Source organism: Myodes glareolus, chromosome 9, assembly GCF_982192425.1.
Source record: "Myodes glareolus chromosome 9, mMyoGla1.1, whole genome shotgun sequence".
Classification (NCBI taxonomy): domain Eukaryota; kingdom Metazoa; phylum Chordata; class Mammalia; order Rodentia; family Cricetidae; genus Myodes; species Myodes glareolus.
The window spans coordinates 65,426,439-65,497,517 of NC_142034.1; the positions used below are offsets into that span (position 1 = coordinate 65,426,439).

Here is a 71,079-nt window from a genome sequence, read left to right on the forward strand (position 1 = left end):
AGCCGCAGCACACCCACCACTGAGCTGGACAACCCAGTTACTCTTACTGTGCCGTTTTCCTCACTGAGTGTCGGCAGCCGTGACAAAGGACCTCAGCACAGGAGAGCCACATGACTCTCACTCCGCAGGAACCACTTTCTAAGTCCCAGAAGCTAGAATTCTGAGACATTGCTGGTCTCCTGGGCTAGTGAATGGCACCTCTCTGATTCCCCACAGGGTATGTGTGTGTCCAGATCTCTCCTCTTACAAGAACAGCAGGTTTATGGGGCTAAGGTACATCAAGGACTTCCCTTTAACCTTATTCTCTTTTAATGCCTCATCTCCAAATGACAACATCTTCAGAAATCCTGGGTGGGGTGGGGGAGGCGCTCAGCATTCAGCACAGAAATTTGGCAGAGGCAGCATGTCCAGCCCCTGGTGTCTTGCCATATATTCACTCAGGAATGCAATAAATAATACTGGGAGCCAGGGTGGCAAGAAGGCAGGAGCCTATCTCTCCTAAGGATGTCTCAGGATTCCCTGGGGAGGTCAAGGACCTCCAGAGGATTCTGTGTCTTCTTCGGTCTCTCTGACCACTGAGCAGATGGTCAGGGGCCTGGGGTCATGGGTCCAGAGGCAGAAAAATGGCTGTAAGGGACCAGAAAAAGACAGCCCAGAGAACACATAGATCAGGGAGCCGTTGGCCGCATTGTGAAAGGAGATTTCTCCTGCCTCAAAGTCTAAGGAGATGACAACACGCCGGAGGGGTTGTGGAGGAGACAGGCGAGTCCTGGGGTAGGAGAGGGCCTGGAGTTTCTTCTTGTAAAACTCCAGGGCCCAGAGGCCATGCTGAGGGGACTTGGGGATCCTACCTTCTCGTTCCAAACTCTCCAGACACACACCCAGAATCCAGGCCCTCCTGTCCCCGACCTCCACTTCCCAGTAATGTCTTCCTGCACCAAACCGCTCTCGGGCCAGGATGCAGGGGTCCTGATCAAATCTTTGGGAACTGGGAGACAGGTCCTGGTCAAACAACAACCGCTTCACACTTTTCTGATCCTCAGACACTATGAGTTTGGGACTTGCAGTTTCAGGGTCCAGGGACAGGCTGGCTGTGGAGAGAGGAAAGCGTCAGATGTGGGGACTTTTGCCGTCTTGGCCCCGCTTGGATGAGGGATCCAAGGTTTGTCTCCTACTTGAAGGTTTCCCCTCCACTTCTATAAATCTGTTACTGGCCCCATTTAAACTGATTTTGTTATTCCCCAGGCAGTGAGAGAGGCAGGTGTGAGCATTGCCTGGGACAGCTCCCGGGGACTAAACTCTGTGTGGAATAGAGACAGAGAGACGACAGAGAACACCGCCAGCAGACAGAAAACTTGGGGCTCACACTCACACCTCACAGCCAGTACTCCAGAGGTAGGCTTTTCTGTGGGTTGCGTGTGATTGACACGTGTCCTCAAAGTTCGCTTGTTAGAAGCCTGGTCCTCAGTGTGAATAGCGGGGTGTGGGGGAGGATTTTTTGTTTTGTTTTGTTTTTCAAGACAGGGTTTCCCAGTAGCTATGGAGCCAGTCCTGGAACTCACTCTGTAGACCAGACTGGCCTTCAACTCACAGAGATCCACCCGCCTCTGTCTCCCGAGTGCTGGGATTAAAGGCTTGCGCCATCACTGGCCAGCGGTGGGGGAACTTTTAAGAGGCGGAGCCTCATCCAAGGTAATGCCTTATGGGAACATCCTTTAATTCTCTGAAGACCCTGGCAAGTTCCCATGTGACTCTGATCTCCAAATCCCATGTTTTTTTCTGTCTTGCTATCTATCATGATTTGACACAGCCAAGGATCCCTCACCACATGGACCATCTGATGTTGGACATTTTAGCCCCCAAACGTGAGCTAAGTAAACATTCCTTTACACATGACCGAGCCTCAGGCATTTTGTTTCAGTGATGGAAAAATGACAAGCCCAAACTTCAAGCTCCCGCCTATCTGTTTCCCAGGAGGAGGCCCTGTAGACTGCTCAGAATTATCTTGTGAGGGATAACCAGCAAGGGATCTCAGGGATGAAGGGTTTCCTCTGGGTGGGTGGTGGTCGGGAAACTACAGAGTCGAAATCCTCACTAGTCATTATGTTCCTGCTATGTTGGATGGCACAAAGACAAAGCCTCAGACCACAGCGTGGCATCTAGGTCTCTGGTGTGAGGGTCAGGACCCACTCACCATGGAAGGGCTCAGCCTCAGCACCAGCTCCCTGATCCGAGTCTTCTTCCTCTTCACTTTTATCCTCTTTGTGCGATCTCCCGAAGGCACAGGCAATTGCTGCTGTGACAAACCCCAGTGCCGCAAGGATCAGAGGTAGAGCTGGTCCCCTCTCCGTGGAAGGAGGTCTTCTGAACAGGGGGGCTAAGAGGATTCCAGAGCATCAAGAAAAACATGAGTGGGCTGTCTTTGTTACACACACACACACACACACACACACACACACACACACACTACGACATTCCAGACTCAAGGGACACAGTGTTCACAGACCTTTCTTAAAAGGGTTCTGAAAAAAATGAGATGATACACAGTGCTATATAGCCTGCATATGTGTCCCCCAAACTCTGAAATCCCAGCCTCTTAGACGATGGTGCGGGTGGGCTGTGGGAGGTGGGGAAGTCCTGAGGGTGGGGTCTCATTAGCAAAATCAATGCCTTTATAAAAAGTCTCTCAGAGAGGTCCTTCCTCCACATGAGGACACTGCAAGATGATCTATGAACTGTGGAGCAGCCCTCACCAGACCCAGACCCTGCCCACCCTGCCCATGGGCTTCCATTGTCTGTCTGGGACTGCTAATAATACATGCTTGTCCGTGGCCCATGAGTCCAGGACATTGCATGGCATGAGTTGAGGCAGAATGGACTGAGGAAGTTGTATATGCATGGCTGTATGGGCAAAATACAGATATTAGGTATGCTATTTGTAGAAAAAGAAGTCCATCAAAGTGTGAATCTGCGTAATTGACGCAGAGACTTATTATATTTGCAAAATTAAGCTGTAAGTTTAACATCATTTAGAAATAAGAGTCTTGTCAGGTATGGTGGCACACACCTTTAATTCTAGCACTTGGGAGGCAGAGGCAGGCGGATCTTTGTGAGTTCAAGACCGACTTGGTCTATGTTGTGAGTTCCAGGCCAGTCAGGGTTACATAGTGATATCCTTTTTCAGAAGTCAAAAAACAAGCTTTTAAAGCAATAAAACTTTAAATGGAAAGCTAAACATAACCCGTAGCAGATAAACAGATAGATTAACTGTCTGGATAGACCACAGTTAATTTATTAATTTAAGGTTTATTTTTTTAAATAAATGATTTTTTAAGTGTGGTAGTTTGAATGAGAATGATTCCAATAGGATTCTATGTTTGAATGTTTGGTTCCCAGTTAATGGAACTGTTTGGGAACAATTAGGAGATGTGGCCTTTTTGGAGGAGGTGTGTCGCTGGGGGTGGACTGAGGTTTTCAAAAGCCCACACCATGCCTAGTGCATCTCAGCCTGTAACTTGAGGATTGGGTGTGAACTTTCAGCTACTTCTCCAGCACCATACCTGCCTGCCTGCCACCATGGTCACCGCCATGATGATAAAGGACTCACCCTCTAAAATGGTAAGCAAACTCCCAATTAGATGCTTTTTTTCATTTTCTGTAAGATGCCTCGGTCATGGTGTCTTCTCACAGCAAGAGAACAGTAACTAAGACACCAGGAAAGTCACAGAAAACTCTTAAATACATGTTACTAACTGAAAGAAGCCAGTCTGATAAAAATGGATTTGGTGGGGTTTCAACTATAAAACACTGGAGAAAGGCAGAATCATTTGAAGAAGAAAAAAAGGTCAGAGGTCTCCAGGCATAAGTTGGAAGACAGAGTGTGGATAGAGAGGGTAGAGGGCTTGAGGCAGCATGTGGTGCTGGTGAACAGATGTCTTTGTCCTGTGTACACCCCTCTGAGCACCCAGTACAACTGGGTCCCATGTTCTTGCTGACCCTGGTGGATCTCTGCCTGTTCATCCCTGTGCTGTTCCCCTTCTGGGTTTTCATACCTGGGGGAGTTATGACTGTGAGATGAGGGATGTAGAAAATCCAGGGACTGGAGAGACATTTCAGTGGTTAAGAGCATGCCTGCCCTTCCAGAGGACCCAGTCCCATTTCCAGCACCCGCATGGCGTCTCACAACCCTCTGTAACTCCAGTTCCAAGGGCAGTACACTCATACACAATCAGTAAAACACTCATACACATAAAACAAAGGAAATAAATAGCCATTTTTAAAGAAAAGAAAATCTATGTACTTTCTGATTAGATTTGCCATGAACTAAAACTTCTCTTTAAAAATAAATTCTTAGACCAACAACAGCAACAACCAATATCAGGATGCATCTTTCTTGCTTCCCTGCTGGATCTCCCTGCAGCCCCATTACCGCTTCATTTTGAAAACCAACATCCCCGTGACCCCCTTAGCCAGACTGCAGGCAGGGGCTTCTCTGGCTCTGCCCCTACAGCTTTCTCCATACATCTCTGGCACCCAGCACCTGGACTCCCGTGCTAGTGGCTTTGATGGCAGAACTGAACAAGGTACTCACCAGGCAGGTAAGTCTCAGCCACCTTCTTCTCAGGGAAGAGGGGGTTAGAGATGGAGCAAGTCAGACCCTCCACAGCCCTTTCCTGGACTGTCACGATGGATACCACAGTCAAGAGGCCAGTGCTGGCAGAGGGTGAGAAGTGAGTCTCAGCGGGCACTGGCTTTCCTCTGAGGTCCAGCCACTCCACCTTGGGCTCTGGGAACCAGCCTGCTGAGGTGCACTCTGCCCGTATGCTTTTGTCCTGGGTGTCAGTCACATGGATAACGGGTGATGAGCCCAGCCCTGAAGGAAGAACATCGGCTCAGACCCTGTAGTTAGTTGCTTCCATGGGGGAGGGGATGTCCTGTAGGTGTTAGTAGGTTCTATGACTCTTCCTGGACCACCTATTTGTAGTTAACACCACTAAGGCAGCACTGTGTTTCCAAATAAAACAGTCGAGTGAAATGGGAGATTTAAGGAGAAAAAGTTTCCCACTAAATGTGGGACAAGGGAGGAGCTGGGGTCTATCTCACCACAAATAATAAATTCTGTTAACCTAGGGAAACTTCTCCATACCCCCAAATAATCTCACTCTCTTTTTCTGTTTCATCCCCATCTGTTTCAGCTTTTCCCTTTCTGTCTCTCTTCGGGTTTCTCTTTGTGTTCCTGACTTCCCTCTGTTTTTCTCTTCTTTACTTTATTTCTCGATCTGATCTTGCTTCTTGCCGCCTCTCTCTGACTCTCTGCCTGCCGCAGGCTCTGTCTTTCTGCCTCCCAGCTGTTTCCGTGCCTTGACCCCCTCCCCCCACATCTGTGCTCCCTTTCTGCTACTAGGGTGTGTGATGAAGGGAAGGCAGATGGGGAAACAGCGTTCTGTGGGAAGAGAGTTTTGCCTGGGAGCAGGTATCACCAAGCCTCTCCAGCTTTAGGGCTCAGGGCTCTGGAGGCCGTGGTCTGGCATGGTGGTTGTTGCTGAGAGAGGCTCCCCAGCAGATCGAAAGACCCACACAGCCCTCACCTGCCACCTTCAACCACAGGGTGGCCTGGTTGTGGGATGTGTGCTCCCTGAAGATGCAGTGATAAGTCCCATTATCAAACATGGTGACATTGTGTATCATCACAGTGGCCTCTCCTCGGACCATGCGGTTGCCGATGAGTGTGGTCCTTCCCCTGTATTCCACCATTTGCTCTTCATACACATCGTCTCCGTTCTGGTGCACGTGCACAGCTGGCGAGGGCTGGTCCCGGTACCACCTCAGCTCCATGCCCTCAGCACTGATGTTGGGTGACAGTTTGCAAGGCAATGCTTTGTCTTGCCCAACTATGGCCAGAAGTGGCTCAGGAGGTCCAAGGACACGGAAATCTGATTTCCCTTAGAGATGCAAATGGAAGGGCTGGGTTAAGTCACAGGCGGGAAACACATGCTCCCCCTATACCCATTTCCTCTTTGAGGGTATGAGGGCTCCGCTAGTCCTGAGTTTCTGTTGGAGACCTCAGTTTGACCCTGGGCACCCCTAGGGTCAGGAAGGGGCTGTTGTCCTACCGTTCCCAGCAGGCAGGAGCTGCAGGAAGATGAAGACGACCAAGAAGCTTGGCAGAGTAGCATCTCCATGATGCGGCCTTGCCATCCCTACTGGGAACACACAGGATTAGGCACACCCCAGCCGCGGTGAAAGAGAAGGGAGGAGTTTAATGGGAGAAAGGGAAAACAGTTTAGGAGAGAAAGCTGCCTATTCACTTGCCACGGGAGTTCTTAGTCAGAAACGGTGTTGTTTTCCACAGACTCCATCTGCAGAATTGCGCAGATGGCCCTATGTGTGCACTTTACCACCTACGTTTGCGGGAGGGGTTTACCCGAGCTCCTGACCTTTGTGGGCACATGGAGAAAAACCAGCTCCAATAGGTGAATCTCAGGTCATCAGGACCCTGTAACACCCTCAACTGATCAATTACCCTGAAAAAGCTTCTCCAGCTGGGAGTAGAGGGCACAGTTCCCTCCTTGGCAGGGATGGGCACCCCTCAGAACTCAGTAATTTAGGTTAGTTAGTATAATCTGTTTAGAGAGTAACTTTTGGGAACACAGCGACCAGCCTAAGAGATCCTTCCTGGTACAGCCTTAGATTGTCCATCATATCTAGTATGCCATGTTGCCAAGAGCTCTTGTATGTTTTGCATACTCGGACAGCCATGGTATCTCCCTGCCCACTGAGTATAGAGACAGGTCCAAACTAAAACACTGAGGAGTGCCATTAAAGAAGAAAACACACCTACCTCTGACCCTGCTGCCTGCTTTCCAGGATGGGTTCTGAGGATTTTGAGGGAATTAGTTTGGTTCCCTGAAAACTCCAGACAGGGCACAATCCAAATGAGCCTAGGTGTCTGTCTGCCAGTGGTGACAGGAAAGGGGAGCCTAGAAACGGAAGAATAGACAAGCGTACCAGCTTCTGTTGAGTCCCATTACTGCCGTCGGAAAATAACCAGCTCTCACCTTTAGGGAAGTTGCAGCAGGGGAGAAAGACTCTTCCTAAGGGGCACGGCCAGCTGTACTGAGCACAGAAGATAAAAGCACTGGTAACAGGGGATAAGGGGAGGCAGGAGATGAGGGGAGGTGGCCAGTAGGAGGGTGGCAGCTGGGCCAGGTTGGGGCCATCAGGAGCCCAAGGGGGAGGACACAGATGTCAGTGCTGGGATCCCAGCCAGTTGTAGGTGCTGGGGAATTCAGATAAAATTCTCTGGTTACTGAGACCTGCAGAGCAGCCACACTGGCTCCACTGCCTTTGCGGACATGGTGGTGTTGACATTGAAAGTAGCCTGATCCTAGCCTTGGCAGTAGAGACGCCTATCCAGAAACCCAGCTAAACCCTCCCTCATCCCTTTCCTGTCCCCCATCGCAGCGCGGTCCTGGCTGCTCAGGTACTCACACCTTACCCTTGTCACTTGAGTGAGGTGCTGGGCCAGGCTCTATTTGTCCAACTCTTCCTTCTTATTGACTTAAATAAAGGTTTGATGGCCTTGCAAAATTAAGGCAAGAAAAGAGCTAGCTGCCAGGCTGGGCCACTTGCCCTGTAGAGAAAGGACCGCTCCCTTTAATCCAGCAGAGGGTAAGGGACACTTAGGCGCTGTAGGCCCGGGACTATTGAGAAAGTCCAGCACCAAATCCTTCCCGACACACCTCCTTGGAGGGTACACCCTCTGGAAAACACGTTATTTTAGGTGCAAACAGAGGAGGTACTGCACGAAAGCATGAACTGTGCTGGCCAGGCAACAAGGCCAGCTGAAGCTCAGCTTACGGATCCCCGCGACTCAGGAAGGAGGCCCTAAACTTCACAAATCTAGAGTGAACTCCTGAGTGGTCATGAGGGAGTACCGAGATCTTGCAAAGAATTGGAACTAAAGCTACCAACTGAAGCTTCCCACCACTGGGTATATACTCAAAGGAGATTACACCAGTATGTAAAAATGGCAGGCACCCTCCACATTCCCTGAAATCCTGCTTTCGATAGCCCAGAAAAATTAGAACAGACCCGCTCCATTGAAGGATGAATGGGCAGGCAGCAGGGGACTCTGCACCCACAGAAGGGAGTGATGTCTGTCGTTTGCAGCCTTATGGGCAGAACTGGAGATTATTATGTTAAGTAAAATGAGCTAGGCACAGAAAGGTGAGTACAACGTGGTCCGGCTCATATCTGGAAGCTGAAATGTTGATCTCAGAGAAGCTGAGAGTAGACGGGTGGTGAGCAGGGTGTGGAGCCAGAGGGGGAGCGACAGCAGCGATCAACAGATGCTGAGTTAAGAGTTACATAGTAGCAAGATGCTCTGGGTCTGCTAAGGCTCAGAAGAGGACGCTGCTTACAGACAGCAGCAGTAGGACAAGGGCTGGAGAGATGGCTCAGTGGTTAAGGGGACTCGCTGCTCCTCCAGGACACCCAAGTGAGGCTCCAAGGATTCATGGTGGGTGGCTCGCAGCTGCCTGTAACTCCAGCCCCAAGGGATCCAACACCTCTGGCCTCTGTGGATACTGACACTCACCCACATACACATAATTTATAATACTAAAATGTCCTTTTAAAAAAAGTTATGACAAACGTTGAAGAGATCGATGTTTGCCCTGATTTAGATGTTACACGTATGCACGCACATTATCAAAACATTGCAGGTTCCTCATATCTATGCGTAACTTTTATACCAGTTATTTCATTATTATCATCATTTTATAAATTTTTTAAAGCATTTTTTTTCTAATCCTTCCAAGACCACCTCTCAAATGCGGGGATTTTAGTCATCCACCATCCACACTCTAGCAAGTTCGCGGCTGCTGCCCCCAGACCCCAAGGAGGCAGATCCAGTGCTCACCCACTTTTGCTATTGGCTCAGGCCTGCATGCAGTATGTCGACAAGGATGATGCATGACCCAGAGGCTCCAGCTGGGACCCTAAGAGCTTTGAGACACCCAACCACCTGCCTCAACTGTGGAGGTTAAGTAAGTTCGAAGCCATAAAACGCTGCTTCCAGTAGGAATTTAGCTAAATGGTTAGATAAAAGGGGACGAGAAGGGGTGTGGAATTACTGGTTGACGTAATGGTTTCGGAACTCTATTTTAAGGCACTAAAAACATTTTCAGATTAGATGTAGGTGCTAGTTAAAATCCAGCGTGGATGTCTTAAGTGCCAAAGTGGTTTGCTTTATGCTATGTGAATTTAACGGAAAGGGAAAAAGTAAGAAAAAAGAAAAAAAGGACGTGAAGTGAAAAGTGGCATACACCACTCTCTCTGGATGGAATTAAAAAAAAATTAAAAAACAGAAACTAGAAGTCTAGCTTTTGGCCCAGTGGAATGGATTTCTAGCTCTTGGCGCCCTCTGCAGGAGCTAATGTGTCAGTACATCTGTTTGTCCAGTTTTTTTTTTGTTTGTTTTTGTTTTTGTTTTTTTTTTTTCTGGAGCCAGAACTAGAAAGAGGGTTAATTTGCTCTAAGTTTCCTTTGGCACTCCCCTTTCCTACCTGCAACAGTTTTGCTCCGCGGGTCCTGAGCGGCGTGGGTCGGGGGTAAGGAGTGAGGTGTCTGAGTTCTCTTCTCTTCAGGGTACTCTGACAATGGTCCCCATGCTCCTGGGCCTCACCGAGGAGCTTCATCTCTGCAGGCACAGCGCCAAAGGCCCTGGCTTCCAGAATTTTTGTAGCAACTATAGGGGTGTGTCAGTCAAGTGATTATCCCGTTAGACTCATCAGGACTTCCCCCTCCCCCAAGACAAGGTTTCTTTGTAGCTTTGGTGCCTGTCCTGGAACTAGCTCTGGTAGTCTTGAACTCACAGAGATCCACCTGCCTCTGCCTGCCGAGTGCTGGGATTAAAGGTGTGCGCCACCACCACCCGGCTCTGTCAGGAATTTTTAAATGACACAGTGCCTCACATTTTTTTTGTACTTGACATCCTCTTTAACAGATGGCTTGTTAGATTTCTGTCAGCTTCTCTGTTGAAAGATCTGGGACCAAAACCAAAGAAATAAAGATCAAAGAAAAAGTTGCTGGAAATTTAAAAATGATCGTCTTTCTTTACATTTGTGAACAACATGTTTCTACATTTAATTCACTTTCATATGACTTTATGAACAAGATCAAACCCCAATCTATTATCCACACGGAGTGAGCTTTATCTTCAGACAGCTGCAGACAAGGGGAGCAAAGTAGTCAGCTCCTACACTCTCAGCACTTTAGGGCTGAGACAGAAGAACTGTCATGAGTTCAAAGTCAGCCCGGGTTGCACAGTAAGACCTTGTCTAGAAAAACAAAAACGCAAAACAAACAAAAACCACTCGTAGATATCTCTATTCAGGTAGTCTGTCTTAGTCAGCCACTGATTGGTGCCATCTGCGGTCACTCAAGGCCAGAAGGGGTGGGGACTGAGGTTTGATCCAATCAGGCACGCATCCCGGGGCAGGGGCGGGCCCTCGCGGGTTCGCTAATTCGCGGGTCTTTGTCTCGCGCCATCTTAGCGCCTGATCCGTCAGCTGAGCTGGGCAGTCCGGGCGCCTCTGGCCTGTCAGCTGAGGGAGGCGGACGGGGGCCGCCATGGTGAGTGCTGCCCACGGGAAGCGGCCGGGGCAGGTCCTCGTCCCCTCCGCTGTGCTGTGCGCGGCCGGTTTGGCTCCCCGAGGCCTGCGCGGGGCTGTGCTCACGGCTTCTGTCGCCCCCGGTCTTGACGTGGGCTGAGCCTTCAGGGGGACTTGTCCTTAGCCGCACCCTTCTCCTCTTGGTCCAGACCCCGGTGCTACAACTGTTGTGTCTGGCGTCCCCTTGTCTAGCAGTGACAGCCCTGGGCTCTAGAGCAGCCCGAGGTGTGGTCTGAGCCTGGGCTGCGGCATCCCCTGCATCCCGAAGGCTCTTATTGTGTTGGTTCTCGTGAACAGGAATTTCTCACCGAATTCGAGTCCTTTGCTGTAGTTATGTTTCTGCTCCCAAGGTACCAGCCCGATGGATCTATGTGCACCATACTCCATCTCTATAACTTCGTTATGTGTGCTTGGTAATCTTGATTGTCATCTTGATTGGACTGACTGTTCCTACATTAGTAAAAACACACCTCTGGCTGGCTGTGCGAGGCCCTTTCCAGAGGTGGCATTCCAATGGCTCTGGCCTCATGAATAGACAAATCCCTTGATGACTCCAGAGACTGCTATGTATTATTGGGTGGTGCTGAAAAGTAGGGGTTGGGACAGAGGCCTAGAAAGTTTGTCACGAGTGTGGCCATGGTCATCAATGAATCTATGCACTTCTTCACATGTTTAGAAACATTTCACACTCTATTTTAAAATCCCCATTTCTGCTAACTTTGTAAGAGCTCAACTAGACCAGTTAGAATAATTCAGAATTCCTGCATGGTTGGCTGTTCTGTAGCTATAATTTATTTTCCACAGAACTTGAAAGTTTTAAGTTGATATTATTGAAAGTGTCTTTTTAAGACAATGTGACATGCAGGGCAGAAACTTAAAAGGTGTTTCTACATACTATAGCAAAACCTGTGCTAATACTTGTGTTGCTGCCATAGTGTCTAATAATTTTGCAATACTTTGAGGCATTTTTTCAGCATTTGCTTTTTTGACAGTTTTAACAAAGGGTTTGACTGGTACTTGGGGCCAAACTCACAAGACAATAGTGTGACGCATTCATGGAAGCCTGAGGGTCATTCTGCTGAATTTTGCTGTAGTTCTTGTGTCATTGCACTGAAATGTGGCTCCCGGGCACTCCCGTGGCATCCTCAACACTGTATGGTTTTACAGAGGAATGTGCCGCAGGACAATCAAACTCTTGACACTGGAAGGCAGAAGAGAAGCTACAAGAAGAGGTCAGTGTCTTACAGTCGTCACTGGTGCAGAACAAGGAAGCACAAGGTAACTAAGTAAAGGTAACTAAGTAACCCTAGACAGTAATAGATGTGCGTGTTGTCATCTTTATTTCCTCATCTAGAAACAGTAGTATGAGATTACACACACACACACACACACACACACACACACACACACAATATGCTCTTTTGCCAAACATGATTTATTGTAATATGCCATAGCAATCAATAAGAGCACCACCAAGATGAATCAGTGGGTAAAGGTACTCAGTTCTGACAGCCTCCTGAGTTGGCTCTCTAGGACCCCCAAGGTGAAAGGAAAGAACCAAATTCCATAAGACCTCCACGTGTGCTCTGTAGCACAAGCATGCACATACACTAAATTAAATAAATTTAAAAAATTCACGTGACTTTTCAATAAATGCAGAAAACAAACGGGAGAAAATCCGCCTTTTGAGATGAGAGGCTACAACAGTGTAGGGACATAAGATTGCATTTTACTTGTAAGTAATGTCATACTTAGTGAATTAGTGTTTTTATTTCCTGAGAAGAGAAGTAAGACATATCCATTCTCAGTACTTCTTTTATCACTATCCTAGAGGTGCTCTCCAGGACCCGTGGCAGCAGTAATGACCGAGAGTCATGTAAATTGGAGGAAGAAGGTCATAATCATTTGGAGATGAGGTGACACTGTGTTCATTAAAAATATGATACATGAAAAGGCTGAGCAAAATAACAAAGGTCAAAAATAAAACCAACTGTTTCTCTACACAAAGAACAGTCCAAAGATGAGCAATTCCAGTGAAGGATACCAAAAGCAAAACATTCAAAATAACTTTCTTGAAAGATGTGAGATCTTGATCACTGAAAACTAGACTGTGTGGTTTGTTTTGGGGTCACCGGCTGTAACCGTTCCACCTCCTCCCTTGGCGCTGGGGCCTGTGCTTTCATAGAAGGAGGTAGGGATTGCGTTTCTGTCCTTTACGTCATTACAGATTTGCTCAGGATGAGGCCTGCACACTCAAATGTGTGTTACTGTCTCCTTGTTATGGATAGAAGAATGACGTCCGCAGAGAGGGTATCCTAAAAATGGAACACCAGGTACCGATTCCTCTCTCCCTACCCTGCCCATTGTCTTTAGTTAAAGGACCCCATACATACTATACCAATGGGTATTTAAAGGACCTGGGACCCAGGGCTCTAAGGAAGGAGGCTAGGGATTCCACAGTGTAAGAGAAGGTGGCTCTGAGGAACTATATCTGAGGTTGTCCTCTGGCCTACATGGACTATACTGTTTGGTTAGCCAAGCTAAGTGGGGATTATACACCTGATATTGGAGTAACTACAAGTAGGCATTTGATTTTTCATCAGCATTAGGAGTGGCAAATGCTGTGGATGAGTTTATATGGTGAGGCTGACCTCTAAAACCAAATGTCACTCTATCTGGAGATAACTTCGGAGTTAACTGCGGTTAAAAAAGTGCTGGTCCCTAATATTATAGAAGACGGAGAGGCCTTCCTCACTGCGCTATGTAAGGACACCTCAAGGAAGTTGCCTTTATAAGCCTGGAAAGGCCTCAGTGGAAACTGAATCAGTTGGTTTTGGTCCTGCAGAACTGAGAAAATGTGGCATGTTATGGAAGCCCAAAGCAGCTAACGCTGCTTCAGTTCCCCATACAAACTGAAATCCCTTTGTCCACATCTAGGAATTTGATGTTTCTGCTTTACTGCTGTTGAATTAGTTTATTGACCTACAGAGAGTCTTTATGGTGTAAAATTCTACTCCATGAATATGGCATTCTTTTTATTTGCTTTTTAAAAAGTCCTTCACCTTCTTCTTCCTTCATATACTTGCATAGTTTTGTTGTTAGGATGGCCAGGGTTTTCTTCCATGCTTTTGCTGTATGAATAGTCTCACATGTAGAGTTTAATTTTTTTATAGTTTAATTTATTGTTTTCTATTTGAAACACTTTAAAGGAGATTATCAGGTATTTTTACTTCTAAATGATAAGGAAATCATAAACCGCATTTTCCCCTTTTAATTGACCTTGGTTGGCATGTCTTACACAGTGCTGGTGCTGATCAGGTGGGTCTGTATATTGATGTTTGAGTTTTGTAGACAGGGTTATGCTATGTAGACCAGGCCGGCCTCAAACTTGGATCCTCCTACCTTTGCCTCCCAAATGCTGGGATTACAGGCCTACCAAAGCTTGCCTGGAAAGACGGGACATCCTTATCATTCCCTTTCTGAAACACCCAAATCTGCATTACCCCCTCGGTACAGTTCGCAGCGCAATGGTACGCAATGGTACTGTCTTAGGGTTTCTTTTGCTATGAAGAGACACCATGACAATGACAACGCTTTTTTTTTTAAAAAGATTTATTAATTAATTATGTATGTGACATTCTGCTTGCATGTGTCTCTGAAGGCCAGAAGAGGGCACCCGATCTTTATTACAGATGGTTGGGAGCCACTGTGTGGTTGCTGGGAATTGAACTCAGAACCTCTGGAAGAACAGTCAGTGCTTTTAACCTCTGAGCCATCTCTCCAGCCTGACAATGGCAACTCTTATAAAGGAAAACATTTAACTGGGGTGGCTTTACATTTTCAGAGGTTTACTCCATCATCATCATGAGGGGGGTGGTATGGCAGTGTGCAAGCAGACATGGTACTGGAGAAGGAGCTGAGGTTCTACATCCTGATCTGCAGGCAATAGGAAGTGAACTGACTATCATACTAAGCATAGCTTGAACATACAAGACCTCAAAGCCCACCCCCATAATTACATACTTCCTCTGACAAAGCCACACCTATTCCAACAAAGACACATCTCCTAGTAGTGCCACTCCCTATGGAGTTCATTTTCTTTCAAACCATCGCAGGTCTAATATCCAGTGCTAGTTGAATGTTTCCACATGTCTGACCACAGAAACCTAGTATCTGTAATCCCCAGTACCCTGAAGGCAGGAGGATTAAGAGCCCAAGGCCAGCCTCAGCTATACAGAGTTTGAGTCTACCTTGGACTACATGAGACACTGTCTCAAAAACAAACTAACCAACCTCCTAGTATATTTAAGATCAGTCTATTACCTATCATAGTCAATGTAATTCCCTTTAATTTTTAGAAAATTACTTTCTGCTTAGCTGATCATGTATACAGCCTGGAAGTATAAATCTCTTTTTACCCCAGGCACAACATACAATTACCAAATTTTAGTCCCAGAGTTTTTCATTTTTGTTTTTTCATTTTTCTAGGATGAATTTTCTATTCTTTCTTTGTATGTGTGCTTGTTTATATGTTTGCTTATTTGACATGGGATCTTAATTTTTAGCCTTGACTGACCTTGTACTTGAAACAGAGATTTGTCTACCTCTATCTTGAGTGCTAGAATTAAAGGTGTGTACCACCATGCTTAGCTGTGTTCTTTTATTTGCTCTTTTAGTTTTGAGATGGGATTTCATGTAGCCCCACCTGACCTTAAAATTGCTACTTAGCTAAGAGTGGTTTTTGCTCTATATACTTTTTTTTTCAAGACAGGGTTTCTACGTGGCTTTGGAGCCTGTCCTGTAACTAGCTCTTGTAGTCCAGGTTGGACTCAAGCTCACAGAGATCCTCCTGCCTCTGCCTCCCGAGTGCTGGGATTAAAGGCGTGTGCCACCACCACCCGGCCTGTTCTATATTCTTAATGCTATTATATTTGAGTGCAGGTGATTATGTGTCACCTGGTTTCTTCCCTCATTATTCTTCATTTGCATCCTTCCTTGTCCACCTTTCCTGAGTTGGCTTTCAAAATGCAGATCTTAGATTTAAGAGGCCTATATAAGGACTACTGTAAATGTACTCAAGTTGTTGGAATTAGACGGTTTTGAAAAGCAAAATCCCTGGTCGTCAGTCACCTGAACATATAACTTTATAACTCACCACTGCCCTATGTGGTTCTTAGGCCCATTAATAGGCCCATTAATCATCTGTGGTTTTGTGCTTTTACAACGTGACCTTTGTGGTTTGTTACTCCCGAGAACTCACTATGCTATCCGTGAAGCATAACCTGCAGGATGCTTAGCAGTCCTCATTACCTGTTCTGCAGTGACATGTGTCTTTGTTTAGCATCATTTCAAGGGTATAGGTGTGTTGTCCTCACTCAGACTAGATTATCAGGTCAACTGTGGACAAGGTTTCTTTCTTTTCTCTTTTTCTAAAAGAGAGAGAAAGAAACAGTTTCTTGTGTGTGTTTGTGTGTGTCTCTGTGTCTGTGTATATCTGTGTCTGTTGTGTGTCTGTGTCTGTTGTGTGTCTGTGTCTATGCGTGTCTATGTGTGCATCTGTGTCTGTGTGTCTGTCTGTTGTGTGTCTCTGTGTGTGTCTGTATGTGTGTCTATTGTGTGACTGTTGTGTCTGTGTGTGTGTCTGTTGTGTGTCTGTGTGTGTCTGTTACTGCAGATTGAATCCAAGGCCTTGTGAATGTTTTACAGCACATAATCCATTTATTTTTGTTAGGAATGGAAATTTTGTAGTAGTCGTCTTTTCAGTTACTAAATTAGTACAGAAGCAAGATATAGTGATTTCCCCTCCCACAATAGAGAATATAAACTAATGTGAGACACCCTCCCAAAGAGCAAACCCCACATTCCTATCTTCTGATAGGCCCAAAAGCTTGAGTTAAGGAGAAATGCTTCATTGCAGGAGTTGGTGTCATTCGAGGATGTCTCTGTGGACTTCACCTGGGAGGAGTGGCAGGACCTGGATGATGCTCAGAGGAAGCTCTACAGGGACGTGATGCTGGAGACCTACAGGATTCTGGAGTCCTTGGGTAAGTAAAAGTACCCTGGAGTATAAGAAGCACTTCCTTTATTAGTAAGAACAGTAATCATGTCTGAAATTTGTTTATAATCTCATACACATAATATATTATATGTATGTATAGACCTACCTCCAGAAATTGGCAGGTCTATGCAGACCTAGAACATCTTTATATTGAGAACATTTAAATTCTCTGTTAGCTATTTGAAGCATTTAATCATTTTTAACTATGGTCATGCTTCTGTGCCCTAGAAAACTGAAAGTTATACTGGCTATCCAGGCTGTACCCCTGAATGCACTACCCATCTTCACTCTGCCCTCCTTGACATACACTTCTAGGCCATGCTAACCACTCTTGCCTCTATTTCTCTGAGTGAAACTTTGTCTTCCACTTATAAACAAGTGTTTATCTTTTTGTGTCCAACTTCCATAACTAAGGAAAAACATTCATCAGTTCTTGCTTGAGGTAATTTTTGGGTTTCTTAGTGAATAATATTCCCTTATACATAAATACCCTTTTTATAAGACAAGATCTCATGTAGCTCATTACCTTGAACTCATGATCTTTCAAAATACTGATTTCATTTTCTTTTAAAATATATTTAGTAATAGCTATGCCATAAAGATAGTTCTATTTCTATTTTTTTGAGGGGCTTTAATACTGTTTTTCATAGTAACAATTTTATATTCCCAGAAACAATGTAGAATAATGTGTCTTTCTATGTGTCCTCATCAGTATTTGTTGTTTGTGGTTTTGATAGTATTCTAGTTGCAGGTGTTTTGATACTTCACTGTGATTTTGATTAGCATTTTTCTGATGTTTACAGATATTGACCATTTATTGATGAATTTGTGAGTTATTTGTATGCCTTTGGGAAAATACCTATTCAAGTTGCCTTGTTCAGTTTTTAATTAAATTATTTTTCTGCTGTTAAATTCCTTATATATTCCAGAAATTATCTTCTTGTACAATTTCAGACGTTTCTTTCATTGTGTCTGTTACCACTTTGCTCTATCATTTGCTTTTCTGTATAGAGGTTTTACATCTATGAAATCCCAGTTGTCAGTTTTTGCTGTTGATGACTGTGGTTTGAGGTCATGTCACAATCTTTGTGCTGGGTGTGATTGTGCATGTCTGTGTTTCCTGCACTCTTGAAATTGAGAAGGAAGCATTACTTGGGCTTAGAACTTCCAGACCAACCTGGTAATGTAGGAAGGCCAATCTCAAAAAGGAAATAAAATCTTTGAATCAATATTCAGCTTTCTGTATTTTATTTCAGCACTGTCAGATCTTGCATTTATGTTTTAGTTATATTTTAATTTGGTTTCTGAATATGGTAAGATATAGGGGATCTAATATCTTTCTGTATACAAGAGTATATAGTTTTTGCACCAATTATTGAAGAGAACCTCCTTTCTAAATGTTCCTACTGCCTCTGGTGAAAACCAGTTGGCTGTCATGTATGGATTTATTGTTTCTCTGTTGTTTCATTGGCCTGTTTGTCTGCTTCTATTCCTATATTATGCTGTCAGTGACTATTGCTCTACTATATGTAATGATCAGATTTGTTCTTTTTTTTTCTCAAGAATGCTTTGACTGGAGTCTTTTAGGTTTCTCTGTGAAGATTAGGACTAACTTTTTTCTAGTTCTGTGAAAATGCCATTGATACGTAGATAAGGATTACATTGGATTGGTAAGTCAATTTGAGTAGTGTGGACATTTTGTCAATATTGAATTCATCTAGGACAACAATCTTAATTTTGGGATCTTTATTTTCTTTCACTAGTGTTTCACATACACACACATATATGTAGACGGAAGTTTCTGTCCCACCCAGTCCCGTAGCCATTCAGTCCCAAAGAGACTCACAGAGGCTTATATTAATTATAAACGGTTTGACCTAATAGCTCAAGCTTACTATTAACTAGCTCTTACCACTTAAATTAACCCATAATTCTTGTATATGTTTAGCCATGTGGCTTGGTACCTTTCTTAAGTAAGGCATTCTCATCTTTCTTCCTCTGTCTGGCTGGTGACTGACTCTGTGCCTTTCTTCTTCCCAGAATTCTCTTAGTCTTGTAGTCCCACCTATACTTCCTGCCTTGCCACTGGTCAGTCAGCATTTTATGAAGCTAATATGAGTGACAAATATTTAGTATATAAGAACATTATCCCACAGCATTTCCTTTTTTTTAAGAACAAGAACTTTGAATCTAATCTCAATTGTCTAGTTTTTTTTTCTGATCATTATCCATAACAATTTGTAACCAACACTCTAAGCAAAGACAAACATCCATAATCTATTTTTTGGGGAATGTGAATGTAGTTTTCTAGCTACTTCCTGCTGACTGGGGGCACTTATAATCTAATGGGCACCCAAAGAAAATTTAGAATTATGGTCAAGTCCTGACTGGAGTATTCTGTGAGGCTGGATCATCTCAGCCAGTAGTCTTGAGACTGTTCTAGATGTAGAACTCAGAAGAAACTGCAACAGAGGTGCTCTGAAATATTGGATTATCTTGGCCATCTGTTCCCATTGAAGATTTTTCAGGGGGGGGGGTCTTCCTTGATCAAACCTTATTTTTCTTAACCCAGAATGGATCCACAATATCTCATTTCCTGTGGAAACAAAAGCAAAACCCCTTCTTCAAAGTAACATATCTTTTGACTAAGGAATTTTCAAAATATATAGGTTAGATTAATCCAGTAGCATTTATAATGTCTGTTAGCAGCTGTTGCTCCTTCCCCAGCAGTCAAAAAATAATAATTCAAAGACAACACAATAACACACTGTATCCAGATTCTCTGTGTATTTTCCATCTTCATGTGGCTTTTTTAAAACTCTATTTCTTTTTTTTAAATTTTTGTTGTTTTTTGAGGCAGAGTTTCTCTGGGTATCTTCGGCTTTCCTGGAACTCACTCTGTACACCAGGCTGGCCTTGAACTCAAAGATCTGCCTGCTTCTGCTTCCAAGTGCTAGGATTAAAGGCATGTGCCACCATACCAGACTACTCTATTTCTTTTCTTTAAAATGACTTTCTCTATCCTTTTTATTTTTTTTATCCCAAGCCTATGTATATTTTTAAACACACTGTAAACCATTTAGAGTTGTTTTTATTTTTTGTCTGAATCTGTCTTTATTGTATATCCCTATCTTTTTATGGCCATATGAGTCTTTAATCTGCTAAGTGATATGGGTAGGATTAAAGCTGCTGCTTTGGTGGCTGGCTCCACCCCATTCCTTAGCGTTTTGAGAGTCTAGCTTCATGGTGGAGGTACTGGTGGAGCCACATTTATTGCAACAACTCTGGAGTTTCTAGGTCCATGTCACCACCAAGATGCATGCCACTGACTGCTCATAAACACCATTTAAGTGATTGTGTCAGGGCCTCTTAGAAGAGCTGCCATGTGGTTTTTACTGCTAATGCTGAGGTTTATTATTAACTAGTTACTACAACTTAAATTAACCCATAATTCTTGTCTGTGTTTAATCATGTGGTTTGTTACCTTTTCTCAGCAAGGTAGTCTCATCTTGCTTTTTTTGCATCTGGCTGATGACTGACTCTTTCTTTCCTCTTTCTGGAATCCTCTTAGTCTGGTCACCTCACCTATCCTATACTTCCTGCCTGCCTACTGGCCAATTAGTATTTTATTAAACTAATATGAATGACAAATCTTTACAGTGTACGAGACCATTATCCTACAGCACATATATATAGTTATATGGTATGTGTATGTGTTTATGTATGTGTATGTATGTGTTGTGTGATAAAAGTTTATTAAATGAGGGACAGGCAAAAGATGTCTAGTCCTTTCTGATGCCAGCATGTTGACCAGATCCTCCAACTTCCTCTTGACACTGATGTGTATCCTCACCCACTTCTTGATGAACCTGAGTGTCCTTGGAGGCACTGTGCAGATGGTGCACCACTCATAGGGCAGAAAACTGTACATTCTCATAAAAATTTGGTATGTTTAGTGAGACATTGGCACTATTAGCTAATGCCTTGGCCTTTTCATATTCTTTCTCATTTTGTGGCAAGGGATGAGGCCAACAACCACAGAATAGCCAACAGCCAAAGTTGTTGCCTTTTGATGGTGGTTCAACAGGAAACTCATAATTTTTATTGTAATGATCCTTTATGACTGTGTTTTAGTAACTTTTGAATAATATTACTGTTTTTCTATCTCAACAATTTTATTAAAGATTCTACTGGATAGGACTAGGGAGATGATCCAAATGAAAAAATTCTTCAGTGAAGCTGTGTGGTCCTGGGATTTGTTGACAGACTTTTTATTACTGATTCAAATTTATTAATACCTAGTCAGATTGTATTCTCATGGTTGAGTTTGGGTAGCTCTTGTATGTCCAGTGAGTTACCTATTTTTTTTTTTTAGATTTTTCTATTTGGTTATTTTCATCACACTCACTAAGAATACATTAGATTTCTGTGGTATCACTGTGATGTCTTTTTAAAAAATTTAATTAAAAAATTGTTCAGGGGTTAGTTTTTTTTCCTTTTGGCCTGGCTTTTGATGCAGGTACAATGGTATCTCTTGCAGTACTGTTTTAGATGCAGTTTTAGCATTCATTTGTTCCAATAAATTCCAAAATTTTCATTTTGCTTTCTTTCCCTCTCATTAGTCATTAAGTAGGATGTTTAATTTCCAATTATATATAGTTAATTATGTTCTTTTTGCTTGAGCTTCTACCTTTATCTCATTGTGATTAGAGAGGACATTAACTATGAATTTGGGACTTTTGATTGTTTATCTTTTAAATTTGTTGAGACTTACTTTATTTCTGAACACTTGCTCTGTCCTGAAAAGTAATGTGGGTTGTGAGATGAATGGCGCTCCTCAGCAGTAGAGAATATTCTGTAAGTGTCTGTTAGGCACTTTTGTTCCATTGTGTGATTTGATTCCAGTGTTTCTTTGGTGTGGGAGGTCCTTCCATCTATGTGTTGCTTTTATTGGTTAATGAATAAAGAAACTGCCTTGGCCTGATAGGGTAGAACTTAGGTGGGGGAAAACTGGACTGAATGCTGGTAGGAGGAAGGCAGAGAGGAGATGCCATGGATCCGCTGTCAGAGTAAGACATGCTGCGAAACTTAGCCGGTAAGCCACTGCCACATGGTGATACACAGATTGATAGAAATGGGTTAAACTAAGGCATAAGAGTTAGCCAATGAGAAGTTAGAGCTAATGGTTCAAGCAGTATTTTAATTAATATAGTTCTGTGTGATTATTTCAGTTCTGGGCATCTGGGACAAATAAGTGTCTCCCTTGCAACATTTCTTTGTAAATTTTCTGTCAAAATAACCTGCCCTTTGTTGATAATAGCTGTTGTAGCCCTAAGATACTATTGTACTAAAATTTTCCTCTTCTTTTTGATCTACAAATCAAAATTGGGTGTGTTTTACAAATTGGGTGTTCAGCACTGTGTGTTATCTATTTACACATTTTTACTCTTGCTGAATTAATCCCCTTTATCATTATATTATTATATATTATTACATATATTATATTATATTATATTATATTATATTATATTATATTATATTGTTATATTCTTTTCCAGGCATTGATTCAAAGTCTGTTTGCACTCTGGTTGCCCTGGGGTCCCATTATTATAACATAGCACGTTATGTTATCCCTTCATCCTCAGTCCACATGCCTTTCCTAGTGAACGGTTTTCTCTGCTGCAGTGTGTCACTGAGTCTGCTATTTTGATCTCTTCAAATAGTTTATATTTTTCTTATTTACACTTGATAATTCTTTTGATAAGTGAAGACATATTTCTGACATTTTGATGGCTCTTTTTTGTATTCTTTTTTCTCTGTGTTAATTTTTTATGTTTAATGGTTTCTGTATTGATACACTTTCATCTGTTTCTTTTGTGTATCCACTGTATTGCTTAATTTTATATTTCATGTGGTTTTTAATAATGGTGGTTATTATCCTTTCACTTACTGTATAACATCTCTTAAGCATTTCCCATAGGGCTGTGTATTAGGCAGACTTTTCTAGAGCAATGGTTCTCAACCTGTGAGTCTCAACCCATTTGGGATTTGAATGACTCTTTCACAAGGGTCACCTCAGACCATCAGAAAACACAGATATTTATATTATGATTTGTAATAGGAGCAAAATTTACAGTTATAAGTGCTGGGCATGGTAGCACACGCCTTTAATCCTAGCACTCAGGAGGTAGAGGCAGGTGGATCTGTATGACTTTGAGGCCAGTCCTGTCTCTAGAGCTACTTACAGGACATCCAGGGCTACATGGAAAAACCCTGTCTTGAACGCCTTGTAATTTTGTTTTGGGTTTTTTTGGGGTGGGTGCTAGAGAGATGGCTCAGCAGTTAAGTGTACTGCCTGCTCTTCCAGAAGACCTGGGTTCAAATACTCATATGACCACTCAACAACCAATCATCTGTAACTTTAGTCCCAGAAGCTCCAGCCATCTCTCCTTGAATTTACAGTCACTTAATGAACATGGTGCATAGACATATATGCAGGCAAAACATTCATACAAATAACATATAAATAAATACAATTAATTTCTTTTTCCATTTTAAAATATGAAACATGCCTTTAATCCTAGTACTTAGGATGCAGAGACAGATGGATCTCTTAGTTTGAGACTAGCCTGATCTCCAAGACAGTCAGAGCTACATAGTGACACCCTGTTACAAAAAAAGGAACAAAACGAAATCTGACCACATTATTCTACACTTGAATCAGTTCTGCTGTGGAGGCTCCCACCCTTTTGTTTTCCTTAAGTTTTTACTGAGTCTTAGCTCCAAAATTCAGATTGCTTAAACTTTTTTTAAGTGCATACACACATGCCATGCCATGCATCTAGCGACCAGAGGACAGCTTGATAGACTCTTCTTCCTCCATATTGTGCTCTTCTTCCTCCATATGGGTCTTAGGAGGACCTTCCTTTGTCCCTTCCTTTTTTTTTTTATTGAACTGTATTGTGTCTCTTTAAGTAGTCTTAAAATCTATTTTTAGATTTCCCTTTCTTATTTGTTTTTAGTACTGTAGATTAATGTAGAGATTTATATATACTGGGCAAGTCTGTCACTGCACTGTATCCCCAGCACCCTTTTTATTTTTTTATTTTGAGACAGTCTTAAGTTGCTGAGACAGACTTTGAATTAGTAGTATTCCTCCTTTCTTAGTCTCTCAGGCATTTGAGATCACGGAACAGAGCTGCATTCTTTGCTCATCTTTGTTTCCTTTGTCCCATCTTTACTTTCTTTCTCAAGTCATTTAACATTACTTATTAAAGGCAAGACTATGAAGAATATGAGTATACACTCACAAACTGCGCAGATCTGCCTAGAAATCACTCACTTCCCAAAGGTGGTATCTTTCTGCAGTGTACTTGACTTAGCATGTGGTAAAATCTTATATTATTTCCCATTATCAGGCCACTGCATTACCAAACCTGAGGTGATCTTTAAGTTGGAACAAGGAACTGGACCGTGGAGAGTAGAAGAAGTTCCAGATCAGAGTCGGCAAGGTCAGTGAATACCCCCTGGACAAAGAGACCAGGATAACCAGATCTAATAGACACTGGCCACGTTGAGCTCTTTTCACTGATGGTACTGGTACATCAGGTGTTTCCTGTGTACATTATCCAAGGAGAACTCTCACATGAACCTCTTCTCTATCTCTCTTTTATTTTGTTATATATTTTCTTGAGTTCACAAATTTCTGTAACTGTATGGAGCTTCCTAGATAATTTTGGTTAGTTGGTTAGCTACTTTCTCTAAATTCCCAGTTATCAGTGTTTCCTACCCCAAGCATTTTTGGCTGTGTTCATTCTTTTATCACATAGTATTTGGTTAGCTCCTAAACACTGCGCTTTTATAATTAGACATGTAAGTAAGTAATAATAAAACATGCATTTACACATAAAAACTTGCATTTTATTGAAAAAAATTAAACATAAAATATTTGGTTGTAAGGTAAGAGTCATAAAGAATGTTTTACCACAAGCTAAGAAATAAAACTATATACCATTTTATTTCAGGAGAAGTCTAAAGGGAAGGAATTTAAAGGATATTGTTATTCACTTAATCTTAATATTACTTTTTTTTTTTACAAATTTGGTATACGTAATACATAGGTGGGCATAAAATATATTGAGAGTGGTTATGTCCTTTGGGAATTGGTAGCTTAATATAAATATTTATATCGTAGTTATTCAGGCATTAACCAAGGCGATTGATGATAACAGAAAAAGAAGCCGAGAATCAAGTCTTCTGTCCCACAGAATGAGAATCTATGAAAGTGAGGGACATTCAGCACAACCAAATCACCCAGCATGGAAAGGGAAAACCTAGGCTTGACAGGACAAGTAGGTCTTAGATATGAAGAGATTTAAGTGGAGCAAGGATTTCATGGTGAAGGGCCGAGACTTCTGTGTGAGTGTAGACGACTCTCATCAGCAGTCTCTCTTGGGGAAAACAATAGACTTATGAAGAAGACTCCATTTATAATACAAAATAGAAGCTTCCAGAAGTAAAGAGCTTTAAAGTGGGGGTACATGTACTTTCATCTAAGTGAAGAATGTCAGTTCTATGAATCTCAGAAATAACCAGAAAAACATTTCAAAGAATGATGGACATGGCTGTTTCCTGAATGAAATCCATTAGTCCAACATGGAGGTAGCCTGGAGCTTTCTGACTCTGTTATGGTCTAGGGAGCATAAAATAAATTTCAATTAGGAATTAGAGGGCTGGAATTAGCTGTTTTCATATGGGAATAAGGTCATTTGTGTTTATAATCCAACCCCCTAAGTTTCTATTGTGGTTCCTCATGGAAAACTAAAAACTAAACACACAGGAGTCAGTCCTTTTCTAAGTCTAAATTGTATTTCTGATCAGGTGAAAGACAAACCGTACAAACCTCCATCCTCAGAAAGAAAAGGGAAGTGTTATGAATCAAAGACCTAGCATGAAGGAATGGGAAAATAGCAGGTGAAAATGAGTATACTGAAATATACAGCTAGGCACAGGTGAACATTTAACTATCTCGTGTTTCAAATGAATAAAACATTTTAAATCAATGAGGTGATGTGATTTTATATTGTAAAGTCTAATGTATAGATTCTGTATACGTCATATCAATATTATTTTGAAATCATAATGTACTGAGAATGAGAAGGCAGTTCCTCATCTTTCTGCTGTAATATGAGCTTGGCTATTTCTGTTTTCTTTTAGATGTCCAGAAAGTAAATGAACTGGATGAAACCAGCCAGGACAATCAGGAGAGACATTTGTGGCACCGTGTAATTGCCAACAGCAACACATCGTCTGAGAAGAATGTTAAATTAGGAAAAATACTTAATGTGAGCTCAAACTATGTTTCAAATCTGACTGTAAAGAATGGAAATTCTTCAGGAATGAGGCTTGCAACACTTAATGTATGGCAGAATGTGCTTCCCCCTAACGAGCCTGGTAACATGCAGACTGGAAAGGAACTTGATGGCTCTGTAAATAGCAGGACCCCCTTATGTGCACAGCATCATAGACTGTATAACAGAGCTCCAAGTACTCGACAGCATATTCAGTGTTGCAGGCAAGAAGCAACCTACAACACAAAGGCATTATGGACAAATAAGAGGTTTCCCATTACTCATAGTTCCAGTAAATTTGGTGAGTCTGGGAAGGCATCTGATGAGGTGGAGATGACCTGGGGAAGGGCAGGAACTTTTGAATGTAGTATTTGTAAGAAAACATTCTGTTCAAAGTTGAAGCTCACTAAACATAAGAAAACACACGAAGTACAGAAATATTACAAGTGTAGTGATTGTGAGAAAACCTTCATTAAGAAATCATACCACAAAAATCAGGTAATACATGCTGGAGTCAGATCCTACAGATGTAGACAATGTGAGAAAATTTTCCATCAGAAAAAACAGCAAACTGCACGTCAGAGAGTCAGAGGAACAAAACTTTATGAACTTCATCAATCCGAAAAAAGCTTTAATGAGAAGGCAGATCTCAGGAGGCATCAAAGAACCCTCACAGGTTATAAACCCTATGGATGTCATATGTGTGGGAAATCATTCTGCCGTAAGTCCCACCTCAGCAGGCATCAGAGAACTCACACAGGTGAGAAACCCTATGGATGTAAAGAATGTAGGAAAACGTTCTACCACAAGTCGTCCCTCACCGTACACCAGAGGACCCACACAGGTGAGAAGCCCTACGAGTGTAAGAAATGTAGGAAAACGTTCTACTGTAAGTCAGACCTGAACATGCATCACAGAACCCACACAGGCGAGAAACCGTATGAGTGTGATGAATGTAGAAAGACATTCTACTCTAAGTCACACCTCATCATACATCAGAAAATTCACACAGGTGACAAACCATATGAATGTGAAGAATGTCAGAAAACATTCAACCGGAAGTCCAACCTTACTGTGCACCAGAAAACACACACCGGGGAGAAACCTCATGAATGTAGTGTCTGCGGAAAAACTTTTCACCGTAAGTCACACCTCAGCATGCATCAGGGAACTCACACTGGTAAGAAACCCTATGAATGTAAGGAATGTGGGAAAGCTTTCTACCAGAAGTCGAGTCTCAGCAGGCATCAGAGGAATCACACAGGTAACAGGCCGTATGCATGCGAAGAGTGCAGGAAAACATTCCTCCATAAGTCCTCCCTCACTGTCCATCAAAGGAGCCACACGGGTTATAAACCGTACTCCTGTGAAGAATGCAGAAAAACATTTTACAGCAAGTCCCATCTCACTGTACACCAGAGAACGCACACAGGCGAGAAGCCCTATGAGTGCAAAGTGTGTGCGAAGGCTTTTCACCAGAAGTCCTACCTGAACAGGCATCAGATAACTCATGACAGTGAGAAACGGTTTGAGTGTCGCGAGTGTAGGAAAACATTCTACCATAAGTCATCCCTTTCTGTGCATCAGAAAATCCACCTGAGGGAAGGCCCCTGAGTGTAACACAGCAAGCTCTCTTAACAGAACCGATCAGTGGGCATCAGACAAGCCACATGCAGGAGCTACTCCAAGAATGTGATGAATGAGGACTGTGTTTTGTTTGCAGGTCACCTTAATAGAGAAAATTCTGTGTCTCCATTAGGTAGTCTGTCTGACCATGTCACAGCCCTACAGAAAAGTGCATATATACGGTGCTCATTATTTCCACCAGGAACACAAACGCTCTTCTCCTCAGTTGAGTTTTCATGATCTCTGGGCCTGAAGTGGCATGACCTGCGAGATGACCTTGACATCCATTGTCAGAAAGTCACCAATTTAAGAGAAGTATAACTGTCTGGAGAGAGCAGAGGTGCTCTCATTTTTATCCCCAAATACTCTTAGTTTAGTTGAGGAATACTTTCTCAAACCATTGTTCATGATGTTTTGATAAGAATGCAAATTCTCCATAGCTAATTCAGTTAGTGAAATTTTTGAGAGAACTTACATGCTTTCTACTATTTCAAAATTTGTACACAAGGGAAACCTGCATAGCAAATTGAGACTACTTTATCAGAGAAATTTCATTGAACAGTTTGAATAAATTAAGTCAGTGTATGAAACTTTTAACAAAACTTTCATGTCAGAAGTTTGTAATGAAGGAAAACTACCAGGCTTTGTAATTTTAATATTAACTTTCAAATGGAGGCATACATGTGCCAATAAATAATGAGTGACATTATTGTCTGTCAGAGTACATTGTGTCTGGGAACATTTGTGGTTGTTAGAACTGGAGCCTGGGAGTTGGTACCTAGCAGGCAGTAGATAGGTGTCAGGCATGCTTTTTTGTTTTTGTTTTTGTTTTTTTTTTGGACAATTTTTTTTTGAGACAGGGTTTATCTGTGCAGCTTTGGAACCTGTCCTGGAACTCACTCTGTAGAAGAGGCTGACCTTGACTTACAGAGATGCGCCTACCTCTGCCTCCTGAGTGCTGGGATTGACAGCGTGTGCCACCACTGTCTGGCCAGACATGCATTTTAAACAGCCTGAATTGCATAAAGCATTCCCTCATTCACAAATATTCGGGTGTTTTATATTAATGAAAATTCCTTTGGCGGGACCTAGGTTAATGGTAGAAAATATGTTTGCTCTGTTTTGTTTTTCTTTGTTAAATAGTGACTGAGGTATGAGTGTACCCCAGTAGTAAAGTATATGTGTAACATTTGTGAGACCCTGGTTTTAACCCGCTCATACATGCATCAACTAAAAATTTCTACATTAAATACTATTTTAGCACATGTACCTATTTTCTCCAATATTGTACTATAAACTTTCCCCACTTTCTCCTAGTGTAAATAAATATGTGTGAACATTGATATTTAACTGTCCCTTAAGTAAGCAAAATTTTTGTAGCTTATGAAGCTAATACAAAGTCTGCCAACTTATCTAATAGAAATATTATCCATATAGAAATGAACTCCCAAAATTGCTCACAGTTGACACCTAAATTCAAGAGCTGTGAACCACAGTTCTCATTTCAGATTCAGTGGTAAGCTGGTAACCAACAACTCATCGTCCACTTATCTGTGCCCCTCCCCCAGTTTTCTACATTCCGTTCCTGATATAAAACCACTGAACAGAAGTGATTGCTACCGTAGGTTCCTTGCAGATTAAGCTGCCACATTCTCACTGAGCTGGAAGGCACACTGAGCACTGCTGTATCGCCAACGGTACAAGTCATTTGTTAGTATACATTTTGTTCTAGCTTTGAAGATACTTTTTCCCTACACATAACAGCTTTGAATAAAATATTCTTGTATAATGTGCAAAACCATTTTTCCTTATAAATTGTAAGCATTAGTATCTAAGAGATTAGCAAAGATGCATGCCAGAATCTAGACTACTGAACTTGTTTGAAAATCAGACAACAAGGCAGCACACATACAGTTAGTTAGGGTCCATTAATATGGCACAAACCAATATGATCCTTCATATTTTTGAGTATAATCCATTTGCTAGAACAGCTACTAGTTCCAAATTGGCAAAACAGGTAGGCAACCCTTATGGTAGAATTGAGATTCTGGTTTCAGACCTTAGTACCCTGGCCAGAGCAGAGACAGCAAGCAGGCTCTCGTCATGATCCTTTCCCAACACAAGCAGAGGAGATAACTCACCCTCCTCTGACAATTCTGTGAGACTCTTCTTGGGGATGTTCAAACATTTACAAAACCCAGATAGGGCACAGTGACAGACAGAAAAATATTACATTTCATTGCAGTTCAACTTAAGGAACCAATGAGTTTATTAAGTTTGCTTATAGATTTCACAGTTGTGTTTCATTTCTGTTTTGCTGTCTGCTTTTTTGTCTATGGTTGAAATGCTGTGATCTCTCAGGCTTCTACCACATCTGATCAAATTGATGAACTCTTATCTCTCTGGAATTGTAAACTGAAAAAAACTCTACTAGGAGTCACTTCTGGTCATGGTATTTCATCATACTGATAGAAAAGTAATGAATACAAAAGTTGGTACCAGGAGTGGGGTATTGCTGAAGAACCTGAATGCTGCACAATATTCATTTATATTGTGAGAGGATATGTCACTGTGATTGGTTTAATAAAGAGCTGAATGGTAAATAGTGAAGCAGGAAGAGGTTAGGTGGAACTTCTGGGGACAGAGAGGACTCAGAGAGGAAAAATAGGTGGGGTCACCAGTCAGATATGGAGAAGGTAGCATGAGCAGTAGAGAGATGAGGTAACAAGCCATGAGACAGAGCATGAATTAAAATAAATGAGTTAATTAAGTTATAAGAGCTAGTGGGACAAACCTAATCTAAGACCAAGCTTTCATAATTAGTAAGTCTTCATGAGGTTATTTGGGAACTGGTAGTACAGAGAAGGACTTGCTATACCTGAATATGCTGCTTTTTTGGAAGAATGTAGATGACCTTGACATTTTGAACTAGAAAAGTTGTTGGATGCTGTAAGCAGAGCTTAGTGGGCTATTCTAGTAGGAGCCTGGAATACAGTAGTGCTGGGAACAGTGCAGAATGTGGAAACTCAGTAAGTTTCAGAAGGGAACATTAGAAACTTAGCTACAGGTCATTCATGTGATGTTTTGATAAAGAATTTGACTGCCTTCTGAGGAAGTCCTAAGGACTTGTTTGAGGGTAAAATAAAAGTAATGGTCTAATTTCTTTGGTGGAGGAAATTTCTAGACAACATAATGTTGAAATTGTGGCATAGTTGTTACTGATAATGTTTATACAGTTCTGCAATGCTTATGCTAGAAGACAAGCTATAATTGTTGAGAAGATTAACACTCTTAATGAGACCTTATCTGCACTAGAACAAGAGAATGCTCACCCAGAGCAAGATCCCACCCAGGTAAGGTTCCACCTTTTGAAAGGAAAAGGTGTAAGGAGTTTTATGGCCTCAGAAAACAACTGAATACAAAAGCTCATGCTAATGTGGTTGAGGGGCAAACTCCATCCTGAGATGACAGGGGAACTTGGCAGTTTCAACCACAGGGTGTGTTGGCTTTAGAGGAATGAAGGATGCAAGAGCGAAGGGGTTAAGGATTCTTCCTCTGTGGCTTCAGAGAACTGCTGAGACCTGGCAGCTTGTGCAGGAAGTCCTGGAGTGAAGGCTCTGAGAGGGAAAGAAGCCCTGAGAGGCCATTGTGTGAAGCTGTGGAAATGAATCCGGATTTTGGTGGAGACTCCAAGATGTTGGCAATGCCCGAGTCATGAGATTATTTACCCGGGAGAGCCATACACAGGGAGTGGAACCAGCTCAAGAGAAAGACATGCATGTTGCAGGCAGCAAAGCTAAAAAGGCAGAGCCTCTAAGGCTTTGGAAACTAAAAATATCAGACATTAAACTACAGGATTTGAAGCTAGCCTTGCTTGGTTTCAGTCTTGCTTTGGTCCAGTATTTCCTCACTATGGCCTCACTATTCTCTTTTGAAATGGTAATGCATATTCTGCACCACTATATAATGTATGTAATTTGCTTTTTGATTTTATACAGTTACAATTTATTTATTTTTTAAAGATTTATTTATTTATTATGTATACAGTGTTCTGTCTGTATGCTTGCTGGCCAGAAGAGGGCACCAGATCTCATTACAGGTGGCTGTGAACCATCATGTGGTTGCTGGGCATTGAACTCAGGACTTCTGGAAGAGCAGTCAGTGCTCTTAACTTCTGAGCCATCTCTCCAGTCCTCAGAGTTACAATTTCTAAAAGTGCCAGTTGTCTCTGAAGAGACTTTGAAACAGTGTTAAAATGGCAGGGACTTTTGGAGTTAGACTAAGCATATTTTGCATTATGATACGGCTATAGGCCTAGGGAGACAGGGTTTGAATAAGATGTCCTCATATGTTCAGGTATTCAAACACTTGGTCTCCAACTGGTAGCACTGTTTGAGGATGTTTAGGATATATGGCCTTTCTGGAAGATGTCACTAGCAGCAAGCGTTGAGATTTCATAGCCTCATCCCACTTCCGGATCCCTCTCTCTGTTTGGTATTTTGTTGAGATGTGATCTCTCAGCTTCCTGCTCCTGCTGCCATACCGCCCTGCAATGTGTTAGGAATTTTTTCTAATGCGAGCTGTCTGCCAATGCAAATTCCCAATCAAAACAAGCCAAATTAAGAAACATCCAGGTTTAATAGGATTCCTGAGCTCTCGGGTGGACCCGAGGGGGAACCGGAAGCCGTAAACCCGACCACCAGAAGGAAGAAAAAGGGACCACATGATCCTCTTTTGGGAGTTCACTTATATACTCTGTGGGAGTGGTCTTGACCCCATCAGGGAGGGGTCAGGACCTAGCATACTGGAATTTGGAGTCCAGACCAACACAACTCTCAGGCCTGGGGGCTGGGATAAATGCAAGGGGTTGGGGGTGTCTATGCTCCCAACTTAATACTATGATGGACTCAGCCCTCTGGAATTCTAGGTCAAAATAAACTCTTCATAAGTCACTTCTGGTTGTAGCATCTTATTCTTATCAAAGCTATAAAGACATAATCAATGTACATGTGATTTATGGTCTTTCATTGAGCCTCGGGCTCCACTGATGGAGAAAAATAGCTGCCTGATAATCTCTGCTAACGCTTCTCTCACCTCTGCAATCGAATTACAGGAGCGCACCATGACCGCTGCTGGGACTTTACATCAGATGAGGATCTAACCATGTAATGAAAGCATTTTGCTGAATGAGTACTTTCTCCATCTCACCCCAAGAGAAATCATGTTAGCCTCCGCACTTTTCTGTGAATTCCCACACCCGAATCAGGCGCGCGCTTTCCTGACTCAAGTCCACGAGAATGGACGACTGTCCTAAGGGTTTAAACACACAGACACAAGAGACCTGCTCATTCACCAAAGAGTAAATGGCCACTTTATTAAACTCAAGTCGGGTATATATATTAGTGGGCTAAAGGGGGCAAAAGGGCACAGCCCCCTCCCATCAGGAGCAGTGGGAGAGGATGACAGGCACCTGGCACCTCAGGCAGAATCAGCTGCGGGAGGCAGGCATGGCAGGCGTATAGGGCCCCCAGCTGGAACCTTGTTCACAGGTGGAATTACCATAACAAAAGAGAGCCAAGTTCTTTCTAAGCTATACCCTCAGGCCAGTGCAGAGCAGAGAGGCCAGGGAGCCAGAGGTCAAACAGCCCTGCAAATCGCCAGGAAGAAAAGGGAAAAAGACCTGGGTACCTACAAAATCATGAATAATTTTAATTTCAGAGAATAGGAACATGAAAAAGCTTCATATATTTTAATAATTTGGAGACTAGACTTCAGTACTTTACAGATGAAACTTGTTGCACATAAAATCTGAATGACTTAATACTCACAAGGAGTTACAACCACAATAATATCCTCTACTTTTATATCCATTTCCTATTTTGTTCTATTAACATACATGCATTGTCTGGTGCAGCCTGTTCAAACTAATAAGCCAGGCTTGGGTGTTACATGCCTTTACTCCTAGTAGTCAAGGAGACAGGCAGATCTCTGTGAGTCCTATGCCAGCCTGGTCTACATAGGGTGTTCCAGGAGACAGTCTGGGCAACATTGAGAGACCATTCCTCAAAACTAACAAACAAAACATAGCAACAACAAAAATCTACTGTATTAGCTAGCAATTGAAGCTTCTTCAGTCACAATCCCACTCATTAATCCACATTTTGTGTATGCATATGTGTGCTTGTACCATGGTCCCTGTGGAGGTCAAAGGACAACTGTCCTAGGGACTGGCTCAGGCCCTCAGGCTTGGTCTTAAGTGCCTTTACCTGCAGAGTCAGCTCAACAGCCCTTATCCTTATTATTCGAATTTTCAGTAACTTCCTAAACTCATGCCTCAAGGGATTTTACAAGCATCTGGAAAAATTCCCTTCAAAAATTTTTAATTCTAAAATAAGATTTTTGTCTTATAATAAATTATTCTCTGGACAGTTTAAAATCTGATCATATTTTGTATTTCCTTATGTACATAACTTTTTCCTTTTAAATTTGCACATTTATTTAAGATTTGTTTCCAATCATAATCTGGGAGTTAAAACAGGGTACCACAAGGATCAGTAAGGCTACTTCTAGGGGAGGATGCGCAAGTGATGCCTAACTTCTCTATAATCATGGAGGGTGGGTGTGCAAGAGCATGTGACCCGAGAGGCTGAGTCCCTGTGTGTCCTATGTTGGCTTCAAATGTACAACTTTGAATCAGCCTTCCAAATCCTGGGACTGTGCTCAGAAAGCCTGTTTTGGGCAAGTACCTGGCTGTTGCTTATTTACCAACAGAAAACTAATGTTTCCATTTATCCCAAGTCCTTCAAAAAAGCAGTTTCCTCATTGGCTGCTTTTTGCCCTCCACAATGTCATTCACACTAGCTGGAAAGCTTTGCATCATGACAATTACAGGAACCACATTTGGAGGGACAAAATTACCCATCAGAAATGAGGGCTAAAGTGACCAGTGTGTAACAGAAGACAGACTTCCTCCATGTCTCCTGGAACTATTCAAAGAGGCATTATGGAACTCCCAACCCATCCCAGTATGCTAATGGGTCCAGGGGGGTTGTGCAAAGATGAGAAAACCACCAAGTTTAATAAACCAGAAGCAAACTTTATTCTAGAAACCAGATCCTAGGAAAACCAGAAGCAAACTTAAAAATAAAAAAATTAAAATAAAACGCCGTGGGGGCACAGAAGCTTATCAGCTAGCTGAGACCACAACCAGAGATGGTGTTTGTTAGGCTGTGGCAAAAGGCCGGTTTCTGAACCCACTTTTTATAGTAGGGGCACCAAGCCCTACTCTGAACAAAGTAGCTCTGAACAAAGGAATTTTTACAACTTTGCCCTGACCCTTGGGTTAGTCAGCGGAGACCCTAAAGGGGGGAGTGAGTGCTAATGTCAATGGGTAACTAGGCAGCCATCATGAAATATGTTTCAGAGGAGATTACAATGAAGGTCACTAATTGCAAGAAAACAAATGTCTTTAGCAATTAGTCAGGAAGGGACTGCTAGTAATACTAGAAGGTTAATAAATTAAGATCAATTGGTTCTTAGGCTGAGAACTTAGGAGATAGCAGAAAGCTTTTCACACTATCTCAAGGTAAAACTCAGATACTAACTGCCATACTTTACAACTTCCATTATCAGAACTCATCAATTAAACCATTGTATTTGTCCACTGTCTCCTGGTACCTCCAGGTGTAAATTGGAGTCTCATGTCTCTCCTCTGGTGGCGCCAGTTTTCCATAATGGAGACACTGTCTAACCCAAAGGTCACATATCTCTGTCTCCTGAAGGTTAACTCAGTTCACACCTGTCATTTATCAGGGATGGCAAGAACACTACTCTCAATTTGTAGGGAGAAGTTCTGGCCTTGTAAATAAAACAGCCAGTTGTAAAATGACCTAAGCTTCCCAAGCATCTGAGAAAATAGCTCACTGTGAATGACCTGCTGAGGAAGCTGCTGATAGTCTGCTGTTCTCATTCTCCTAGACTTATAACTTTATATTTATTTCTACATTCTTATTTTTGGAATCTACATTTTTATTTTCTTGTTCTTGGACTCTTCACTAATAGATGGAGCTAGGTCATATGCTTAGCTTTAAAAGAAATTGGAAGATTGATCTTACTGAATTATAATAAGTACAACTGAGATAGATCTCTGCATAGTATCCAGAAGACACCAAAGCCAAATCACACTTTGGCAAAGTGTAAGACGGTGTTATGTGGTCAAAGAACATTCCGTAGCAGCCTCCTATCAAATTATTAATATGTATTGGTAGACTGCGACTCTCATTGCTATGTTGAGATGATAAACTGTCTACTAATTAGGTAGCATTGGCAGAATCTACGCTAGGCATGCCATGTTGAGAGCTGAAATCGGTTCTATTATCGTGAGCAAACACACACATTGCCCAGCTGCAGGACACACACTCAGATCTATGCTGGTGCCCGATTTCAAGGCATGAGAAAGAGTAATGAGAAGGAACCTACTCCAAGACGGTTTCTCTCAGAGGAGGGAAACAAGCACCATTTGTTCACAAAGTTCTAAATCAATCCACAAGACAGCTGTGAAAAATATCTTTATTCATGGTTTCCTACCCTGATACTTATTCTCTTAGAAACACTGGCTCGCTTTAAGACATCACGTTAGAGAAACACAAACATCAATACTTGGCAGATAGTTGGTGACAATCACCATAAACACTTATAAGTTAAAAGACTAAGAAAATACAAACTAGAGGCTTACAAGATGTAAACGGGCTAGGATAGTATTTAATGTTGAAAACCTTAATGAAATCACAATAAACATTATAAGTGTATTTCCTGCATGTCCCTGCATGCAGAGAACATTTGCTAATGTGGTAAAATCATATGCACAGACCTTACATATATCAAGGTGTGTTGGCCTGACATATATCAGTACCTTCCAAATTAAAACATTCCCACCCTGGAAGAAGGCTCATTAAGACTAGGAAATAAACCCCCAAGTCTCACCAAGTTACAAAAACATATAAGCACAAGGCCCGTTCCCTTCCCAAGCTTAGAAAAACAGGAAGGGCTGCCAGGGAGGGAAAACTCTCTGACCTGCTTTGTTTCCTGCAAGCATTTTCTAGTTTTCCCGAGTCATCCCCGCACTGGGGTGGGCTTTTTAGAGATGGAGCTGCAGAATCATCCCCGTTCCTGCTCAGCAACCTCTCTCCCACACTCCTGTAACCTCAACAAATTCTCTGGATTCACCGGACCGGAGTCTGACAGAATTGTTTACTCGATCTGCTGTCAGTGCCCTAGCTGGGCCGAGTACACATCTCTAATCACGCCTCCTCAGCAAGGACAGCGGGGTCCTCAGGCCGTCCAGCTGCATGCACTTCTGGTACCCACTAGTGCCAGCTGCACCTCTTAAACTTTGGTTGTGAGAAACACAAATGTCCTCAAATGTAGACCAAACCACTACATCAGGCACCAGCAGAAATATTTATCCTCTGACATATTTGACATTTTTTTTTTTTTTTTTTTGGAGATAGGGTCTCATTATGTAGCCCTGCTGGAACTCCCTATGTAGGGCAGGCTGGTCTCAAACTTAAAGATATCTGACTGCTTCTGCCTCCTGGATTCTGGGACTTAAGACTTGTGCCACCACACCTACGACAAAAGTCATTTTCATACTGTAACACTTAGAAACGGACAACTTCATTTTATGAATGACTGGATACTATGAATTTCAATGTTTTATGGATAAACATGTTTCACACATGAACATACTTTAGTATCTCTTTAATGAAATGCTGGTGCCAGTAATTTCAATAATTTATTGAAATTTCATGTTTCTTTTTCTTCACAGGATGGCTTGAAAACACAAAGGTGACAAGAGGGCCCTCTCCTAGGAATGTTCTAACATAGAAGCTCCCCTGTCTGAGACACTCCTAAACTGGGTCCCAATGACTTTGCATTATGTTGCAAAAAGATTGAATCACTCATACAAACAAGAGATTTGAAACACATATAAAACCTCTGCTCTCTCCAATAATGCATGTCTGTGAGCCAGTCATTCTCTATACCCCCTTCTCCCCAAAGGTAATCTTATCTGCTTCCAGGCCATGAGCACAAATGCAGGGATAATGGAGTTCAGGGACTGGGGGTAGAGGCAGGAAAGAGATGAGTCATGACTAATGTTAAATCCCTATAGGGCTCTGGCCATGTTCTCCAATGTGGAGGTCAACTTCCTATAAAAGAATTGTTCACATACATTACATTCATGTACTTCCAGCCCAAGAGCTATCCAGAGCATTTCCATTTGGTAAAAGTTTTGACCATATATATCACACCCTTGTGGTTTCTTGGCAGTGAGGGGCTTTCTCATGCGCACAAATGTCTGTTACACTCACCTAGGCGGGAGCATGGCTACCTGTGAGTTCTTGCACACGCCCCAACAATATGAGGCATTTTGTGTTCTTTACTCACAGGTTGTTTTTCAGTTTGTATATTCGGAGGGTTTGTATTCATGTGGTTCTCTAGTGGAGGCAGATGTCTGTATTACAGAACCAAGTTTCTGCACACGTTAGACTGATATGGCTTATCCTACGTGTCTTCTTTGGTACACAGTGAAGGATGACTTACAGCCTCGCCCGATGACAGCCGTGACCTGACATCTGGGATCAGACACAGCATCAAACAGTTCCTCAGCTGTGTGTGTCTGATGTGCAGTGAGCTGGATCTGCTGCTGAGGCCTCCTCCCCTGCCCACTTCTGAGTACTCTGATGGACATTTGGTGGAGATATTTCCTAGTGCTTTCATTCAGGTCTCTCAACTGTGAGGGTTCTCTAATGTGGATACTGGTTTGAGATGTGTCAGGTGACTTCTACAACTCTGAGTTTTGTGATCTAAATGGAGAGGTGACATGTGTGAAATGCTTTCCTATGTTCTTTAGGCCTGCTCACCAGTGTGAACTCAAATTCAGAGACGGGCCTCCCGACTAAAGGCGTTCTGCGTAACTACATCATGGGGCTTCTCACCTGTGAGAACTCCCCATCCTGCTGAGGATTATTTCCAGACGTTATAGTCAGAGGGTTTCTCACCGGTAAGAATTCTCCAACAACTAAAGTCTGCCGTCTGTCAAAAGTCTCTGAACAAACCCCACACTGGTAGGCCTTTTGTGTCTTGGGCTCACTAACTAATGAGATGTGACTAAGACTGACAGGTTCCCTGCAGCCTCTACAGCCACAGGGATCTTCACCTCTGAGTTCCCCGAGGGTTAGGAAGAGATGTCAAATGACTTAGACTTCTCCTACATTCTTTATGTTCACAGGGTTTCTCACCTGTGTGAGCTCTATCACGCCTGTGGAGGTTTGTCTTCTGATAGACGGCTTCCCCAGATTTCAGGCACGAGGTTTCTCCCCCAAGTGAGTTTTCTGATGAATAGTGAGATACGATTTGACACTAAATGATTTCCTGCATTCCTTACATTCAAAGGGTTTCTCGCCTGTGTGAATTTTCTCATGTGTAGAGAGATTTGACTTCTGGTTAAAACGCTTTCCACATACGTTACATTCATATGGTTTTTCGCCTGTGTGAATTCTCTGATGTACAATGAGCCCTGACTTTATACTGAAAGTTTTCCTGCATTCTTTACATTCATAGGGCTTCTCACCAGTGTGAACTCTCTGATGTATAGTTAGGTCACACCTCCTTTTAAAGGCATTTCCACATATGTTACACTCATAGGGTTTTTCGCCCGTGTGAGTTTTCTGATGTACACTGAGATTTGACTTGACGCTGAACAGTTTCTTACACTCTTTACACTCATACGGCTTCTCACCAGTGTGAGTTCTGTAGTGCAAGTAGAGATTCTGTGTGTGTTTGAAGGCTTTCCCACACACTTTACACTGATAGGTCCTCCCACATCTGTGACGCCTACGAGGTTGGTTGTTGAGTTTTGCAGATGTATTGCATTCACGGGGTTTTCTACCTGTGTGAGATCTCTGGTGCACACTGAAATTTGAGTTTGGGCATAATTTTTTCACACAGTGACTCTCTTTACTTGAGAAGACACCCTGATTAACCCTTTGCTTTGGCATGTGACACACACATTTCTCATTGCCATTACATCCACAGGGCTTCTCCCATGCATGCCGAGTGCTCTGAAGAATTATATGGCCTGGTTTTGTATTGAATGTTGGTTCACAATCGGTACATTTATCACATTTGCTCTTTATGCATGTCCTAAAATGCTGAGTATGGTTACACTTGTCAGGGAATGATTTCCTACACAAGCTGCAATCCAAAGTTTCTTTCCTTCTGTCAGTCCCCTCTTGGGCACTAGGAGCCAGTTTATCAAAGGCTTTTCCATATTCCTTTAACTTACTCGGATTATCTCCCAAAGGAAAGCCCTTATGTGTCCACCCAGCGTTCCCGCTGAAGGCTTCGTCATGTGGTCTGTACTGACGGTGCCGTTGCCCACTTTCAACACCGTCATCCAGACTAAGAGGCTCAGAAAGTCGGCATGACAACCTGGTTGTAGCGAGATGATCAAGTTCCTCTAAGGGCTGCATCTCACTGGGCTCACCAGGGAGGTCCACATTTCCCCATATAACAAGCACCTTCGATCTCATTTCAGAAGAGTTCCTATTCTTAATAGCCGGGCATAAAACATGGTTTGAACTCATATTAAATGTTTCCCCAAATCTGACCCTCTCCTCAGCTGATGAGTTGCCAGGGATTATCAGGCGGTTCAAATGTCTCGCTTGATTGTCCCAGTGGGTCTCATCCAGGCGCTTCACAGACTTCACAGCTGAAAGCAAATAAAAGTTGCCCTACATGAACAACACGGAAGTGATTCTGGTAGAATTCTAACGCAAAAGTGAAGAAGCACCCCCACCTCCAATGACGTAATATTGCAAAGCAGGGCTTGGAGAGATGGCTCAGAGGCTGAAAGCTTCCACTGGGTTAGAATTCCACAGCAAATGCTGCACAAATCTGCTGACTTTGAGTTCCGCAATGAAAAAGGTCAAAGGTTAACTAGCTATTACAATTTCCTCATCAAATAGGAGTCTTTGAACAGAGTCTTGGTTCATCTGGCCTCCATGCCTAAGACCTCCTAGATGACGTACCACACTTTGGGTCTCCCCTACCAGGAGTCTTTGCAGATGCTCCTGGAATTTCATAATTCCTGGTATCTTGGTACGCACTGTTTGATTTTGGACATCTTTTCCCATATTTGAATTCCATATGTGAGTACCTGAAACCTATGTTTTCAATACTAACTTAGAACTACTAATGCCACTTTGGAACCTCTAATGAAATCATAACCACTCTGAAGACTAGAGTTCCTATTAACTCATGAACTACATAACAAATTTGTAACTCTCAAAATTAATCTGATATTAATTTTTTTTAAAAAGATTTATTTACTTATCATGTAAACAGTGTTATGCCTGTGTGCCTACAAGCCAGAAGAGGGCACTAAATCCCATTATAGACAGTTGTGAGCCACCATGTGGTTGTTGGGAATTGAATTCAGGACCTCTGATAGAGCAGCCAGTGCTCTTAACCTCTGAGCCATCTCTCCAGCCTCTGATAATAGTTTTAAAACCATCTCCTTAAAATTGCTTTAGCCTTTGAATCATCCTGTATTTTTTTTTATTTATTTATCCAGCTGAGAAAACATATTTTTGTAGTTATTCTTTCAATGTCAAAGATTTCTGTGTCCCAACACAGCAGACTGCTGTTGCTCTTTAAAGGAGGCAAATGTGCTGGACCACCACTGTTGGTCCTGCACTATCTACGAGGAATCAAATAGAAAAGTGATGAGTGTATTAATAAACCCATGAATAAAGGCTTAAAATGAAGCACTTCATTTTAAGAGGGAAGAAGGACAATAAGGTCTTGAGTAATTAGAAGAGTGGGCAGAATTTATTAGGCCACAAAAACACACAGTATAAACAGGAAAGGGGGACATCTGGAAGTGAGCCTCCCTTAGACACAACACAGCAAGCATCTGATTAAGAAGTTAGTCTCAAGATTGGAAGATGGCAAAATTGGGTGAAAAGAATTTCACACACCCACCATCTGCTGAGCGTTCACTAGCCTGGGCTGCCTACCTGGGGCACATTCACTGACCTGGGAGGCTCTGGTTTGGTGTATCTTCTGTCCACGGCCCAGATCCTTGCTCCAACTTCAGGATCAACTCAGGTTTGGCATCACACTGATCTATTAGAAGGAAATATTGTACAAGTTATACTCCAATGACAAAATATTGGCTCTCAGCAATGACAGGACCAAAATTAACATTCTATGAGAACACTAGCGCTGAGGACATTAAAATAAGAGATAGATACAGATAGAATGAAAGGATTATTCTGACTGCTGACCACCTGGATTAAGAACAACAAAGCAAGCAAAAGATTTAAAAATGCACGGAATCAACAAAAATCTAAAGCTCCCCAGTCAGATGCTACAAGAGTTGGCAAGATCAGAAGATGTTCTGGGAAACAGTGAGCTCTGAATCCCCATGCCCCTTCAAAAACCAACACAACAGGAAGCAGAGGAAAGCAGGAGAACAACAATGTATAAAAATTTAATACAGCCAGGCGGTGTAGAGGTGGGGGATCTCTGTGAGTTCAAGGCCAGCCTGGGCTACAAGAGCTAGTCCCAGGCTCCAAAGCTACAGGGGAACCCTGTCTTGAAAACAAATGAACAAACAAAAGAATTTAATCCAAACAAAACAGCAACAGAGCAACAACAGTAAGATTTATTTTTTTAAAAGATAAAATCATCTTTTGGTGTCTTGGATTCAGTTCCAGTCTCTGCTACTTTGTTCTTGGTATTAGAAGATTAGGTTACTCCACTAGAAACAAGTAAGAAAAGCCCATTGGAGAGAAGCCTGTTCTTGGAACAGCAGGGGGTGCAGCACAGAAGGGAGCCTCCTAGAGAGCTCTCCAGGTGAGCTGGACTGTCTATGCCTACAGCCAAAGAGGGGCTTTGCACACCAACAGGAAGCTCCATATGGAAATGAGGATTGTCTGCACCAGTCAGAGCATCATTTACTGTACATCAGTCACAACCATCTCCCTGTCAGGTTACATGGGACATGCTCCCCTTCTCACCCCTAGGAGGACACAATTGCAGAGTCACCCAGAATTCACCCAAACTCCTGAGAGTAAAAGTCAGCTGGGAGTCCTTTTGCTCAAGGTAACCAGGGCAGCAAGTCAAACTACCCAATTCTCAAAGTCTTTGCTTCTTATAGGAAAAAGAAAGAAGTAGGAAGAAGAAAGAAAGAGAAAGAAAGGAGGAAGGAGGAGGAGGAGAAGGAGAAGGGGGAGAAGAAGGAGAAGAAGAAGGAGAAGGAGGTTCAAAGGAGAGCTTACAGTGACTTAAAGAAGTTATCATTAACATAAATAGCACTACAATGATTCCATAATGCTTAACACCTGCCCAGCACCACGAGGAAAGTTCAAGTTCTCACATCTGTGTCAATACTACACAAGCGATTCACATGTTCACAGTAATCAATACCAATGACCTTCTGAAACAGTTATAAATTTTAATGAAAAGAATAAAAGGCTGGTTGTGGTGGTGCACTCCTTTAATCCCAGCACTTGGAAGAGGACAGGTGGATTTCTGGGTTCAAGAGCAGCCTTGTCTACAGAACGAGTTTCAGGACAGCCAGGGCTACACAGAGAAATCCTGTCTTTTAAAACAAGAACAAAAACAAAACAAACAAAAAGAATAAAAGAACAGACAACCAAAAAAAAAAAAACCCAAACAAACCAAAACAAATCAAAACATACTTCCTCAAAACATACTTGGAAGAGACAGTTACCAAAAAAGCTTGCATAAGCAGGAAGAAAAAGCACATAGAAAATAACAACGTAACAGAAAAACCAAAAGCAAATGTACAGGTTCACAGCCAACTAATCCTCACACACAGCAACAGGAACAATGTTTAGAAGATCCGTGAAGCTGGATAACCCTCGTGATGGAGAAAGGTGCCAAGCCTGCTTCTTACCATACACACAAGTCAAGTAGACTCCGGAATTATAAAACCAATACTGAAAACAAAAGGATATAAATCTAGGCAAAGGCAAACTTTCTAAACCTGATACCAAAAGTACAGCTGACAAAATCAGCACTGGAAACCAGAATTATTGGGGCTGGAGAAATTGCTCAGTGGTTAGAGCATTTACTGAGCTTGCAGAACTGAGTTCTGGTCCCAGCACCCATGTAAGGAGGCTCACAACAGCCTGTCACTCCAGCTCCAGAGGAAGGCTCTCTTCTGGCCTCCACAGCTCCTGGACTCACATGTACAAACCCATACACACACACACACACAAAAAAAACAAATTAAAATAAAAACAGGATTAAAGCTAACAATCGAGAGAGTTAAAAGAAAAACACATAGCAAGAGAAAGTATTTATAAATTATTATCTGATGATGGACTGCCTTACACAAAAATTTATACAATGTACTGGCATAAAATAACCTGATGAAATCCAGGCAAATGACCACAACAGATATTTCCCCAAAGGCATGAGGATGTGAATATCCCCAACTACCACAGCAATGCAGATCAAACACCAATGGGCTTCACTGTACCACAACTACAACCATTAGCAACCTGGAACACACACAGGAGAGAAAAAGTCTGTGTTGCTAGAAACATAATTAACAGGCACTCTGAAAAAAACAGCACGGTGCTTACTAAACTACTGGGAAGTGACCTGCCACAGAACAACACACATACCCAGAGGAAATCCCTCTCAGTGGTCTAGAGAGAACTCTGTGTGTGCACACAGTTACTGCAAGCATCGTATACAGGAGAGATGACCTGGAATCTACTTTAGTGTCCACCCTCAGATGAACTGATAAGAAAACTTGATAATTAACTACAGAGGGGTGGACTTCATCCAGTTATGGTAAAGACTCTGGATTTTCTCTCACAGGACCATGGATATAACTGAAAGGTACTTGTATTGAGTGAGGGAAATTAAGCTAAAAGAAAAAACACGGCATATCCACACTTACGGCTGGAAGCTGATGTTAACCTGAAAGAACGAACACCTGGCTACCAGAGCCTAGGAACGGTGTGTGGGAAGGAGGAAAGGCAAGGAGATGGTTGGTTCACTGATGCAGGGGAACAGCTGGATGGGAGACATAAGTAGCAGTAGTACACAAAAGCTAAATACAGTTGGCATCAATTACTTGAAAGTAAGAGGGAGGGTTTTAGGGGTTTGAGAGATGACTCAGTGGGTAAGAGCATTTGTTTTTCTTGCAGAGGACTTGGATTTGTTTCCCATCACCCACATTGCAGTTCACAACCGCCCATAGCTCTATTTCCAGAGGATCTGACATCATCTTCTGATCTCATTGGGCACTAGGCACACCCAGCACACATACATGCAATCAGACAAAATATTCACACATTAACACATCAAATAGATAAATAGAAAGCAAATAAGGAGAGTTTTAAATGTTCTTAACAGAAAGAAATGATAAATCTAAAAAATTATAGACTTATAAAATGCTGATCATATGTACAATATACAAGTATTGAAATGACAACTTCTATTATAAATATGTATATAATTACTATGTGTCAGTGAAAGCTAGGTAGGGTGCTTGCCTAACACACTTCTCATAGGATAACTGTAGTCTACTCACTCAAGGACAGCAGGCTGCTGTAGGTCTCCAGCATCACGTCCCTGTAGAGCTTCCTCTGAGCATCATCCAGGTCCTGCCACTCCTCCCAGGTGAAGTCCACAGAGACATCCTCGAATGACACCAACCCCTGTAATCAAACAACTTTCCTCAACCCAAGCCTCCCTTGGATCAGAGACAGGAATATGGGAGGTTACTCCTCTCTCTTCCGTGAGATACACCTTATAGACATTCTTTATTAAGGAAGAAGAAAAACAAAAACCTACAAAATGTCTTCCCTACTCACTAGTTTGGTGATGAGTGACCGAGATACATAATGGCTATTCCTTTAGCTTTCCACTTAAAACACACGCCCAACACCAACATATATTCATAACATACTGACACATTAGTTTTCATAGGCAGCCTTACATGTCCTTCCTAAAACCAGAGGAGCTGCTAGTATCCACAAAGAAATATACATCACCAGTGTCCTATAAAGAGGGGTAAACTGACTAAGTGTGGTGATGGACACCTTTAATCTAAGCACCCGAGAGGAAGAAACAGGAGGATCTCTGAGTTTCAGGTAAGTCTGGTCTACACAGGAGTAAACTAAATTGGGATAAATGACAATCACTATGATGGGCAGGAGTTACAGATGATCTTAGACATACTTGTCTAAAGTTCCTTCCATCAAATGCACAGATGTCTAACAGACAACTGGACAAACAAGATCTTACAACACATTTTTACAAGGAATATAAAAAATTAGAAATGTCAGTGGTAGTTAATTTCATCAAACCAAGTGAAATGGCTTTAAAGCAACTCAGGACACCTATAAAGAATCAGAAATACACTAATATTCGGCGATCGAGCAAACGGTACAGATGTTGAGAACTGCAGAAGACTTTAAAATTTATTTTGGCAAAGTAGAAACATTCAATATTAGATAATTTATTAATATAGTCCAAGCAAGCATGATGGCTCTTATCTGTAATCCTAACACTTAGAAAGTGAAGGCAAGAGGATCTGAAGCTCAAGGTCATCCCAGCTATGCAACCAGTTCAAGGGTATCCCAGGATACATGACTTTGCCTCAAAAAAGATGTTTTCTCTCTCTCTCTCTCTCTCTCTCTCTCTCTCTCACACACACACACACACACACACACACTCATAAACACGTCTATGAAAAAATTACATAGCTAATCCATAAGCAGGGGAAATCTTTCAATCTTACATTTTTTTGTTCAGATTCTTTCTTTAATATCTGGAAGTCTTCTTTAACCTCCTAATTTAGAGTTATTACATTATTAGATCTGCTAAGTTTATATTGTAAGGTGACTGGTTTCTTTTCTGAATAACTGTTACTAGTTTATGGAACATCTCTTGAGTTTTATATGCTGATTTTTCATTCCTGACATATTGCTGGACATGTTATCAGATCTGAGACTCTTCTAGTGGAGTTCTTAGGGTGACAGGATTACGATCACACCACCTGCAAATGAAGGCGATTTGATTTCGGCCTTGACTATTCGTATCCCCTGTATCTCCTTCCCTTGCCCTGGCTGAGACATCAAGCGCTATCCAGCTTGAATAGCTGTGTCTTTAGGATTTTAAAGGAATTGCTTCAGCACCTCACATTCCTAACAGTGCCTAGGACTCTGTCAAAGGACAGGCACAGGCAAAACCGGCTGAAGAGACTTTAAAAGTTCAGGAATCTATTACAAGAATTGACAAGTCAGACAGCATGGAGTTAAAAATATTTTGCACACAAAGACAACAGCAAAAAGCCTACAGAATGGGACAAAATCTTTGCTAGCTACACACCTAAGAGTGGATTAGCATATATAATACATAAAGAACTCAAAAAGTAAATACCAATGGTGTGGGAGAATTGTCTGTATTCTGTTAATCATGTTTTAAATAAACGCTAATTGGCCAAGCAGGAAGTATAGGTGGCTCAACCAGACAGGAAGCAGAGGAGGGACAATGTGAACAGGAGAATTCTAGGAAGGAGAAAGCCCATTCCTCTCAGTCCTGCTCAGACCACCCAAGAAGCAGGATGTGACCTGCCCAGATGAAAAAGGTACTGGGCCACATGGCTAACACAGATAAGAATAATGGGTTAATATAAGCTACAAGAGCTAATAAGAAGCCTGAGCTAATTGGGCCAATCAGCTTAAAATCTTATGGAGACCTCTGTATGATTTTCTTTGGGGTTAAATGGCTGCAGGAACTGGGCAGGACAGAAACCCCAACAAGCAGGACCTTAATGCTACATACCAAAGTCACAAATAACCTGATAAGTGGGGGAAACAGCACAGAAGTCAGCACACAAAGGCAGGTATGACCAAACTGCCAAAAACCAAGGAAAAAAGGTAGAAATCTTCATGAGTACCATGGCACTGAAAATGGAGGGCACGGAAGCAAACACACTTTGTTTAACTCACAAGTTCTTTAAACAGCAATTAGCACGGGAAACGTGGTGGGTTTCTAACACTTCAGAATAAAGTGTTTAGTGATCATGATACAGAACAGCGAGAAGCACAGCTGCATTTACAAAAACATGCAATATTCAGATGTGTGCTCCTGTTTTTACTTAAGCTCTGTCTGCCTTTCTCATGATGCAAATGGTATCCACTAACTTCTGTTTTTCCCATTTACTCCCAAGGCCTTCACCACACCTGCCTGCCAGCCGTACAGCTCGTCAGCACTCAGGCATTACCACTGAGGAACAGACCTTTCAAGTCTAGCAGTTCCGGTGTGACAAGAAAGGATATACTTGTCTCTAGGCAACCACACTTCCTCACCATCTACAGCATCCCATGCTGCCACTGGAGCAGAATGAACAACAACAGAGCTGGCAGGAATTGTAACTCACAATGTTAGACCTCAGGGAGCAAAGGACTTGGAGGGACGAAGAAGAAAGTCTAGAAAAAAAACAAAGAAAGAAGGAAGGAAGAAAAGAAGGTTGGATGGGTTTCCTCCTTTTAGTGTAGGGTAAAGGCCATTTGATATATTGTTATCAATACCATATAAGGAAAGGATGGGGGATTTGATCTTCATTTTGACAAGGGAAGCTTTAGCTGCCTTTGCATAGCTACACAGGAGTCAAACTTATGATCTGAAAACTGAGCGAAAGGTACAAGCTACAGAGAAATAGTTAAGAAAGTCAACCACAGACACCTGAAGCACAGAAGTCTATAGTGGAATGGCAGGGACACAAAGCAGAATAAAAAATAACCATATGTTAAGTATCATCAGGGTCATGACAGAAACTGAAAGTGGGGTTAAAAATAAAACGCTTGTTGTGTAAGACCAGAGTCCTGACCCCTAGGTCCCACACTGAAGTCAGGCAGATATAGTGGCAGCCTGTAACCAGAGCACTTAGGAGGCAGAGACAAAGGAGCCCCAGGGCAAGCTGGCTGGCTAGACCAGCCAGAATTTGTCAGCTCAGTGAGATACCCTGCCACATAACCAGTGATGAAGGAAGACATCCAATATCCACTTGGGTCTCCACGTGCATATGCACTCTCAGCATCCACATGAACATCTGCCCATGTCTACAAACATTCATACACACAAACACATGCATGCATGCAGAGAAAAAAAATTTCCACATGGAAATCGCTGATAGTTTCAAATGTGGCGGAAGTTCCAAGACACCAGAGAACTGTGCTAGCATTTGACTATAATTTAAAACTCGGATGACACACACATGTCTGAGTACCAGAGAATCCTGACAGCTATGAACGCTGTGCCCAGCTCTGCCTGGGAGTGAAGCACTGTACACATCATCACGCATGAGTCTATGAAGCCTGTTTAGATGTCACAGGCTGTGAGAATGATCATATTCTCTTCCTGGGCTCAATCCAATCTCTCTAACAAATGGCACAGAATCAGAAAAACTAGTGATGCCAGGTGGAGGCGGTATACGCCTTTAATCCTCAAAACTAGGGGGAGGGAGGCAGGTGAATCCACGAGTTCAGGACCAGCTTGGTCTACAGAGCTAGTTCCAGGACAGCCATGGCTACACAAAGAAACCCTGTTTTGGGGACCCCCCCCAAAATAAAGAAAAAGCAGTGGCACAGTTTCAACGACTCTAACGCCTTTACAACATGGCTCTGTCTACACTATGATCTTATTACATCTGAGTGTATTTGCCCTAGGTTTGTGTCCCCATTTCAGTTTTACTTAAGGAGCTCTCACAAAGTTCTGAAACCACATACAAAGCAAGGTCAGGAATAATCACACCACTTACCACAACTGTGTTCATTTTCCTCGCTCTCTAAGGCACATGGAATCGCAGTTGGAAGAGAAGGTGGACAGAAGTGAATAGGCATTTGCTGGGGCCTTGTTTGTGTGCGAAGATCGCTACATAGCTGCTGAGGAAAAAAGCTGGAAAACAAGAAAAAAGCCTCCTGTATGGAAACAGTCTCTGGCACACAGGTCTTATGGAAAGAACACAATTAATTAGAGATTAAATTTACAGTTTGCTCATAGGTTAGCGAAAGTATTTGCTGCTTGCTTAGTGACTATATCTGAAGACACACGGCAATGTTTTAAGGATGCGTTTTTAATGAACATGATGCAGTCAAGGAAATAATAGAAAGCAGTTGGGTAGGATTTCCTATTTTCCTGTCAGTGCAGAGGCAACACACAGGATTCTATCCATATCTCCTGGTTACATATTTAAGTTCCACAGACAATACGCTTCGTACAATCTAAATGTTTTGGTTCTGGACTGTACCTGTAAATGAACATGACCCACATTTACTGCAGTTCCTTCGAAGTACTACTTAACAAAAGTCTGCCTATGGTGTTCATGTCTGGATGTAGCTCCTTCCCACAAAGCCTCTTAGCTTCGTCTTTTCATGTACTCTGGCCAGCAGGACCTCAAAGTGCTAAAAGCACAGTTTTCAAATGAGGTTTCCCGTGCAGTCTTGCTAGGGTTAAAGTTCTGTATTACCATGTCTTGATAATACTCTAGACTTTAAAACAGTACCAAGGCTTCTCAAGAAACTAAAAGTACAAGGATCTGGAATTCCACAAGAACTGGAATCACACTGTGCAAAACAGCTCACCCCACTGCTCAGGATTGTCCTATGGCTTTTGTCCTAATGTCCTCTGGGCTGACATTATTCTCCCATCTTCTTCTTGGTACAGAGATTGACCAGGGGGCATAACAATGAAATAAGTCGAATACTTCATTCAGGTCTACAATGGTGGTAATGGAGCGGCTACACTCCACAGTCCAAGAGGAGGAGAGTTACAGACCTCCATCTGGGATTCCAACCATGAGCGCTCATGGTACCTCTCTCACCTTGGTAGTGATCTAGAGTAAGCAGGAGATGGAAAAGGAACTGAACATGGGGCTCGATGAGGTGGCTTCCATGAGGTCACCATCCATAACGGGTGGGACTTGGTGGTCTAGAAGGGGGTGGTCAACCATCCTCACTATATAAGTAAGCTCAACAAAGTCACTGGATTACCAAGTTGGACCATGATGGAACCTTTCCTTTGGTCACTCCTAAGTATCTATCTGAGGGGACTAAACACTGTGGACGTCTCCCCAGTAAAAGTCTGTGCAATTACTGTGCACTCTCCACAGAAGCCAACACACTTAAGAGTCTTCTTGAGGAGGGAGAGTCCAGGAGATGCCCCAGCCCTGGCTTACCCCACACTTCGGGCTGCTCTAGGACTGTCACTGCTAGACAAAGGGACACCAGACATAGGAGTTGCGGTGCCGGGGTCAGGAACAGGAGGAGACGGGGTACAGCTGAGGACAAGTCTCCCTGCAGCATCAGGGAGGGGGAAGCTCAGCCACGTAAGGACAGACGGCGACTGAGGCCATAAGCTCAACCCAGGACAGGGCTTCCGGATCGCACCCTCTGCACACCGCACAGCATCCGCCCCGGCCGGCAAAACCCGGCTGCACTCACCAGATGGCAGGCGTCTGACTACCTGTAGATGTCCTAACAGGCTGGCTCAGGACCGAGGCCGCAAGCCAACCGCCGCGGAAACCGGAAGTAAGATGGCGGCGCCGGAAACGAAACGGAAATGTGGGGAGGCCGTCCCGATCTCAGACCGTACGAAACTGTTTCATGTTCTTGGACAGTCTAGAGCATTAAGGTCGCTAGCGACATCGCTGCATTTGGACACATCAAAGTTCTAAAGTGAATGCTTTGTGAAGATAAACCCAGAAACAACTGCTTTATGCAAAACAAAACAACAAAAATTTTAGCTGGGTGGGCGTGGTTGGTGCACCCCTTTAATCTCAGCGTCAAGGAGACAGGTAAACAGAGCTCTGAGTTTCAGGCCAGCCTGGGCTACATAGACCCTATTTCATATAACAAGCAAACAACATCTTGTGGTGCTAGACGCATTGCTCGGTGGTTAAGAGCTCTTCTAGAGGATCTGGGTTCCACTTCCAGCACCTACATGACGGCTCAGAACCAGCCCCGGGGGCCAGAATCCTCTCTGGAATTTATGGGCACTGCACACATGTGCACAGGCCTACAGCCAGGCAGAACACTCATACACATAAAATAAACTAATCACTAGGTAGCTGGATAGTTAGACGGGCATTTTCGGGTCTTTTGTGTATTGGCTACACCTTAAGTTAAGGAAAATCGCCCTTAGATTTCAAACAACCACATGAAAAGAGGATGGATGCAACGGTCCCACCTCATAATGTAAAATTCCTCGTGAAAGAAAGATGGAAGAGAATAGTCGCATGTTGAGGCCCTTTGAGGGAAGGCTGTTTCCTATATTTCATCATAACTTTCTTCAACGATTTTCACATTTTTAAAATAGAAAGTAGAGAGCCTGAGCCATATCTCTGGCTCTGGGTAGAAGTGCAGTATTTTAAACTACCTCAAGGATTATAAACACAGAGTGGCTGTGGTGGCCCACATCTTTAGTGCCATCATTGAAGAGGTGGAGGCAGGCACATAGATCTCTGTGAGTTCCAGGCCAGCCTGGTCTATGTAAAAAAATTCCAGTACAGCCAAGATACATAGTAAGACCTGGTCTTGAAAATAAATACATAAGACATCAAAGACACATAGTTGCCCCGTTCTTACAAATTAATTTAAATAAGCCTGTCAGTCTCCTGGATAGAAATCTCTCGAGGAAGTTGCCCCAGAAACTTCAGTTTGTGGTGTAAAAGCCTATTTTCTTTTGTGTGTATGTGTGTGTTTAAAAATGGACATATGCTTGGGAGAGAGAGAAAAAACAGTATAGACAGTTATAAAAAAATTAGTTTTGTATTTTTGGTCATGAGCCTTGCCTTTAATGGCTGAGCCATCTCTCCAGCCCAAGAAATAGTTTTAAAAAAATACAACAAAGTCTTTAAAGATACAGTAAAATAATATCAAAAAGGCACATAAAATGGAAAATATGCAGAGTCTGGATTATGTATATAATTATGTTTCATTTGAATTTATTGAATTTAAAAGGATATTTTTTAATGGAGTCTCTGGTCCTTACTCTCGTCCTTGACAATGCTTCACCCTTTTCTGTAATAACCATGTCCTGCATGATGCAATGCTTATTTGATCTTACTAGATGGAGCGCAATGCCTGGAGTGACTTTCTAGGAGTATATTCTTGCTCAGAACCTCTCCTACTTATTTTTCTCCTGATTGAAGCCAGTTCCATAAGCACCCTGCTGTGTGAAGGGCACTGTTCTGGGAACCTGGTGAGCGTCATGGTATTAGCACACTGCAAGAAAAAACTGTATCGTAAAAAAATGTAGTTGGGGCTGGAGAAATGTGTCATTGATAAAGAGCACGCGAGGACAGAGAACCTGAGTTCTGTCCTAGCACCCACACCAGGAAGCTCACAAACTTCTGTAAGTAAGGAAGGGAACCCAAATACCCTCTTCTGGAGCCTTTGGCATCTTCACTCACAATTACACATCCCTCCCCCACATATAATTTTTTAAAATTCAATGTAGAGCTTCCTACTTAATTGAGCTAACTGATGAGTCTAAGGGGTTGTCCAAGTTTTAGGATTTGGAGACTATTACCTTCTGATGATGGGATTAGGTAAACATTGGGAGGACACTAGGGGACACTAGGGGACACTAGATTCTTTCATTATTTTAAGAAATTGCCATGAATTTTTTGTGACAATATATTAATGTATAGCATGCAAAAAATGTGCAAAAGCTCAATGAATTATTAACACAATGAATACACTTGTGTCACAGAGAAAAATGAATTAGCTTCACCCATGCTCTCAATAGCTTTGGCCTTGCCTATTCCAAATAGTATTCAAGATCTTTGTTGTTGTTTTAAGACTAATTTATTCTTCTTTCAGGTGTATACATGATTTTCCTGTATGTATGTAAATATACCACATGAAGATAATACTGAACTGATCTTCCAACCTCCACAGGACCAACAGGCTTGTGCCATGTACTAGGATTATAGGCATTTACACTACACTTGGCTTAACTTTGTTTTTTATAAAATAAATATTTTATTATAGAAAAATATACATACATATGTAAACACATACACAAAACTAAACAATATAATAGACTTCTCAGCTTCAACAACTACTTATTAGGCACTTTTTTTTTATTTTCCAGACAGGGTTTCTCTGTAGTTTTTTTGGTGCCTGTCCTGGAACTAGTTCTTGTAGACCAGGCTGGCCTCAAACTCACATAGATCTGCCTCCGTCTGCCTCCCGAGTGCTGGGATTAAAAGCATGCACCACCACCACCCAGCTATTAGGCACTTTTAATCTTCTCCATTGCTTTAGCCCATTCCCTACCCCGTCAACCCATCCATGCTTATTTTTGCTTCCTTTTTTTTGTGCAGTCAGATGTGCATACATTGAAATCTACAATTTAAAAATATTGCCTTATTAATTATATATGTGTGTGGGGTGTGTGTGCTTGTGCATAGAGGTACTCAAGAAAGCCGGAGGCATCTATTTGAGTCTCCTTCTGTTTCCCCCCACTCCGGGCCGGAGTTACAGGCTGTTGTGAGCAACTCAGTGTGAGTGCTGGGAATTGAACTCAGGTTCCCTGGAAGAACAGCAGTGCTCTTAACTGACAAACCATCTTTCCAGCACCAAAATGTCCTTTCTTTTATTTAAATTTATATGTGTGTGTGCCTGCTAGTCTTTATGTGCACCACTTGCACGCAGTGCCCACTGGTGGGCATTGGATTCCTTAGAAATGAAGCTACAGGCAGGCAATTGTGAGCCACTGAATATAGCAACCAAACTGGGTCCCCTGTAAGAGCAGTGAGTGCTCTTAGCCACTATTATTTAGCTCTGAATGTTCAAGTATTCTCTATATAGACCAGACTGGCTTCAAACTCAAAGAGATCCACCTGCCTCTGCCTCCTAAATGCTGGGATTAAAGGTGTTTGCTGAAGCAACAATTAAATGTACACTTAAAAATTTTAAAAATGTAATGTATGTTTTGTCTGCATGTAAGCCTGTGCACCAGTGCATGCCTGGTGTATTCGGAGGTCAGGAATGTCTGTTGCACCCCCTGGAACTGGGGTTCTAGACAGTTCTGAGCCACCACATGTGTTCGGAGAACTGACATGGGTCTCCAGGAAGAACAGTATGTGCTCTTAACCACGGTGCAATCTCTCCAGCTCCTTAGATGTACACCTTTGACAAACAAATACATCTACATCTCCATTCATTTTAATATTTTATACCTTTCCAGTGTGGGAGGCACAGAGGTCCTTGTGCAGAGAAGCACTAAGTGAACAAAGAATGTTAAACACATAGAAATGCTCCTTAGAAGGCTGGGAGGGGACCTAGCCTGGTGATGTTGGCACCACACTGGATCCTCCCCAGACCCTTATTCTTTTTGAGTTTGTCAACCTTTAGAATCTATCTTTATGGAAGGTGTCACATGTAACCAATCTATAGAACCCATCTTTATGGAAAATGTCACATGTACTTTACAAAGAATTTCAATGTGTGATAGGGGAGTTTAGTCAATCATATTCTGTTCGTGTGGCGTGTTGCCCTGAGGCTAAAGTTTACCTATAAACCTGGTGAGTGCACTTCCGCTAGCTCTCTTGCCTGGCTCCTGCGTCTGGACGGATCGTTTGGATTCTGGTGTAAGCCGGTGTAAGTCTTACTTCTGTTTATTAAAGCTGTATATTTTGTTTTAAGATAGTCTGGGGACTTTTTATTACCGATCGCCCTGCGGCATCATCTGGCGCCCAAACGTGGGGCTTCCCCCCCCCCTTGTGGCGAGGGTCTAGCAGCCTGAGCGTGCACCTGGGGTCTCTCTGCAGCTCCATGGCTTTTACCCTGACTAGCCAGCTCCTAGCTTAAGTGCGAACCGCATTCGCGGGGTCGCTGCCGAAATAGCAGGCAGCTAACTTCCTTGTGTATACCTTAAAACCTGCGCGCTAGATCCCAGAGCCGCATACCGCTACTGACTCCCGACTGGCCCCGACCTCGGGCGGACCGGGGAGCGGACTTCTTGGCTTCTGCTACCCACCTCGGGCAGTGACTTCCCTGCCTGAGCAGGTGCACACGATCTGTGAATTTAACCTCTGGATTTGAGTGTATATATTTTAGAGTTTGCTTCCTGGTTTGACTCCATTGCCACATGGATTCAGGTGCGCCCCCGCCACCTACTGGCAGGCAAAGGTCATTACAGGTAAGATTTTTCTTGTCGGTTGAAAATAAATAAACACATACATACATACATACAAGTACGATTTCTTTTGATTGAAAATGTCAGAAAATATTACTATCCAAAAGTAAAATGGCGTTTTTAATTGTGCTATGGAGGATATTCTGAAGGATGTCTCTGATATTCCTCTTACTTGGTTATTTCTAGGATCTGTTGCTTTTCTGGTGTTTGGCTATTTTATAAGGATGATGCAGTCCTTACAGATTGAATCCACAATCCTGAGGGCAGAAATTAAAACCTTAAGGGCAATTCGGACTGACACCAACCTCCTCAAAAAAGAGTTTGGAGTTTTCAAGGAGGAAACTAGATCAGAGTTTGGAGTTCTCAAGGAGACTAGATCTTTGTCTGATATGACTTGGTCGACTGACCAAAATATCCAGAAGGTAGAGTCTGAACTTTAAGCTCAGAAAAAGCTGATTCAGTAATCACTCATTTATTAGAAGTTATGGCCATCATGGGTATACCTACACAGATAAAGACGGATAATGGTCCAGCTTATGTTTCTAGGAAAATGAAACAATTTTTTGCTTATTATAATTTTAAGCATGTTACAGGTATACCATACAATCCTACAGGTCAAGCAGTTATAGAAAGATCAAATCGAACTATAAAAGATATGTTGAACAAACGGAAAGGGGTGGAAAATACCCCCAGGAATAGGTTACATAATGCTTTATTAACCTTGAATTTTCTGAACGCTAATGAGAAGGGGACAATGGCTGCAGAAAGACATTGGATATTGGAAAAGTCTGCTGAATTAAATCAACCAATTTATTTCAAGGTTGTGCTGACCTCACAGTGGAAGCCAAGAGATGTGCTGCGTTGGGGAAGGGGTTTTGCTCTTGTTTCCACAGGAGAGGAAAAATTGTGGATACCATCAAAATTAATAAAGGTTCGGCTTGAAGAGGAGAAGCCTCTTGGAAGAGATAAATGATAACTCACTTACAAGAATAATAATCACACCAAAGGTAAGAGAAATATATAGGTTGGGGGCAGGGTTCTCTTCTTGTCTCCACAGGAGAACGCTCATTTACAAAGGATTCAAGGGACCCTGGATAATTGAATATAAAAGCCGCCTACGACCCAAAGAGGATCAACAATGAATCCAAATAGTTTAGGTAAGTATTACTATTTTTTTAATATGTACTAATGTGCATATATATGCACATTATAATTATATATAACTATATATAATTATATATCATAATATATATATTATAAATATGTAGAGCTGGTCTTGGAGTTGGACTATGGCTCAGTCCCTCTTCATTTCCGAGCCTGTTAATAAGAGATATCCCAGAGTTTCTGTGTCATGTCAAGAGCCAAGATACGGGACAGAATAAGTATAATTGATAAATTTTCTTTGCCTTTCCCCACATCTGTTTCTGTCATTATTAATATATATATATGTATATATATACATATATATATATATATGTCTGTATAAGTCTTCGTAGATAATGTTTAACTTTCCCATGACAAACAATAAATTTTCCTGCCGTAATCTTTAAAGCTTCTAGGATGAAGATGGGGCTCCACAACACCAACTCCACCTGGTTACTATGACGTCATAATGTTGATAGCGCTATTTTTTAGACCTGTTTTTTGGTTCCAGCTACCCAAAACAGTTCCGGATGATGCACAATATTTGACAACATTCTGGCCAGACCTCCTCAAATTACTCAGAGACTATTTACAACTCTCTCACACAAATGTTTATATGGGAATTTTACCATCAATTATTTTCACAGGACCCCCTAAGAGAAACGTCGCCCCTGTGACAGCTGGAAGCAATTTTAGAGGACGATGTCTCCTTTCCCAGTAGAATTTGCCCTCAGGTTTAGGGACATCATTTAGGGATTGGTTATAATTGATATAGGGATGAGGGAGTGGGGAGGTATTTTATAAGCTCAGGGGTGTTTATAAAAAAAGGGGATTGATTGGTGATAGGATAATAATATATTGGTATTTGTGAGTTATTGTTTTTAGAAAATTGTATTGTTGATTTTTGTACATTGATATATTGAATATTGTATGTGAGTATGCTTCTACCTCTATTTGTATTTATATATACATATATTTACATTCCTACCTCTGATTAAGAAATTTATGTAATGATATACATTGTTTACATTTGGAGGTCATTGTCCTCACTCATTGCACAGTTGTTCATTCTCTTAGTCTTCAAGTTAGATAGATAGAAATCAATAGTCATATATGTTTATTATATTTATATTTAAGCTAATCAGGTTATTTTGGTGCATACTTAGTATAGATAGTATAATCTTCAACCTCTTCGAAGAGCTGTGGAAAATGGCCTTTAATCTAACTCATAGTTCTATAGTAGTGAGACACAATCGCTCCTGGCATCACCGCTCTACTCCCGAGAGAACGTTGAGCACCAAAGACACTCCACCTGGAGCTTGTCTTCTTCCTGGCAGAACTGGCCTTTGGGCAAAGAAAAAGCCCATACCTCGACCACTGACAGAATTACAAAATATCCGTAAATGGATAAAAGCAGGATTGTCTTATCTTGCCAAGACAGGGTGAGAGAGTCCTAAAAGGTTTCTTGCCTTTGAAAAATGGCATGTCAGTTACATCAGGCCTTAGCCAAAGTTGGTTGACTCAACATTGCATACGAGACTTTGGGTGATTGCCCAGGTATTCAGTTGTCTCTTCCATTTGTTGCACATTTCAGAAGTTTCCCGCTTGTACTTCCGGGCTGCTTGAGTAAAATTATTTCCCTTCTCAGATCTTTGATGGAGTTGAAGATTAGATAGTTGTAGTTACCATCTACATTATTTAGACTTCCTGAAATAGAATGTTTAGTAAAACTTTTGTTATATATTTCTTGCTTAATATTGTTTATTGTTTGTAACTTTATATTTATTATTTGCTTCTATTATATATAGTTGTATTTGGTTTGGTTCTGTCTTATTTTAGAAAAAAGGGGGAGATGATAGGGGAGTTCAGCCAATCACATTCTGTTTGTGGGGCATGTCGCCCTTAGGCTAAAGTTTACCTATAAACCTGGTGAGTGCACTTTGCTAGCTCTCTTGCCTGGCTCCTGCGTCCCGACGGATCATTTGGATTCTAGTGTAAGCTGTTGTAAGTCTTACTTCTGTTTATTAAAGCTGTATATTTTGTATTAAGATAGTCTGGGGACTTTTCATTACCGATTGCCCTGCAGCATCAAATGTGGTCATGTCTTAAGCTTTATTGTGTACATGGGATTGCATTATCACCAGAAAAAATTCAAATCATGCTGTGCTTATTTGTGCCTGAAATGAACTACTCAGGGTCAGAGTCCTGAAGTTTGGACCAGCACCGCCTTCTGAGTCATGCTGAGCTGAATCACTTTCTTGCCTCCCACCAATTGTCATTTTGCTGACCATGGTGGTTGCAGAGGTCCCTTCACTTCAGAACATCCTCTCTTGTTCCTACCCAGAAAGTTGTTTTCCAGCTCCATCTCCTGGACACTGAGATTAAGAGGATAAATTGCTATTAGAGTTTTATGCTCTGCTGGAAATCTAGTTAAGGACATTGTGCATGCAATGCAAATAGGGAAGCTTCTACTGGCTGACCAGCATCTCCACCCCATTCTTTCCTGACACTGAAAAATGCCCAAGCTTCATTTTACATTTTCCTTCCCAGGCCTAGGATTAGAACCTCTAGAACCCTATCACCTGATTCCTTTTGTTGACGATAAATCTAGCAGTCTGTCTGACTCTCTGCATAGACATACCGACAATGCCACTGAATCATTCTGATTTTGCCCATTGTAATCTAGAACCACAGGTTCACTGCAGCATGCTGTGTTTGCGCATTTGTACCTTGTGTGGACTACTGAGGATACGCTACAGTCTTTTACAGTGTACTTACTGGGATGCATGGTAGTTTCAGCATTGCTAACATTGTTTTAAGAGGCTGTGTCTACCAATTAGAGTGCAACTTGTGTTCAGCTCTTGAGTTTAATATATTCACTGAGCCTGTTTTGTTAGGGTCACTAAGTCAGGACCATTCATCATCTCTGCTCCTGTATTGCTGTAAAAACATTTCTAATACCTTGGTTTTCTTGTTATTTTCTGCAATCATTTGAATTCCTCTTACAACCACAATGGAGTTTTTAAAGATGGGGTGTGTTAATTTTTGGATTTTTTTTGTGGTTTGTGACTTTATAGTTTTATTTTGTGGGTTAGGTCTGTTCAAAAGACTGGATGTCTCTGCAGCCCCAATCTTGCACTGAAAGCCTGGAGGATTCCTGGAGAAGGAGAGCCACTGGTCTTCAGTTTGTGTTGGAAACCTAAAGACGTTGGCTCTAGTATCATCGCTGGAATGCTGCAGCATCAGGATAGATGAACTTGCCAGCAAGAGTTAGGATAAGCAGGCAAAAAGCCGTTTCCTCCTTTCACGTCCTTTTACCAGAAGTCACTACCCAGATTTAGGGTGGGTTTTCCATTTTCAAGTAATCTAAGAAAACTCTTAATTCAAATGTCTTAAACATTCAGAAAATAAGAGTGCTCAGAAAGCTTGTTTTAGTTGAATCTAGATGAAGTCAAGTTGACAAACAAGCTTAACTGGACCATGGTCACTGACATTTAGCTCCAGAAGAAACCTTTATCTTCCATGATATGAGAGCTGTTTCTTTTTAATTTCTTTGTAATTATCTTGTTGCTGCTGCTGATTCCTTCACTGTTATCATAACCAGATTTTTTGAGTTTCCAGTGTGGACTGAAGTGGTTCCTTAAGAACGCTCCAGGCCTTCAGCACCCGATTGGAATGGCTGAAGAGTGACAGATGCAGACTAACGGCAGGTATTGATTTGACTCTGGTTGTCTGGCATTGGGATTCCACATATCCAAATGTCTGCTTAAGCAGGACTGTTATGGCTTTCACTTAAGAACCATTTTCTTCAATGGTATACTGTCCCTCAATGCCTCCTCTAGCCCCAGTGTTCTAACTCCAGGACTCTAGTTCCAAGCCAGCTCCCCTTGAGTGCTTTGTTTTATATACTAAAAAGTGTTGTTAAATACGTATTTAGAGATATTGTATTAGTGAGTTTTAATACTAAGTATCTACTTTGCTTTAAATCCAAAATACCATTTTGAACTGTAATATACTGTTTTCTGAACAATTATTTTTAATCTGGCTATGTTGTTTCTCCTACATGCCTCCCATTTAGTCTGCAGATAAAATAGTATTTGCCTATGAAGACTATCATAGTAGGTCTATTATTGGGAAGGTTGGCAGGAGCGGTGGGAGGGATGCTTAACTCAAACCGATGAGTCTAGGGCACAAATTGTGTGTATGTGTGTCTGCACATGTGTGAGGCAGTAGGTGTTTGGGTTTGAAGTGACTTCTTACGTAGGCCTCAAAATCATAATGCGGCCAATCTCTCCAAAGTGCTAGGATTTTGCACAAGCATGAATGCTGATGTTGTTCTGTAACTTGGTAACTACATTTTACTTTATTTTTTTTTTCTTTCCTCCCTCTCCTTGAATCAGGGTTTCTCTATGTAGCTGTCCTGCAACTCAGAGATCTGCCTGCCTCTGCTTCTTGAGTGCTGGGATTAAATGCATGTGCCACCATTGCCCAGAGGTAACTACTTCTTACGGAACAAGATAAACACAATCCCATAAGTAAATGCCCCTTCTCCACCAAAAGAAAAATGCCTCAGTTCTCACATTAGTTATTTCAGTGGCTCTACACAGCACCATTGAAGTGGATTTTTATAGTTTTGTATACTGATAATCTAGGGATCCCACTAGTAAAGGATTATATGGAACATGAAGGTCTGCCCCACAGGTCAGTGTACAACAGAAGACTTCCATGTCTCCGCTTGTCTTTTTGGCATATTCTAAGAGATGCCATGGAACTAACTCCACCAGGATGTCAACAGGCAGAGCTGGCTCATATACTTAGCATAAAAAAACTGATGAAAACACTAATCACAAGTGATCACTAGAAACAGAGTAGAGCCAAATCCCTAAGTATGTAGAACTGGGAACAAAATCAAATCCAACTTTGGCAAAGTAGGAAATGCAGTTGTATAGCTCAACATTCTATTGCAGGCTCCTACCAACTTACAAGATACTTGTAAACTAATTCACTGTCATGCTTAGAGGATATATCTCTCATCACATTCCAGGTTACATGGCAAACACTTCAATTTTAGCACATCACACTGAGTCAGTTTCTATTTTTTAATGGGAATTAAAGCACCGTAGTTAGAGCATTTGGTGCTGATGACCCATTTAAAGGTGATAGAGAGAGGAACACGGGGGAAATTACCCTGTAGTAATATTTCATTTGTATTTTAATAAACAAAGCTTGCCTGAAGATCAGAACACAAATGTAAGTCACTAGGGGCCAGGGAGTGGTGGCACACACCTTTAATCCCAGGACTTGGGAGAAGAGGCAGACGCATCTCTGTGAGTTCAAGGCTAACCTCGGCTACACAGGAGTGACCCAGAAACAGATCCAGGTGATGGTGGTTCACACCTTCAATCCCATGTTTGGGAGTCACACACCTTTAATCCCAGCATAGGGAGATGGGGACAGGAGCGATATGGTTGGGTGGAGAAAGGAATATAAAGGGGAAAAAACAGGAACTCAGTGGAGTGAGGAGTCTGAGGATTCATGGAGACAGGATCTCGCCCGTTAGGTCTAAAGATTTGGTAGAGATGAAAGGTCTCTCTAGTGGTTGGTTGCTTGGCTTTTCTGATCTTCAGCTTGACCCTCAGCACCTGTCTCTGGGTTTTTATTATTCTAGCTACATTAGCCCTCTGAGGGTAGGAGAGAATGAGCATTACGGTTCATAATCAGTTCATGCCACAGCTGTGAACCAATGTCCTTTTGGTGTGTGTTTTACTGTAAATACTTTTGCTATCAGACACACAAACCTACTCTGAGACATCATGTTAGGAAAAGAATAACCTTTATTTACTTGAGCCAGTAATAACTGTCATACACATTTAGATGACACAAGATTAAGAAGGTATATAATACAATGTCTGAGGCTAGGAAGATATAAAGAGGCCAGATGGGCATCAAGTGTAGGAAATATCAATGTTCATTGCAACACGAAGCCATGGAAAGTCCCTTTTGCTAAGTCTCATCATGGAACACGATTGATATGACACACTCATATCCATGCACCATACATACACGAAAGTACTACCCAACACACTGCAGCCTGGTCAGCTATACCCCTGCATGTGCCACTGGCCTCTCCCAAACTCTAATTATAACATCACAAATGACCCCAGACAGAGACTGATGCCTGCTGATAAGCAGCATTACCAATATTCATCTCCTGGCACACAGATTTTGAAAAACTGGAATATGAGATTTACCATTAAAAAATTAATGTACAGATTCCATAGTGATAATTTTCCCTGGTCAGGATTTTTGAAACCTGACGGAATTTTTATTGAGAGGTTTCACATAAAAAAAAAGTTCACACCATGATCTGTTTAGTGGAAGATCCCTACCAGAAACACTCGGTATTTATGGGAATTTTATCAGGATTTCTTCTCCCCACAAAGGAGCATGGAAATGAAGAGTGACAACAAGGATCTCTCTCCTGATAACTTTCTAAAAAGATTATTTGTCTCACTCACCTCCTAGAGAAAACTACTGGCTGTGGGCCTGCCCTATTACAGATTGTGCAGACCTCCCTTCCATACACTAGAGAGATGGAAGAAACAGGCAGGAGGATCACAGCTCTCAAGCCAAACAGCATTCCTGAGCCACAGTGCTCTTCTCCACATGGCTCCCAAACATGCTAGAGGTTATGTGCACTTCAGGTCAACTATGGATGGGCACCCAGGTGGAGTTTGTTGTAAGATTTTGGGGATAGTGGGATAGAAATAAGTAGAACATGTGCATTTACATTCCACTAAAGAGCTTAGCACGACGTCTCACAAACAGAAATGGATTGTAAAGCACAGGCTTATGAGTGCAGCAAAGAAAATAAATCTTGGGGAGCCCATGGGACTCTGCTTCCTGAACTTAAGGACTCTGTGGGATGAATCCTGCTGAGCGACTTCTTGGAAACACTGCCCACATTATTATCTGCTTTACAGTGTCTCTGTGATAATTCTAATGCTTCCTGAGGTCTGACTTAGAGATGTGGATCTTCCAGATACACAGTGATTACATCTGCTGACATCCAGTAAGAGGGTTTCCCACACACATTACTCATGTGCTTCCAGCCAGTCACTGATGTAGAGCGGACTGCCTACTGGAAAAGGCATTTCCCTGTAGATAGTCTTGGGGTTCCTCAGCAGTGCAAGTTCTTTAATGCAAAGAGACCTGACATCTCTTAAAGGGTTCCCTGCTTCCATTATACTCACCTATGTGTTTAGGGTTACTCACCTATGTGACTTCTTTCATGTACGGCAACAGATAGCTTATGGCTGAAATATTTCCTACAGTATTAGAGTCAGAGTTTCTCAGTTTTGAGTTTTCAGGTGGACACGGACGTTTGTCTTGAGTACCTGTTTTCTGCACATAAACAACATTCATGGAGGTGTCCCCATGTGTCTTCTTTGGTATGCAGTAAAGAATGACCTATGGTTGAAGGATTTTCTACATTCATAGGGTTTCCTTATAGGGCATAAATTACCTAATGACTGATGAGATATGATATCTAGAGAAAGGTTTTTCAACATTTCATCCATTTGTATGTGTTTTACTGCACAGTGAATTATATCTATGGTTGAGATATTTTTTACATTTATATGCTCTTAAGATTTCTCACGTTTGTGAGTTCTCTGATCTATCTTTGGCTGGAATATTTTCTTCTTAATTATAAAAGTCTGTCACCTGCATGAATTCTCTGACACGTGTACCAGCTTGACATCTGGCAGGCCTTTCCACACACACAACACGGGTGGAGTTTCTCCGCAGGAGAGCTCCCGAGAAACGCGGGATGACTAGTGGTGGCTGTTCTGCGTTCTTCCATTCCCAGGGTCTCTCCGGGTCAGCTCTCTGATGCACACAGCTGTGAACTCGACTTAAAGGCTCATCACACACATTTCACTGGTAGTGATTCTCACCCGAGTGCGTCCTCTGATGTCTGGTGAGATGAAACTTCAAACTAAATGACTTCCTACACTGTTTACATTCATAGGGCTTCTCGCTTGTATGGATTTTCTTATGTGTATAGAGGCTTGGGCTCTGCTTGTAACTTTTGCCACACACTATACACTCATAGGGTTTCTCATTTGTGTGAGTTCTCTTATGCGCATGAAGGTGGGAATTTTGCTTAAAGGATTTTCCACATACATCACACTCATAGGGTTTCTCACCCGAATGAGTTCTCTGATGTACAGTGAGGTATGACTTAAGAATAAAAGATTTTCTACATTCTTTACATTCATAGGGTTTCTCACCTGTATGAATTCTTATGTGCGTGTAGAGACTTGTCCTCTGCTTGAAACTTTTCCCACATGTGGTACACGCAAAGGGCTTTTCACCCGTGTGAATTCTCTGATGTACAACCAGAAATGACTTCAGCCTGAAAGATTTCCCACATTCCTTACAGTCATAAGGCTTCTCACCTGTGTGAGTCCTCTGATGCGCATGTAAGTGGGCTCTTTTGTAAAAGGCTTTTCCACACACATTACACACGTAGCGTTTTTCCTGCGTGGGGGTTTGCTGATTCACAATGAGTTTTGACTGCTGACAGTCTTTACACTCATAGGGTTTCTCAGCTGTGTGAGCTCTCGGATGCAAGTAGAAACCTGGTGTGTGGTTAAAGGTTTTCCCACAAGTATTACATTCATACGCTTTCTCATATCTGTGTGCTAGCTCAAGCTGGAGGTCTGACTTACTAATTGTCTTTCCAGATATACTGTATTCATGGGATTTCTCAGCCTTGTGAGGGTTCTGTTGAACACTGTGATTTAATTTTGAATCAACAGTTTTCCCATACACGTTCCTCCCATCCCCTATGATGCTCTGCTGCACACTCTTTTCTGATTTCTGACAAATGTATTTCTCATCTTCATTACATGTATAAGGCTCTTCTCCCACATGTAAACTCTGATGTTTGAGGAGGTTTGATTGTATACTGAATATTGGCCCACAATCATTACCTTTAAAATATTTCTTTTCTTTGTGGGTTTTTAAGTGCTGTGTGAGATGAGAATTTCTATAGAACAATTTCCCACACATTTTACATTCAAAAGTTTGCTCCTGTACCTGGGTCCCCCCTAGACCAGGAAGAGCTAACTTTTCTAATCCTTTCCTGTAGTTCCTCAATTTACTGGAGGGATCTCTGATAGGAAATGTGTCCTGTAGCCACACTCTCTTCGTGTGGAAAGCCTCACTGTGCCCATGACACTGCAAGTGCTGTTCTTCACATTTAGGACTGTGATACAGACTGAGAGGCTCAGGAAGTCTGGGGGACACCCTGGTCACAATCGGAATGTCAAGTTCCTTTACCACCTGCACCTCACTGGGCTCACTAGGGAGGAGCACATCAGCCCACATATTACGTGTCCCAGGTCTCATTCCAGAAGACACGTCATTCTTTACAGCCAGCCTCAAAATACAGCTTGAGCTAGTAAATGGTTTTCCTGCTTTAGCCCTCTGCTCAGCTGATGTGCTGCTCTTGGCAATTACCAGATTGCATCCACACATCTTTTGATTATCCTGGCTGATCTCATTCGGGTCATTCACATGCTGCATATCTAGAAGAAATAAAGAAATGGAAGGTTTTCTGGTTAGTATCCATACAGATCAAGTGTAGTAAACTTGCCTGTTACTTAAGAAAGAATTTCTTGAGGAAATGACGCAGACATCTCCAGTGCTTTTCAAATACTAATGATCATATACAGAGGAACAGATTCTTGATATTCCTAATCTAATCACAATTAAATACAACAAAAGAAAAATCTGCAGACATTTGGTTCTATAAGTCAAGGTATACCGCAACACTGGAAATGTGAGATTGCTGCATAGGTCTGACATGAATGACTGGCATTTCCTATCTGTGTGAACACATACATGCTGACTCATAAAATCACGCTTCTCCACGCCTTTATTTATGCTCTGGCACTTTGATCATGCTAAAATTTCACAACAAATGGAGTTTCCTGGACAAATTCATTGTGTATGTCAAATTAGAGTGATTTCTACAAAGAAAAGAGTGGAAGGTTAATTACTTAGCACAACCCTTCACAAAATATGAGTCCAGAAACAAGCAATTTGTGGGGTCATTTGACCTTCAAGTTCAAGGTCTCCTAGATGTCACACTAAGCTCGAGATGTACCCTATCCCAGAGTCTACACTGGGTGCTTTTTGGCTGCACAAATGACCCCATTTCCAGCACCTTTGCTCAGACTCTATCAACCCCGTGGTGAGCCGCCTAAAGCACCATGTTTTCAATATTAGTTTCAAACTAGTAACATTGAAATTGGATTCTTAATAAAGTAATAAGAACTCTCTTCATACTTCTTGTCCACTTACATACTGTATAGTATGTATAGAAATCAGTGGTCTGAAATAAATTAAATCAAAAGAAAGTCATAATATTAAAATTGCATGTTCTTTAGGTCTTAACTATTTTATTTTTCTTTCATTTAGGAAGACTTTGGGGGAGGGTGATTTTTTTTTTAATGCCAAAACTTTCATTTCTTAACACAATGGAGCTCTTTAGTCTGTTGATAAATTTCTTGACTTACCACTGCTTGTTCCAGAATATTAAAGTGTACAAGGAGGAGCAAATAACAAGGGATAAACATATGAATAAATGCTCAAAACAAACCACAGAAATGAGAAAAGGACAAGTACAAACTTAAATAAAATAACCACAGACTGGAGAGAGTTTGTTTAGTCTACGGTGACACACTGCAAAACTAGAGGGGAATAAATCTGTGTGTGGAGGCTTGAACTGAACTTGCTATGCCTACACTAACACACGGCAAACATAAGTCAACGGGTGGGAGAGCTAATCTTGGCTGTCAACTTGACTATATTTGCAGTTAACTAAAACCCAAGCAGCTGTACACACCTGTGAGGGATCTTCTGGATTGGATCATTTGATGGGGGAAGGCACACTCTAAATCTCAGCCAAACCATCTGCTGGCAGCCCATATAAAAGGTCATGGAAGAAGAAAGCTTTTGCTTTTCGCCTGCTTGCCCTCACTCCCACTGGCAAGTATCTATCCTGCTGCAGAGGCATTCCCTCACTGGTTTAGACCTCCTCTTCAGGACTCCACTGCATTCTGAAGACAGCAGCTCTCTAGGACTCCTTGGAGAGTCTAGCACAAATTGGTACTGCTGAGACATCCATCCAGTCTCACTGACCTGACTGAATGACTAGATCCTTGGCCCACTGTTGCGATAGCCTTTGTAATCTACTCTAATAAATCCCCTATGTGTGTGTGTGTGCGCATGTGAATGCGTGTGCACTCTATCAGTTCTGCTGCTTTGGGAAACCCTAATAAAGTGGTATACATGTACATTAAAGAGCCTTTTGTAGACTGTACATACTGATTGTTGGATGAATAAGAACACTTGTACTCAAGTCTGGAACACGGAGAAAAGAGCTCAACACAGCCACCATCTGGTGAGCTTTCTCAACTTGGCATCCCTGTCCAGGGTATAGTCACTGACCTGGGAGGCTCTGGTTTGAGACATCTTCTTTCCATGGCCCAGCTTCTTGTTCTAACTTCAGGATCAACTCAGGTTTTGGATCACACCGATCTAGTAATGGGAAAGAATTGTACAAGTTTTGGCTAACTGCTAAGTCATTAAATAATGACAATACATTGGGCTGGAGAGATGGCTCTTGCAGAAGACTTGAGTTTAATTCTCAGAACCGAATGGAGGTTCACAACTGTTTCCAATTTCAGTCCCAGGAAACCAGATGCCTTCTTCTGCCTTCTGTTTATTAATTAATTAATTTAATGTTTGTTTGTTTGTTATTTTGAGACAGGCTTTCTCTGTGAAACAGTCCTGATTGTTCTGGAACTCGCTTTGTAGACCAAGCTGGCCTTGAAGTCACTGAGATCTACTTGCCCATCTCCTGAGTGTTGGGATTATAGGCGTGCACCACCACCACCCAGCACTTCTTCTGCCTTCTGAAGGCACTGCACTCATGTTGTGTATAGACATACATGCAGGAAAAACAACCATACACATAACATGAAAATATATATTATTATGGGCAATGGTTAGTGACAGGACCAATGAGAACATTTTATAAGTGCTTTAAGAACATCCACAGATTCAGCCAAAACAGATCAATTCCCAAGGTGTATTACAGTCATCTATGAAAAGTCCAAAACAGGACTGAAGAGACAGCTCAGTTGTGAAGAGCACATGCTTCCTTTGCAGAGGAGTGGGGCTCAGTTCTCAGCACTAACACCAGGCAGTTCATAAGCAGCTGTGAACTCCAGCTCCAGACGATCTACCCTCCTCTTGCATCCTATGTAAACACTATACTCACATACATAAAGTCACATGCAGACGCACATAATTAAATATGATTTTAAAAAACCTACAAAGACAGAACTAAGACATCCTGAGAGCCAGCATGCGGCACATTTCTATAATGTTAGCACTGAAACAATTTTGAAGGAAGGTCTGTGAAGAGAGATCTTTTCTTTTTTGGTTATTCAAGGACAAGTTTTTTCTGTGTAGCCCTGGCTGTCCTGAAACTCATCCTGTAGACCAGGCTGGTCTTGAACTCAGAGCTCCACCTGCCTTTGTTTCCCAAGTTCTCTATATTATCTATATAGAAAATCACAGAGCAACAAGATTTATCAGAAAATAACACAAGATATAAGAGAAACAGCAACAACAAACCCCCAGAATAGCATTCCGTAAGAATATAATCTGTGAATCAGAAGACACAGGCTGGCTGAATGACTTACAGAAATGAACCTTAATGATTTACTACCTAAGCGAAAGTCACTGTGCCAGTGAAGACACAGCTCGATTGACAGTGAAGGGACTGAAATGATGGCCAACACATGATACAAGCACAAAACTAAAAGAGCAGTAAACAGGAAGAGGCTGTTTGTTTGTTTGTTGAGGCGTATGTACACGTTTGGTTCTAGTTATTTTGAGACAGAGTCCCTATGTAGTTTTGGCTGGCCTGGAGTCACCCTGTAGACTAGACTGGTCTGTTTCTACCTCCCAAATGCTGGGATCAAAGGTGTGCACTATTATGCACAGTATATAGGAAGAGGTTTTTGAGAAACAAATATAAAACTTCAGCTTCTGCTGTCAACATGCCAGTGCGGACACTCTGCTCTCTGCTGCGTCTCCCTGTGTTGACGGCTCAGGCTGCTCCATGACAACGAGGCATAGAAAACAACTAGAGAGGAGCTGCTCATCGAGCCTAATGTTAAGACTGGGGCAGGCAGAACATCTTCAGGAATATGTACAGCTGTGATGTGCCAGTTAAAAACAGAAATAGCCCTGGATGTGGTGAAGCATTCCTTCAATTCTTGGAAAGCAGAGGCAGTTGGATCTCTATGAGTTCAAGGACAGTCTAGTCTACATAGTGAGTTCAAGAACAGCCAGGGTGGGGCTGGAGAGATGGCTCAGAGGTTAAGAGCATTGCCTGCTCTTCCAAAGGTCCTGAGTTCAAGTCTCAACAACCATATGGTGGCTCACAACCATCTGTAATGGGGTCTGGTGCCCTCTTCTGGCCTGCAGGCATACACACAGACAGAATATTGTATACATAATAAATAAATATTAAAAAAAAAGAACAGCCAGGGCTATGGTGATATAGTGAGACCCTACCTCAACAAACACCAAATAGGGATTTGGAGAAGTGATTCAAAATTAAGAATACTTGCTCCTCTTGCAGAGGACCTAGGCTTGATTCCCAGCAATTACATGGCCACTAACAACTGCCTGTAACTACAGTTCCAGGGACTCTAATGCCCTTTCGGACCTCCTTGGGCACTGCACGCATATGGTGCACACACATATATGGAGGCGAAATACCCAAACATATAAAAAAATAAAACAAATCTTAAAAAAAAATACAAAGAGTCTGGAGATTAAGCTCAGTGCTGGGTACTTGCCTACATTGCAC

At 42.1% G+C, this 71,079-nt stretch overlaps 4 protein-coding genes across 14 annotated transcripts in view; 1 reads left to right on the plus strand and 3 right to left on the minus strand.

Moving 5' to 3' along the window:
• Positions 1-291: 291 nt before the first annotated feature.
• On the minus strand, positions 292-7,182 carry LOC125404214 (putative butyrophilin-like protein 10). Of its 4 annotated transcripts, XM_048440023.3 has the most exons (7): positions 7,059-7,182; positions 6,842-6,980; positions 6,114-6,200; positions 5,589-5,942; positions 4,592-4,873; positions 2,195-2,377; positions 292-1,091 (listed from the first exon to the last, which is right to left on the minus strand). In XM_048440023.3, exons 3-7 carry the CDS (start codon positions 6,196-6,198, stop codon positions 529-531), a joined length of 1,467 nt encoding a protein of 488 aa, XP_048295980.3. In that variant the 5' UTR covers positions 6,199-6,200; positions 6,842-6,980; positions 7,059-7,182; the 3' UTR covers positions 292-528. The 4 variants fall into 4 exon arrangements, with proteins under 4 accessions (XP_048295980.3, XP_085551109.2, XP_048295981.3 ...); XM_085694983.2 differs by having other exon boundaries at positions 6,842-7,124; XM_048440024.3 differs by lacking the exon at positions 6,842-6,980 and having other exon boundaries at positions 7,009-7,120.
• A 3,324-nt stretch (positions 7,183-10,506) lies between these two features.
• Positions 10,507-28,419, plus strand: LOC125404211 (uncharacterized). Of its 4 annotated transcripts, XM_048440007.3 has the most exons (6): positions 10,878-11,026; positions 11,844-11,954; positions 12,904-13,009; positions 16,594-16,720; positions 24,153-24,245; positions 25,951-28,419. In XM_048440007.3, exons 3-6 carry the CDS (start codon positions 12,998-13,000, stop codon positions 27,696-27,698), a joined length of 1,980 nt encoding a protein of 659 aa, XP_048295964.3. In that variant the 5' UTR covers positions 10,878-11,026; positions 11,844-11,954; positions 12,904-12,997; the 3' UTR covers positions 27,699-28,419. The 4 variants fall into 4 exon arrangements, with proteins under 4 accessions (XP_048295963.3, XP_048295964.3, XP_048295969.3 ...); XM_048440006.3 differs by lacking the exons at positions 10,878-11,026; positions 12,904-13,009 and adding an exon at positions 10,507-10,638; XM_048440012.3 differs by lacking the exon at positions 12,904-13,009 and having other exon boundaries at positions 10,879-11,026; positions 11,844-11,968.
• A 10,511-nt stretch (positions 28,420-38,930) lies between these two features.
• LOC125404213 (zinc finger protein 39-like) lies at positions 38,931-51,384 on the minus strand. The gene is made up of 5 exons (XM_048440019.3): positions 51,269-51,384; positions 49,588-49,724; positions 45,352-45,478; positions 41,811-41,900; positions 38,931-40,482 (listed from the first exon to the last, which is right to left on the minus strand). The coding sequence occupies exons 2-5, from the start codon at positions 49,600-49,602 to the stop codon at positions 39,071-39,073; spliced, it is 1,644 nt and encodes a 547-aa protein (XP_048295976.3). The 5' UTR covers positions 49,603-49,724; positions 51,269-51,384; the 3' UTR covers positions 38,931-39,070.
• Positions 51,385-62,932: 11,548 nt separating this feature from the next.
• Positions 62,933-71,079, minus strand: part of LOC125404212 (zinc finger protein OBI1-like) — a 15,324-nt gene continuing 7,177 nt past the window's right edge. For all 5 annotated transcript variants that reach the window (XM_087910593.1, XM_048440017.3, XM_087910596.1 and 2 more), the window contains 2 exons: positions 68,640-68,729; positions 62,933-66,712 (listed from right to left, as the gene is read on the minus strand). In XM_087910593.1, coding sequence (XP_087766719.1) covers positions 65,055-66,712; positions 68,640-68,729 — 1,748 coding nt within the window. In that variant the 3' untranslated portion in view covers positions 62,933-65,054. The remainder of the gene's footprint in view (positions 66,713-68,639; positions 68,730-71,079) is intronic.

Excerpts from the sequence above, each read along its gene's own strand:
- LOC125404214 (XM_048440023.3), bottom strand. The coding sequence starts at position 6,198 with ATGGCAAGGCCGCATCATGGAGATGCTACTCTGCCAAGCTTCTTGGTC. Across the intron at positions 5,943-6,113 it reads GCTCCTGCCTGCTGGGAACG|GGAAATCAGATTTCCGTGTC; the intron begins GTAGGACAACAG and ends TGCATCTCTAAG. Across the intron at positions 2,378-4,591 it reads GGCTGAGACTTACCTGCCTG|CCCCCCTGTTCAGAAGACCT; the intron begins GTGAGTACCTTG and ends GAATCCTCTTAG.
- LOC125404211 (XM_085694974.2), top strand. The coding sequence starts at position 11,832 with ATGGTTTTACAGAGGAATGTGCCGCAGGACAATCAAACTCTTGACACT. Across the intron at positions 11,955-16,593 it reads GCAGAACAAGGAAGCACAAG|GAGTTGGTGTCATTCGAGGA; the intron begins GTAACTAAGTAA and ends GCTTCATTGCAG. Across the intron at positions 16,721-24,152 it reads CAGGATTCTGGAGTCCTTGG|GCCACTGCATTACCAAACCT; the intron begins GTAAGTAAAAGT and ends TCCCATTATCAG.
- LOC125404213 (XM_048440019.3), bottom strand. Across the intron at positions 41,901-45,351 it reads CAGCAGCCTGCTGTCCTTGA|ATCAGTGTGATGCCAAACCT; the intron begins GTGAGTAGACTA and ends TCCTTCTAATAG. Across the intron at positions 40,483-41,810 it reads ACCAAACCAGAGCCTCCCAG|CTGTGAAGTCTGTGAAGCGC; the intron begins GTCAGTGAATGT and ends ATTTGCTTTCAG.